This window comes from Gymnogyps californianus, chromosome Z, assembly GCF_018139145.2.
Source record: "Gymnogyps californianus isolate 813 chromosome Z, ASM1813914v2, whole genome shotgun sequence".
Taxonomy (NCBI): Eukaryota; Metazoa; Chordata; class Aves; order Accipitriformes; family Cathartidae; genus Gymnogyps; species Gymnogyps californianus.
Genome location: NC_059500.1, coordinates 65,453,588 through 65,525,676, shown reverse-complemented (window position 1 = coordinate 65,525,676; position 72,089 = coordinate 65,453,588). Strand labels below are relative to the sequence as shown.

Below are 72,089 nucleotides of genomic sequence, written 5' to 3'. Positions count from 1 at the left end.
GGTTTCCTCACTATGTAGAGGTTTGGATGTGAAGTTTATAGTACTGAGTGCCCATCCTACCCCCTAATTTCCCCAAGGCCGAAGACAGCAGTTTAACCTTCTCCTAGCACTTCATAAATGCGGGTCACGTTCCCGGGAATGTCCCAAGGACGCATCAGCAAGGCCTGAAGCTTGCAGACTTCATGACTATTTTGAATACTCATTGAGGTGGGGATTGTGAAGTGGTTTTGTTGCTCAAATAATGTTGCAGTCTGAGAGATGCTGACCCTGTCAAAAGCTAATTATAGTTCTCTGAAGTACGCAAAGGAAATAGAGTTAAAAGAAAAAAATGATGGTATGTAGATGCTACTGGTGGAACAGTATCCATTTCCCTCTATTGTGATAACATGGATACAAAAAAAAATCACAGTTTGACAGACATCAGTCATAACACGCTTCCACCACTAGCTCCAGTTTTCATGTTTGTGTGCTTTTGCTTACAGAAACTCAGAAATTTCTCAACAGTGACCTTTTCCAATGCTTTTTGGCGGTTGCCATTTCTCCTGCCTTTTTTCTGCTGGTATTACTCTTTCTGTTTTCTCTTGAGGCGTTCTGTTATCTACTCACGGCTTCATATTATTTCCTCCCTGTTCACCCCATGCTTATTTTAGCTGCTTTTTCCTTCCTCTTTTACTTACTTTTTCTATTAATTTCCTATGTACTCCTATGTCTTCCCTGCTTTCCTCCACACTTTAGCAGTTGTCTGCTCAGAAACTGCCAATATTTGGACATTGTGATGTGAATGTGATTCATCAAAAACATATAGAAACCTGAACAGTTTCAGCCTCATAAACAATGCCCTCATCTGATTATGACAACCACATTTGCTACTACTTTCCACCAAATTTTTTCCCTAAAATAGAAAATCAGTTCCATGACTAGGTGTAGCACATGGGAAGAAGTGGGTCATGAGGAAGGAAAAGCCATTGGGAGGGGTGGCAGTGCCTCTCTGACCAGCTCTGAGCCTGCAGAGATGACTTATGCCAGTCTAAACTGATGAGAAAACCAAGGCTCTGCTCAGGGTGACCTCTTAGTGCCTTGTCATCGTCAGTAGATACGTGAGGAAACTGAGCTCAGGCCCAGGACTCTAATTTCTCAGCTAAAAGCTATAAGTATTCAATGCACTACTTCCACTTTTGTCAAAGCTCCAGTCAAGGCTTTCTCCTGCCTGTAGTTAGAGAAATGAGCTTGTCCTCCCCTAGTAACAAACCACATCAAACTTACAGTGACTTTGCTGTAGGTAGGCTAATAATAGAATGCATGCATTACTCTCCCCATGGTTTCTGCTTTTCTTTCTCCTCTACCTCTCTGCATTATCTTCTGTCTATTTTCTATATTTACCTGTTTCCTGGCTGTGAATATGAAAAGTGTAGAGGGATCAGAATGAAATAAATGGAAGAATGTAGAGTGCAAATAAAGCAAATGAGAACATTAGTAACTACTCTAGCAAGCTCTCTTGCACTCTACATGGTTACTGCAAGTTAAATCACACCACATGAAAAAGGTCCACCTGAATTTAAGATAAACTGTTCTTTTTTCTGTAGTTTGATTTCACATGCAGAATTTCAGTGTTTTATCCCATTTCATTGGGACTGCAAAAAGAGAAACCTCCATTAAATCCCACAGATTTTACAAAAAATTCTATACGGGTTTACTGATTGCCTTTGAAATAGAGTGTGCAAAACTTTTTTATAGTGTGTGCTAATAATATTGCTCCTGGATACCCTGGTACTGTAACAGAGAAAACATATGTGGTTCATTTTACACAGCAAGCAACAGTGTACTTTTTACTATATCTCAGCTATGTCCAATAGGATTCTGCACTTGTCAGCGGTCTGTGTATATCTTCCTGTAAAATCCTATGGAATTTTGTAGAAGGAATATAAAGTTTTATCAAGATTGTTAAAATAGTCTAGTCAAAAGGATATTACTGTCTATAAAAATTGATGAGAAACTGCAGGTGTCCCTTCTATTGTGCTTTTTAATCCCTTGCAGCTCTGCACCTTGCAACCACACGGAAGTAGCTGAAACAGAGGAAAAGAACGGGGAAGTAAGCATAAAATATATTCCTATGGGCCAAAATTGTAACATTATCCGTCCATAGCAGATATTTATAATGCAAATTTAGAAAGCTTTATAATTTTTTTTGTTTTATTTTTTGTTTTCTTTTTTAATTGTTTTTATTGAAAATCAAGGGTCCGATCCAATCCTGTTCTGCCATCAGCCAGATTCCCAGTGAGTTCAGTAGGGTTTAGAGTCCTTACTAAGGAGAAATGCACAAACAATGGCCAGCCACAAACAGCTATGAATTCACTCAGTAGATGTACTGAGAGTGCCTGTAAGATACAATCCATCCCAAAGTGTCAGTATCCTGAAGCTTGAAAATGTTATATTATTACATCCACCACCTAATCTCTGAGATATCTTTGCAGCTACTATATGCTGTACAGTGGCCTGTGTATAGATGATAATAAAATAGTAAATATAAATAAATAATAAATAAATAAATAATACCTAAACTGCAGCTGCATCTCAGTAGCTCATGGTATGACACCCAAAGAAGCTTTAGCCCACCCAAGATGCCAGCAGGATTGTTAGCTCCTTTCAGAAAGGAAAGCAAACTAGAATTATGCTCACATATGCTCAGCATTCAGCAATCAACAATCCAAAGCAAGACAAGCCTGAAAAGACGGATCATCCTTAATCCACTGCTTTCTGAATGCATATTGCTAGAGACACAGAAGAGTTCTTTATCTTAGAAAGACATATAATTTTCAACCAGTGGTCTGTGGAGTGTGCATGTGTGTGTGGGAATGTATGTGTGCTTCTCAGGGGTCCTGAAATGATGACCGAGATAGCAAACCCATATATGTTATGTATCTCTTTACACATACATGAAATTTCTAAGGGGTCTGTACCCATTCAGAAAAAAGAATGTAAAGGTTTGTGCATTGAAACAGACTGAAATAAAGGGACTGGCTGACTTCCTATTAGAGGAAGGGTCATAAGCTGGACAGGATTTCACGTGCCATCCAGTATTCACAGCTTTGCACTGATGTAGAATTGCTGGTCTGTAATTGGGATTGCAACTGGAAAACTTCAATTCCTGATGGTTTAACTCTATCCCAGGAAAGTTCTGAGCGCAGGCAAGTGCCATTGAGTGAAAATGGATGTCATTTTGCTTTCCTGTGTTTTATGGCTTGAACCCAAATCCCCATCAGGAATTAATTTATCCTGCTATAACCACTATAAAAGCCATCACCTTTCGACTCAGCTTAATACTGAACAGGTAGAAAGAACAGCCCATGAAATGATTGCACCAGATTAGGGCTCAACTATGTTGTTAAAAATATTCAAAAGAGCTCCCTGCCAAGGACCGTTCTTTATTTCTTTGTTTGGTATGTGTAAAACTTCAGACTCCAGAGGTGGCCTGTCACATGCACTACACCTAATGGAGAAGGCATGGTTGGTGTGTATTATTTTAATGAATGGTTTAAAGGCAGAGTGCAAGTGTTTAATTTTCTGGTCTTTATTTGTTTAAGTTGAACCTTCTGTAGTATTTTAATCTATATGGCATGTCTTCATACTATGCAGGTAGATTGAAAAAGCATTGGCATGTTTTCAGTCACAGCACTATGAAATAACTCCTTCTCAGGTGTTCTCTAGTGCTTTTTAAAAGTCATTCATTCCCTTTCCCCCAAGCTTTGATCTGAAGACATATCTATACAAATGGATGAATCTTTAGAGAATGTGTTTGATATATATGCCAAGTCTCTTCTTTACAGAAACCTTGCTTCAGAGATCGTGGGAGTGATATGAACAAGTCTGAAGCTTTTTAAATGTTGATGTGATATTTAGCCAATATTTAAGGAGCTCACAATGAGTTCAGCATAACTAAGAGAAATGTATTTTTCAAAGGAAAAGAAAACAGCCTTTTTTGGTTGTTTGTGCAGAGTATTGCAAGGTGTCTACTTTCAGCTAGCACCTGCATGCAACACCAGTGTTTTTTAATATATAGCATTTCATTTCTTACAAACAAGGGTCATCCAAAACCACAGCACTCTGAAATATTTTTTGAAAATGCGAAAAAGGTCTTTGTACCTTTTCCTGCCATTCTGGAAAAAAACTGGGGAATTAAGTGAACTACCAGATTCTAAAGACTTTTTGAGTAACCAGCTAGAAGGCATGTTGACATTTGTAGGTCAGGATTTCTCTTTTCCACTTCAGACCTCCTGCTGGCCTACTTTACAGTGCCCAATTATAAACCCAGGACAATCCTCCTTCCCCTATCTGACTGCCGTCTGATACATTTTTTGAGTTGCGTGGATTTTCTTTCAACTTGAGTAGCTCTAATGTTCGATATCACACTGTTAAAAATTTGATTTACATTATATTTTTAAGGGTTACTATTTTCATGCTTGTTATTGGTGTCATTGGAAGTGAATAATGCATACATGGCAAGTAATATTAACCAAAATATTAACCAAAACAACTATGCAGAAAGTTTGGATAATGTTATTACCTAAGCAAATTGAGACAGCAAATGTCTCTGTCACAGGAAGCTGGAGGTAAACAAACGCGCATGATAAATGAGGAACCTTTTTTTTTTTTACCATTCGGGACAGTAAATGTCTGGATGAAATTGTCAGGAATGGTGATCTAATCAAATCAAATTATGTGCCCTGTCAGTTCCCTGACTCAGTTTCCTCACAGTAAGACAGGAATACTCGTTCTCTCCTTTCACATCGTACAGGATCTACTAGATCTTCCTAGTTCCTGAGCGTGATGGCACACAGACAGTGTCTGCCTTTCTGGTAAGATACGGCCATAAGGGTCAGGCAGTGTTGATTTCTTTGTAGGTCAGGGCCACAACACTTGCAAAGCATTCAGCCAACCATCCTGACCCTACAAAATTTCTCATGTGGGTAAAAGAGCCACAGAATCAGAGGTACAAGATGACAAGTGACCACACTAGAGGAGAGGGATATCCTGGAAGGGTTCTCAAGCAGAAACCACAGGCAGGGACCACAGCTGCTCAGGTGCCTGGGTTGCAGCCTGGGACAGAGCCAGGTGGTGCGGCGCTGTGCAGGGTGTGCCGCTGGGCCAAGCAGTGCTGGCCTCACCGCATCCCTGGCCTCACCGCATCCCTGGCCTCACCGCATCCCCAGCCTCACTGCATCCCTGGGGTCGCTTCCTCCTGTCGCTAAGGTCAGCAGCATGGCCTCATAGCTGGACATTCAGCTGAGCCCTGGGTGGGAATCCCACCTGAACTGCTTGAGAGCTGCCAATGGCTTAGGAGACAGCAGTAGGCCTTCCTTGTTCCAGCAGAAGGGCTTCCTATATTAGCTGCTCAGTACCAGAAACAGAAATAAATGTTTATCTTAGACATTAAAAATAGCAGATGCTGGGTTCATTGGAACCACAGTCTGGGCTTTTAAGGTCATCTCCATCTGGGACACTGGATAATTCAATTAGAAGTCTCACTTTGACTCAAGACCTCATTTATCTTTTGGAGGTAGCACAATAAATCACAGCTTTGTGAGCCGCAGTACAAGATAGTTGCTCTGCCCTCCACCTTGCTTATTGATCAGACTGACAAGAGCATATCTGCCTCCAAGATCTGGAGTTGGTCTTTGTTCCTCTGGCAGTCTGGCTCCAGAAGTGTGAGCAAGAGCGAAGCAACTGAAGCAGAAATAACACCAAGTAGGAAACAAGTCATTTCCATGCCATTGGAAATGCATGTGCAGAGAGCGACCATGTGTAGCCTGAAATCATGTTTGTGAACAAATATTTCAGTTACTGTTCTTAGTCTGAGTTTATTGCTGGCAGTGGTCCTGTGCTGAACAGCGGTGTCACTGAAGCCGGGCTTAGTATTCAAGCTCAGCTGAAAAATGACAGCAATGCATATTTTCTGCCAATTTTAATACAAGCTTAGCAGTTGAGTGTGGCATTCTCTACACACACTACATTTTGGGGGTGGAGGGATTGTTTTGCAGAGCAAGTCAGGCAAGTGGGATTAGCCAGCAAGGCATCTCTATCATAGAATCATAGAACCATAGAATGGTTCGGGTTGGAAGGGACCTTAAAGATCATCTAGTTCCAACCCCCCTGCCACGGGCAGGGACACCTTCCACTAGACCAGCTTGCTGAAAGCCCCATCCAACCTGGCCTTGAACACTTCCAGGGATGGGGCATCCACAACTTCTCTGGGCAACCTGTTCCAGTGCCTCACCACCCTCACAGTGAAGAATTTCTTCCTTATATCTAATCTAAATCTACCCTTTTTCAGTTTAAAGCCATTACCGCTTGTCCCATCACTACATGCCCTTGTAAAAAGTCCCTCTCCAGCTTTCTTGTAGGCCCCCTTTAGGTACTAGAAGGCTGCTATAAGGTCTCCCTGGAGCCTTCTCTTCTCCAGGCTGAAACAACCCCAACTCTCTCAGCCTGTCTTTATAGAAGAGGTGCTCAAGTCCCCTGATCATCTTCGTGTCCCTCCTCTCAGCAAACACATTTGCTCTTACAGGGACTCCCCAAGGGACAACCTGCTTGAATTCATGGGTTTGTGAATTGCTGTGTCTCCATTGTCTTGCCATGGCCAGGACTACCTGCCTTGAGGGTGGCAGAGAGTTCAACATGCATTTAGACAAATATAGTGCTATCCAATAAATTAGATCCTAAGTGGACTCAGATGACTGAAAATATAGAAGAACTGTATAGACTGGGACTGGAAAGAGGCAAATCAGAAGAGATATTATAGACAATGATAAGTTTAGGGATACCATAAAGAGATTTGGGATTAGACTGTTTTCTTTTCCAATACCTGAACAAAGTACTTTTAAGTTATTGAGTCTTGCACCGTAGGAACTTATGTATGCAAAAAAATTACATACGTTTAAGAAGCAACTAAACAAAATCATGGCAGAGAAAGCCACCATGGGCTATTGAATAAAAAAACCCCACTTCTTTGATTCTGAAAATCTGCAGATTTATGGATATTAGAAGCATATGAACAAATGTAGGTATCCTCTCTTGATTTATGTTTTGTGTAGGTATCCAATATTGGCCACTGGTGGACACAGGATAATGGGGTAGATGGACCTTTGCACCAGTGTGGTGCTTGTTACATATCTACCTTCTTAAATTGCTGCTGGAATTATCGCACTCTTTATCATAGGTATATATATCATATGTGCACCTGGTATGGAACAGGGCATCTTAATAAATTGGTGCTAACATGGAAGAAATGGCAGTATTTTTTGTGCTATCAGTGGGAACTACACACCCAAATGTCTTAAAACCGTCACCCAAGTGAGAATTTTTTAAAACATGCTATGTCTCTGCCATGTACAACACATTTTTCTATAAGTGAGTCTGTCTACTCAGAAGGAAACAGGTCTAGACTAAGAAAGACCTTGTGAATCTTAGAAATAATGTGACTTCAGGGGAATACTTACATTCAAATGGCACACTGGTTTGTCGATTTGGGTAATGCTTGAAAATTGATATGTCACTTTGTCTAGATAAAGGCTAAGTGCAGATAATGGATTAATTGGATTATTGGGCTGTAATGAAAGTGGTCCCAGGAGAGCACAGATGCACAAAGATGCATGCAAGATTTGGGACTACCCAGCAACAACTGAAAATACTTTTACTTTTGACATGCAGATCATGATCTGACTTTTTAATGTAGTGATCCAGCATACGGTTTACAGTGGAGTTTTGGAGGGATAATGACTATTGGTTGGTTATTTTCTTGAATGTCAAGGAAGATACATAACTTCTCCCAGTATTATTCAGTGTATGGATATTTCAGCCTTCCTGGATTAGCACCTTAGCTTTACTAGTGACAGGTATGTCACAGTAAGCACTCTTTTCCTCACTTTAACTAATTTGGACATTGTATCCTGCAGATGAAATGACAGAAGTCATTTAAAAGCATTTTCCAATGCTGTGTCCTGGTTTACTGTTTTTAATTTATGATCTGTGGACTATTTCTGTGAGATTCACAAGCAGCAACAGAAAAGCAAGCCAACTGTCAGCAGGCTTAAATTCCCTCTAAATGAACTGCATGTTCATGAACTGCACTGGAAAAGATTGGGGAGATCTGCAAATCAAAAAATCAAATAGGATCCATTTGTGCCATCTCAGATAGAACTATTTAAACACTTAATTTTCTCAAAAAGCACCGCCTGTTTTATAAAAGGGGCCAAGGAAGTGGTTTACCAATTAATTCAATAGTACTGTAACTGCAGAGGAGCAGGAAAGTGTGCACTGTGCTTTTGTTAAACATTGCTCAATATAGGCAACTGCATACGGAAATTGATGCCTTCCCTATGTTCTAGCTGTTAATGCATAAAACAGCACAAATGTTCATGACCTAACGTCTGGACGAGGAACTGTTGTGCTCTCTCACTTCTTTCTTTCAGTTTGGAACTCATAGGGTTTTTTTGTTCACACTACCTCAAAATATCATAACAAAGAGAAGAAGGAAGAAAAATAAATTCAGGCAGACAATGTAATATAAAAGATCTTTTTTCACACCTTTTGACATACCAGATGTATGCAGGGCCAAATGCTAAGCCTTGTTAAATGTGAAAGCAGGTTGAATAATGATTTTAATTTTAAAAAAAAACTGCACTATTTATATGCAGAGAAATTTCTACATTGGTCAGATGAATTACTCACAATGAATAATATATTCAGCTCCATTAAATCATTTTAAATCATTGAAACCTCTAAGCCAGGCTGCTCAGATATCTCTTCTAAGATCCTGATCACTCTAAAAAGAAGTGATCATCTGCAATCCTAGTTCTGAATATTTAAAACATACTTTTAAAATTCTGTCCCTATTTAAGGACAGAATAGGCCAGTATGGAATCAGGAACTGCATGTATATAAATCAGGCTCTTTCCACGGAGGTGAAATAATCTGAATTCCCCAGGAAGTGAAGAACTGCCTTAGGTTCTTCATTTTTAAATGTGGGTCCTCATTTGTATCACCAGAACTGCTAGATCATAGTACAGACGTACTTGGTCATTCAGTTCAGTTGTGTGCAGCTAAAAGAGCAACCTTTCCTTGTTTCATCAGGGGGTGACCCTATGTATTCTCTTCTACCTGAACAAAATTACCCTGGAAAAAGTATTTAATACTCTGTCTGGCAGGTTAAGGGGCACCTTGCTGAGAAGCTGAATTTCGTGTAGAGAGCCTCAGCAGCACTTGTGACATGTGGCAACTGGTAGGATCAGGCCTTTTTTTTTGTCAGGAGACCAACTAACCCCGAGAATTATGACATTTCATTTAAAAATACATGAAAGCTAAGCCATTAGATTAGTAAACATTTCCTGTCTGCTGGCAAAGTCTTTTCAAACTTACTCGGCATTTTGTGTCAGATGCTGAATGTCTGTGGTCATAATCTCAAATTCCTGTTTATTTTCAGTGAGTCAGCTGTTTTTTCTTTTTCGCCATAAAAACAAGTATTTTCACAGGACTCGGTTTCCCTAGACATCGTACTTCTCACGAGGAACAGAGCATAAGTCACTTCTTGTCTTCCTCAATGCTGAGGTCATGAAAACCACTCTGATCACTCGTTTCTCTCCTGTTTCCTTCACACTGAATGTCCTTTAGAGCATACCTGACTATTAGTGGCTTACTTCACAAATATAAAGAGTGCAAAAGCCATTCCCTTCTTGTCTTGCAGAAGAATTCAGCGTGAAGGAAATCAGAAAACCAAACAGTACATGGGAACACATGTATTTTTGAAAGGTTGGCTAGCACAACTCATTGAAGTAAGCTCTATATGACTGTGAAGCCAGTGGGGTTATATATTCTCATATCATCCTCTATCAGTTTAAGCATTTTGTCTTTGTATTTTGCTGGCGTGAACAGTCTTTTCTCTTTTTTGACAATGAACAGAGTCCCGGCTTGATTTTATGTGAGGAAATTTCCCTGGGGACTTTGCAGACCCGCAGAATATGGGGCTATTGTTCGCTGGGCCATGACGATACCAGACCAGTGGAATACACAGCTGCAAGCCACAGGGCACTGCTGTTCCTGTGTTGTAATCCCCTCCAGTGGAGTCTTCCAGTGCACAGGGGAAAAATGTCTCTTTTCAAAGAGGCTTAAGATTTTGGAGCTTATGCACTTACTTAAACATAGGGTCCAAGAACTCAAACGTTGCCAAAAATGTATGATGTGAAGTGGTCCTGTCTCATGCTGTACCAGCTGTGTACTGAGGGTTCAGACTGCACTGAAGTACGAGGCATACACGTCATGCTAGGTAGACCAGTGCTAATGAATTAAATAGTGCTGTGGGATGTGCCTAGGCAGTGGCACTCGATGCTGTTAGATCATTAGAATCGTCCTCAGCAAGGTTTTAGTTCAAGACAAAAAATGGACTCCCAAAATTTCCTAGACTTGATGATTTCCAGTTGTGGCCATCATGTTTGGGAAGGCAAGTGGGGTTAATAGGCTGTGGGCTCTCCTAAGAGGATCGGCCTCTGTGCCAGAAAAAGATCTCTGTTATGCTTAATTTACCAGCATGGATGTAATCACCAAGTTGAGCTCTTACCTCAATGATTTCTGTAATTGTGATCTTCAGATTTCATGATTACAATAGCTGGTATCTACAAATGATACTATGACCCCTAAATCTGCTCTAGAGGATGCACAGCACAGCAGGTTAGAACGCATCACTGTAATGCCTTGCTGTCTGCAAGTCTCCTGACTTAACACTGGGTTAAATCCAATTTTTCTATCTTCCTTCTGAGGTTGATGCAAATGATGTGAGACTTACTGTCTCCACCAGCACATTCCAATGGAACACCAGAACTGATAACTGCAGAGGCAGGACTTGGGAGCCCCAGCACACGGCTTTCTGGACAGCTAAAACAGGAAAATGGAACTTGCCTTTGGAAAAAAATAGAAGCACTGACAAGTACTTGTGCTTTTGAAATGAAATTTAAAACTCATTTTTCCTGGATGGGAAGAGAGAACAAATACAGTCAACAGCAGCTCAATCCAAAGAAGCCAATAGGAGTTTTGTTGTTGATACTTTTATAAGCAGGCTGCCTATATGAAATGAACTAATCTTATAAAAATTGGTTGGATGGTTGCTTTTTTTTCAGATTTTGTTCTTCAGATACAATTGTGGCTAACACTTTTTTAACCTGTCTTATGTCAGAATACAGCAAAGGGGTGCAAGTTTCAGAAAAAGTGAATAGCATGTAGGCAGTCATCTTTAGTCATTGCATCGTTCACCGAAATCAACAAGGGTCTTATAGAAGTAAATAACTTTTAAAAAATAATAGAAAAGGACCACCCTATTCTTTGTGCAGTTTGAGAGTGCCTTGCTATTTAAGCACTTGGGCAATGATTGTTTCCTGATGTTTTCCACTCTTGTTTTTTCCCCGTGTTTCCTTTCCATTCTTTAACCCTATATCAGACCACGGAAAAATAAAATTGAAAAGGAGAGGTGCCCATGGAACAAAAGGGAAAACAAAACACCATGGGTGTGGAGGATGGAGGGAATCTGCAACAGCGGATTCAGCTGTAATTTAGTGCAGTTTGTAGCCTCATCTTTCCAGACTGCCCAGCAAGAGGCCACATTGCCCAACTCGTCATGTTTCAATGAAAGAGAAACCCATGACTATTGCAACCAGGAAATGTTGACTTAACAGAGTTACTAAGAAAACCTGAATGTTAGTCATTCTCCATGTTAGACACATTGCAGGCAAGGCCGCACAAGATTTATTCACATTAATACCACTGCTATTTTGTCTTGACAGGGTCTATGGCAATCAATCAGGCAAAATGCTTCTTTTTGTCAGTGCACAAAATGAAAAAAGCATTTTTCACAAACACTTTGAAAAGAAACATGTTGAGCCTGTAGCATGGTTGTATCCTGTGAATAGGGAACGGGTTTATTGCAAGGAAGGGGGCATTGCAGCGAACTGCCAGAAGGACGGATTCAGACACATGTGGCTATCTTCCTCCTCCAGTTGCTATCATTACTACACTTCTAATGCCCATGAAGAGACATTAATCCTGTATTCAAGAATTCTCTCTTAACATTGAAAAATCTGGACAATGAACTGTCTATGAGACTGCATCAAGACTACACTACACTTTGAAAAAGTCATTACTGGAAGTAGCAGTGGCTGGATATATGGAAGATTGAACTAGTTAAATTCAATTAAAGGAAGTTACTATTGTAGGCAAGGGCTCTGTGGCATGAACCAAGGAGGAGAAAGGCAGAGTTAGCTGTATAATTTGAGCAGGACAAACAAGGCAAGGAGAGGGATGGAAAAAGGCATGAGCAGAAGTGGGACCTCATACAGTTGTGGTGGTACGGGTGGGTTCTTCCCCCTGTGGTGCGAAAGGAGGGGGTGGGTGCCACTGCAGGCCACGGCACCATCTGTCTGCTGCACACCGGGGCGGTTTGCATGAAAGGCAGTGAGAATGAGAGTTGCAAAGGCAGTACAGCTGAGCCTGTACGCCTGCCTTTGCACCCCTTGCATGGGGGCTGCTAAGTCCCTTGCATGGACCTTTGCTTTCAGACCAGGTTTTACCCTCACTTTTATATTCCCCTATTAGCAGCAATTCACTTCCCATGATCTTCCACTTTTCCAAGATTGGAATATGGCTGAATTCCATTGCTTTATTCAAAATAAAGAACTCCAAAATCTTTTTAAGAACATGAATATATAAATCTTTGTGTCAGTTCAGTGAAGATGAAGATTATTGCTCAGAGTCAAGAAATTTGGGGCAAACAGAAGATAAGGCATAGGTGTTTATTTAGCCATTGTTTTTTGATACCTTCATTTTTAGACCCTAAAGATGTGTGCAAATGGTCCCCCACTAAAGCACTTCACCTAAAGACATTGACTAAATCAGTACCAGTTAGAATTAGAAGCCAGTATTTCTAAAATCTTGATCTCTGTATTTAGCTACCTCTTATTATCTTATTATCCTCCTTTTCAGAGCAAGTGATCACAGAGGAACCATAGATCTACACATTTTGCAAATGATGTTAAAATTGTGAAAATATTTAGGTTTATATTGAACTGATATGTGAGGAGTGTATGGACAAAATTTGAGTTGCTTTCCTTAACGTTCCTGCATGCTGCCAAGCTTGAATCCTTGAATCCTCTGCTCTCTGATACTAGAATACGAAATGTCCCTTTTTGTTTGAAAAATCATTAGTACATCAACTTCAACTGAAGCAAGAATGAATGAAACAGAAGCTTATGTTTTCCTGTGAAAGCAAGTGACCATCAGTAATTTCTGGGTAGTGAAAGGGGTAGGCTTCACGATGGAGAGATCTCAGGCAGAACTAACCACAAGCATGTGTCCTTCATTACTCACTGTGAAGTTGAGAGGGGAAAGCTGGTCTGCCTTTCAAATTTGAAAGCTAAAGGTCACATTCAAAATATTTTCAAGTTATTAGTAAAATTAAGGTTCTTACATCTGCTATAACCCCCAAATACATAAATACTCTGCTTTGAATATGTACATCAAAATATACAGTTCTTGCAATTACCAATGTAATCCAAGTATTTCAGAGTGGTAAAAAACACTCCATTTGGAGTCGCTTATCTTTCTAATTGAACTGCAAACAGGTTTCTGCTGGGATGGTACTATCATCGAATGACTCTAAAAAGCATGAAACTACTGAATTACTGCATCTAATTTAAATTCCACTCAAAGAAAAGTAGAAAACCCACTACAGATCTGTTCTTGCTCAAAATAATTTTTTGTTGTTAATTTGTGATTTAAAAGTTAAAAGAATTTTCTCAAACCTGATTTTATTTATTTTGCTGACATATCATGCTTATTAAGACACTGCATATTTTTATCCTGGGAAACACCCGCCTTTTTTACTTCTTAGGCTGCAACCTAGCAGTGTCCTTCCCCTGTTATTTACCCTATTGCAAAAATTTGCATTGTTTTCACCCTAACGGTTAAACTATCACAATTCAAAATAGCAGTCTTGAAAGATAAGTGAGCTTTTTTAAAAGGAATCAGCTTGGGTTTATTTGTCTTTTGTCTCATTTAATTTGACAGGTGCATTTATTTCCAGACAAGGACTCTCAGGACAGGCATACAGCACCCATCATGTGGGGCTTAATATTAGAAATACAGCAATATGGAAAACTTGACATTAGGGAGTCTCACAACATTTTTGCCTGGGGGGGGGGGGGGGGGGGGGGGGGAGGGGACAAACAGAAACCCTCCACAGTTTAATGGTCTAAAAAACTAAATTAAGCCCATTCATTATGGAAAGGTTACTTAGACTGCATTTCCCCCAGAGATTCTGGCCTCTTTACCTATTACTCTGGTAATTTCCAATGATATGGACACTTGTTCTCTGGATACCCAGTTCAGACCATCCTTATTTCATGGAGGACACTAACCAGCAGCCAGATGGCTGCTTATTATAAGCCTTTCAGGAATTTGAACCAGAAGTGAGAAACAAAGTGTGCTTTTCTCCATTTTCCAAGAGCGTGAGCTGCATACATACTGTGAAAATGCAGGACAAAATAGCAATAACATTTTCCTCCGGTGTCGTAGACATTTCCTTGCCTCACTCTTTAAGGTAAGATAAGAAGTTCATTCAGGAACAAATGCCAGTGTCATTTCCTTTTGAAAAGGAGTATTAATTTCTTCTGTTTAGAAATGAGGAAGCACCTAAAGTGCCTCCACATCGGGCAGCAGGAGAACAGCTGTGCTCTTGGAGCATGGCACTGTGAGGAGCACCCTTGCTGGCCTTTGCACAGGCAACTGGCTGCAGCCAGATGGTTACTTGACTCTTCCAATAAAGTATTAGTTAACAAAAGCCTAAGGAAGTATAAGGCAACCCTTCCTGCTCTGCTCTTTCCCTCCAACCCTTTAACTCCCATCCCAAATCAAAGCCTCACTAGACTTTGAGAAAAACACCTGTGGTGACACAGACTGAGTGCACTGGGGCCAAGATTTAAAATCTAACGTATCTTTGGTTAGACTCCAAAATGCCTAGCAGAATACTTATATAATAGCCTAATTCAAAGAGGTAAAGAGCATACTATAGCTCTTTTGTTATTTTAGGAGAACTTTAGGCACCAGCTTGCCTGTCAGAGCAAAGTGTGAGACAGGCAAGAGCCTAATGATCATCCCACCACCTCAGAAGTCCATGTATTCAGGCAGGCAGTACCCGTCACCCCTGGAGTCAGAGACTGGATATTGTTGGGATGGGAGAAAGTAGAGGCCAGGAAGGAGAGACTCCATGTGCTGTGCCCAGGAGGATGTGCTCCGGCATCGAGATAGGCCAGCCTATTCATTTCCCTTTCCCCAAGGAGATGAGGTGGGTAGGATCCCTTTGCTTGGCTGCTGGCACTCCTTTTTTACCTCATTCTTTCACCAGTGCACTTCTGCTTGACAAGGCTTGACTCAATCCTTGAGTTCATAAATTTTCTGACTTTAAGTCTGTTTAAGCCTATTAATGTCTTTGGGTTACAATACATATTTAAGAAAGACTTTCAGGCTTAATTTGAAAAATTCCGAATAAACAAAAGCATGATGATGTTCCCAAGTACGTTTTAGTAATAGTAGTTGTGTACTCAGAAATGTTTCCTGTTATGTCTAAATTTCTTCACAGTCAGCATCAAAGTTCACTCTGCCTCTTTTTGTTACCTGTGTTACCTACTACTTGTTAACCTTCCATAGGCCATCATCAAGCCAGCTCTTGGTCCTTCTTTTGTAAAGCAAAATAATTGCGGCTTATTAGTCTTCTCATAAGAGGAAGAGGTTTGATTTCCTCAATTATTCCCCCTTACCAAATCACTCTGTTTTAGGTTCCTTTCGTACTTCAACTACTTTTCCAAACATGGAGATCAGCACTGAAAAATCTGCTCCTTTTTGCTCCCATCAATGCAGTGCCGAGATAATACTTCTTCCATAAGCCACTAGAGCCAAGGATTATCCTCTTTGATCTAAAGCACTGGACTGCAGATCAGGCTGACCTGGTTTTCTACTGTCATCTGTAGTCATTTGTAGTTCCTGTTCAGTGTCACTGCTTTGTAGGAGGAGGCAAACTCCACTTTGACTTGCAGTCTTTTCCCTCAGATACAGTTGTGTGTAAACGTGGTTGAAGGTTTTTCAGAAGCCCAGTCTCCCATTACAACTGAAGCACAGCAAAGAAAAAAGGGGATCAAAAGGAAAAAAAAAAAAGCCCAATAACTGAGAGTGCCACAAGGAAGAGGAGAGGAAGGAGAAACTGTAGCAGGGTGGTAATAGCATTTGACAATCACAGAACATGTTTTAAAACATAATTCCTCATTCTTCAATTATCTACAAAACATCATTTTACCAGATTGCTTCCGTGTAGCTGTTTTACACGTTTCAGTCTTTCAATATATGCAACACCTAAAACTTCTTTGAACTCCGAATTGTTCTTCTTCCTTTTTAGCCTGGTTTTCTGAGGGAACAACCCCTGTGCAACTGTGCCATCTGCATGTCTCCCTCCCAACTCCAATTTCAGTGCAACAGCCAACTTGAGCCAACTTTGAAAGAGGTGCAAAGTTCTCAAAGATGCTAAGTTCTTACAAGTTCATCAAAAATTGGCAGCCAAAAAGAGGAAAGAAGCCCAATTTAGTATCTCATGGTGAGTGAAAGCCAGACCCAGCTCAGCATCTTCTCCATTTGAAGAGGCTTCAGCTATCTGGCCAGTGCATAGGAACATTTTGGCCGGTTTGTCAGGACACATGTAGCTCTGAATCAGCCACAGGACACACTGAAGCTTCTCTGTATAAGATATGTGGAAAGGAGCTGAAGGTGAACCCGAGGAAGGGCAGGACTAGGGCCTATAAAACACACATCCAAGGGAAGCTAGACTTCATTCATCTTGCTGCTCCTCATCTTCCAGTGATTCCTTTTAAAGAAATGACCACCTTGTTAATGAGGACAAGGAAAGGAGAACCACTGATAACTTTTGGGCTCACAGCCAGATCATCAGTGGTTTTAGGTAGGTATTTTACAGCAATAAGGAGTATCAGCACAGCAGAGACACTAGGAAACTCCATGAGATTCCACAGAACTCATTGAAGAGATGACAGCATTATACTAATACACCTTTTGTGCCATCTTGTCCCAATGCATAGTCATCACCTCACACCATCCTTACCGTACGTAAAAGATGATGGTGCAGACTGCATGAAAACACTTGAGCTAATTAAATTTTGTACCAGCTTCCTGTTAAATATCATTCTCATTTGTACTTGATGAGGGGCCTTTCTTTGTGCTTAGCAATATTGTCCCTAACCTATTTGTAGCTTAGACACGTGCAGCTGTTTGTATCACTTTCAGATGAATACAGAACCAGGTTTTGAAATGCCCTGACCCGAGAAACCTGATGGCAAATCACAAGGGATTTTGAAGTTGAACCTGCACCCTTATATTTTTATTCCTACACTCTTAAAAGCATTTAATAAAACTTAGTTCTGCAGCAAGTTCGGGCAGTGTTCTGTGAAGGCTGTCTCCTGCATTTTTAAAAACAAGCCAAAATACCTTCTTGTAAAGTGGTTCCAAAACAGCATGGCTTATAAGAAAGAGTGTGATTTTTTGTTGTACACATCTGAGAAAGAGACTCTGCCGTGGTAGATTCACATCTGCTGCCAGCTGGGCTCTTTTATCGGATGTTAGAATAACAGCAGAAGCTGGAGCAGCAACAGGGAAACAACTTGTCAGGACAGAGCAGACATAGAATATAACTCATCAAAATTTGAAACCAAAGTAAGCATTGTTGCAAAAGCAATGGGAAAATGTGTCTGTTGGGTAACAACTGCTGTGTGACAGTAAAATGTCAGAAAATTTGCTTTGCCTGAGACTGCAGAGAAAGACATGATATGATTTCTGTGGGACTGTTTATCTGAGAACTGAAAACAAAAAAATAAAAAGTTGTAAAACAATAGGAAAAAAACTTTGCCATTAACATCTAAGGGCAGTTCTCTGGAGAAGAAAATTTATGCAATGCCTTTGTCCTAGAAGATTTGAATGCTTAGACAACACCACGCTGGGAGTCAGTGGCTTTATATAAAAAAATTAAAAATAAAAATTGCAAGCTAGTGAGTGAGACACACAAATTCATCCACACAGCATGAAGGAGCATTAGATCTCTGAAAAAGGTTTTCATAGTAGCTAGTGAAATGTGCCCGGAGCTGCCAGAGCCAACCAGAAGGAAGGAACAAGGTCTGAATCACAAAAGGGAGGTTGGTTCCTGGCCATAGGCTGCAGGACAGGGCCAGCCTCCACTCAGCATCGTCTCCCAGCGCTCCTCGGTCAGTGACTCAGGTAACAGCTAAACCAGCTCAGCTGTTTTCCCCAGAAAGCCTGGAAGGCTCCCCTGTAGGGGAACATACTTTTCCCTTGCTCTTTGCACACAGTAGTGGAAAGGGCAGAGCACGTGCCTGACGTACTGTAGTGTTGACTCTAGTTCTCTGGAGAGCACCCTAAATGATGGTTTAGTCTCTGTCTCCTTGTTCATTTGGTATTTTTGCAAAGAGCACCTATGGCTCACAGCTTTGGGCTCTCTCCTGGGAGCGGAGGGCGACATCTTCCTCAGTCAGAGAGGAAGAAGGTTGTCGTGGTTTAACCCCAGTCAGCAACTCAGCACCACGCAGCCGTGGAATACCCCTTTGGCTAGTTCAGGTCAGCTGCCCCGGCTATGCTCCCTCCCAGCTTCTTGCACACCTGCTTGCTGGCAGAGCATGGGAAACTGAAAAGTCCTTGGCTTAAGATAAGCGCTACTTAGCAACAACTAAAACATCAGAGTGTTATCAACATCATTCTCACACTAAATCCAAAGCACAGCACTGTACCAGCTACTAAAAAGAAAGTTAACTCTGTCCCAGCCAAAACCAGGACAAAGGTTTAAACCTGGATTTCCCCAATATTACATGAATGCCCCAATCACCATACCTACCTGCCACCACCAACTCTTTCCCAGAGAGTGTGGGGTTTGCAAACACAGTGGCAAGGAAACATGTAGTTTAGTTTATTAACCCAGCCAAGGTGTAGGCTCGAGCCAGATCATTTGCTACCCTGCACTGCCAGCCCTGGGCTCCCTACTCCATCACTGAGGAGAGTGTAAATCCAAGGCAAGCCCAAAGAATGGCCAATCTGATTTTGGCATCTCCCAGTCAAACCAGGCACTGCCAAGACTCCGGCTACTGGAATTGTTGGAAGGTTTCACGAAATCCAAGGCAAGCCCAAAGAATGGCCAATCTGATTTTGGCATCTCCCAGTCAAACCAGGCACTGCCAGGACTCCGGCTACTGGAAGCGTTGGAAGGTTTCATGAATGCTGATGTATGTCATCAACTAAGCAGGTGTGGTGATACCAGGTCCTTGTTGTGATTTACCTCAGAGTGAAAGAGCTCACTAGATGTTCTTCCATTTTATCAGTGGCTATGGCCAACACACTGGATTTCACACGCTGAGCAACATCCTGGTGCCAACAGCGTTTGCTCCCATTACACCTCCTGTGAGACATCCCTCTGAGCTAGGTTTGAAGGAGAAAACTGGCACAGAGAAGTCACTTCCAGCCAGCCAGGCTACAGATCTGTTGTGTAACCGTCTGCGATTCCAACACTTGTGTTATTTTCAAAGGATGCAGGCGTCCTGTGTGTCTGCCCCGAAAGCAAGAGAGGCTGTGCCATTTCCTCTGCCTGGAGAATCTTCAAAGGCAGATTGCAGATACTTTGAGTCAGGTATCTCCTTCCCTCTGAATCACATGCTTGTGTGGAAGCTATTAGTCACCTGTGGTATTTCTTAAGCATGTGCTGTCAGTGTAACCAGTTGGATATTTCCCCATACAGCATCTAAAACACATTTCCAGCTACAGCTGTACTTCATGTGCTAGAGAAAGGCAGTCATAGTCTCAGTGGACTCTGCACTGGCCACACAAACAACCGGCCTCATCATTTTTGCTGTCCTTCATCTATGATATCAACAGCTAAGAAAGAAGTAGGTCGGTGTCTTACATCATCAGAAAAGTGTGAAGAAGGTAGGGCAAAATATATTTTGCTATTTATTTTAAACTGTTCTACAGAGTTACCCATATGTAGCAGAGTTGGTTTGTTTTTTCCCAAAGCAATAGAAGTTGGAGAAGTTGCAGCCATGCTATTCCTTGAAATACACTTATCAGCTCCAACAGGTCTGGAGTTACAAAGACTCTCAACCACTTGAAGTACTAGAAATGTTCTGTTCCAAAATCTATGTACTGGAACGGCTTCTCATTGAACTTTCCCATAAACTAAAGAAACACATGTTGGTGACTTGTCACCATGTAACAATTCCGTAACAGAGGCAAGTAAATCTCCTAGGCAGTCAGACTTGTTTAAAGAGAATGACATCCACAACTGATGATGACATGAACTGTCACTGAGGTAATGGGCAAAGCTGCGTTCAGGTATGTACATCTATCCTATATAGATTGTAGCTCTAACACCTGGGAGGTGATGCACTGTTTACAGCTAAACTATTACAATTGCTTCTGGCAGAGGCTCTGATTTATGTGTGTGCTTATATATTCGTGTTCTGGATTTGTGTTTCTTAAAGAAGAAAGAAAACTGTTTGTTTTTTTTTTTTAAAAGGAAGTTAAAACTCTAAAGCAGAACATGGGTATGTCTAGGTTTCTTCTGCTCACAGCTGCCAGCCTGAGAATTTCCCAGCAGGGTGCAAGCAGGGAATCCGTGAAACCAGAGCAGAGCTCTGCTACCGGACAGCCCCTGAGAGCAACTCCTTCTTCTGCAGCTGCGCTCTTCGAGATGCAAGAAGGGACTTCCCCCTGACGGCTGAAGCAGTGCAGAGGGGCCGGGCAGAGTGAAGGCTCTCACCCTCTGTCTGTGAAACAGCCTGGTATGACATGAAATAGGCTGCCAAATGACCAAGGTCTGCCAGGCACAGCACGTGCTGCAGCTGAGCTGGGTGTTGGGAGAACAAGCAGCTGCTTTCCGAGCTGTGGCATCGCTGAGGGGCATCATGAACCCACTGTTTTAGAAGCTTTCAGGCTTTCTGGGGAACCAGTGAAATGGAAATGGGTATAATATGTCTTTAAGTGTAACTTGTGGGTTCAGATTAGAGTAGGCCACAACACAGATCAGTGGTGACAAACCGTTACCACCCCTTTGGCTCCTGAGCAGCACGCACAGAAGTGCTGGGCTTCTGAGGGCAGATCCCATACTCAGAACCAAGGACCGCCAAAGACACATCTCAGAATCCCAGAAATTAGCACAATAGGGAAGACTAAATGAACATAAGTCCTACAACCAGGAGCAACGTGATTTACGGAAGGAAAATGGGCAACTTGTCTCACTGATGGCTATACTGCAGCACTCCTAGCAGCATATAGGACCTGGGATGGACAATACAGATTGACCAAGAGATGCTATGAAGTAGGCAGTTGTTTGTTCTTCTAGCTGATTCATCCCACTTCTGCTTACTTCTACATCTGGTCTAATCTTAGTCCTAGAGCTGCTCTTCAATAGTATTATGTGCAGCCATGTGTAAATAAGATCAGTCCTCAAGCTACTTTCATTTCTTTCAAGGACTAAGCTCAGGTCCATCTTTATCTGTATTAGTTAGCTCAGTGCTCAAAATCAAGACCTCTGTTGCCTTATAAATACCTTTCAGTGTCTGCAGATAACTAGATTTACCATTAATCATTAATTGCGATTACAATCAGTCAAAACCTCGGGCAAGTTCAGCCTGTTCCTTTCTGCACTTTGACCAAGACACTAGGTACACTGCAGCTCTATTTTTAAGGCAATATTAATGCCAACAGACTTTAACATCTGAGTTACACCCTAGGTAACTTGTCTCAGCCAGACTGGGCAATGGTTATATAAGGAAGGATTTTAGTGATCTGATCTGATGAACCCCCACAACTGGACTTCTGGACAGGCAGCCACCTTGTAAGTCAACATTCAAAATGTTCATGCCGTAGCAGATTTACTTCCACTAGATCTCCTGCCAGCTGCAGAGGGAAGCAGAAGAAAAAGCAAAATGATCTTCTAAGTCTTGCTACACTCCCCAAGCACAACTCTCCCCTCTAATGGGAACAAAAGTCATCATCTTGATTCTTGCTCTTCCCTTTCTCTGGCAGTGAGGTGACCTCCCCCAGCAGCATGGTGGATCATAGCCCGCTTCCCAGAGGCACAGCCCAGCAGGTCACCTCTGCCTTTCAAACAAGCCCATGGCTCTGCTTCCAAATGACCTTCCCTCAGAAACTCCATCTAACCCCAGAGAACTTGTCTCTGTCCCATCCTCCTACCCTCCCCTGCCTCTCTAACCAACCTTTTCCTGAGCATCCCCTGCTAGCGAAGCAGCTTCCCTAGTGGCTTCGCATGTCTCAAACCAACTTGCGATATGCCTCTCTTATGGATTCAATTCCATTTATATGTACTTGAATATGTACTTGTATATGAAATATGCACTTTTGGTTCCTCCAATTATTTTTTATTCTCTTGAGAATTTCCTCATCAATGTGCTTTCATGCAGCACCATACATAAAAGTTGCTATGGAAGATGAAGTTGTACAGTGTATTAGCTGAAGCAAATCACTGTGATCAGTCACACGCTATAAACTGCACGTATTTATTCTGATCTATTGCCTGTGTTCTTGCAAGAAGTTCTGATGCTCAGTACCATCCCATACCAATGCTCAATCTGCTCAGTCTTCATTTTTCCCCAACAAATTTATGAGACCTGATGACCCTCTCACTGTGATGCCATGCAAAGGTTTTGCAGCTAAAACTTCAGTCTGCGAACAACTTCATGTCTAAGTAGTGCTTACCAGCATGTATAAAGCATTACCACAAAGTTAACCAAGCAGCAAGACTGGAAATGAGGAAACGATCACATGAAGCATTTCACCATACAGACTCTCCCTACAAACAGATGTGAAACTATGGATTTCACCAGTTGCAATGAAAGAACATTTTGTTCTGGGACCACATTTGGGATATGCAAGCTCTGGCAGGAATTATTTAGCTTAAAACAAGTGAAGATAAATTAATAGAGTTTCCATTGAATATGCCAGGACAATTATTTTCAGCCCATTTAAAAACATTCACAGAATGTACTTCAACATAACATCACAAGGACTGACTTGAAAAAAATGGTGCAAGCAGGATGGAGGCCCATAGCTCAGGACACGTTAAGTAGATTCACCGCTGAATTTGGCCTTGCAGGTAGTAACAGGCTACTGCAGCGAAAGTTGTAGCTGGCCCTTACTAATACTTTAATAAAAGGAAAAACATAAAAGGGTTATGACCATTTCTGTCCTATTTTCTTTTCTTCTCAAACCAACATTTTCTGAGTTGTAGGAGGGCTGGGGGAGCGGGATATGACCCCGAGACCAAGCTCTGCTACTGCTGACGCAGATTTCTGTGCTCAGGATGCTGAGTCATGGCGCGGGGGAAGCTGCTCCTCCGGGCCACCAGCATTTCTGATGTCTCAAGAAAAAAGTTCCTTATCTCAAGTTACAGGAACAACTACAAACCAGCTAAGTTCTGATTAACAAAAAATCAAAATCAGGTCAAACAATGCATTTGGTGTGAGGCTGGAGTGCGTATTTTTGATCAAGATGAAAATCAAAGACAGAAGAGCACTGATGTATTAACATTTAAGAACTTGATACGTAAAAATGTTCCAAGCATGTGCAGCTAAATAACAGAAAAACTTACTAAAATAAACCCAGTGCAGTCCTGTTTGAGCAAGTTCAAATCAATGCATTTATTTTGATGTTACATTCATGCAAGTGCTGAACATGGCCAGGCAGATGCATGATGAGACGTCTCTCCTTTTCCAGCGATATGCATTATGTTAGAGGCACAACGCTGGGCACAGCACAACAGCGATCTCAGCATGCACGCAATTTAAAAAATAAACATCAGAAAACCTGGAAGAATGTTGTTGTTGGCAATGGGATCCCGTTGTGTTTCTGCACCTACCACAGTACTTTACAGGTCTTTAAAGAAAGCACAAAAACATAAGTGTGCGGATTACAAACAAAACAGTTTATTGATTTTATATATGTTTTCAAGGCACTTTCATGCTGCAGTTTAGAACTCCATTTGTTAAGAAAGGGAATCCTTCATAAACCCCATCTTCACTAAATAAAGCACACAACTTCAAGGTTAAGTGGAACAACCACAAAATTCAAACCAGATCCTGACCATAAACTATGTACGTTCTTGGAATCACAAAAAGAACCCATAAGTACAAAACATTTTTCTTGGGGATTTTCTAGATTGAGTGTTATTTAGGAAACCCAGGATGAGATTCATCCAGCGAGTTTTTACTGTCTCAAAGCTGGACTTCTAGCTAAGCCAGTGACCTCAGCTCATCCAGAGTTGACTCCTCTCACCTATATTAAGTATCTATGTAAGAACAAGATGAACCGTCCTCTGCCAGAGACTATTCTGTATTGCCCACAGGGAAAGCTTACATTAATGCAATCAGATTTTTTTTTTTTTAATGGGGATTCAGAGTAGGATATTAAAGCAAAATCCATATGTAGTTATCAGTTACACTATTGCCTCTGCATTTTGAATGAAACCCAGTAATCACTGATACAATATACTTACACCCATATAAAGTTCTCATCAAAACATTCCATAATACGGCAGGCATTTTTGGCATGGTTGTCTCACAGCAGCACCAACTGAGGGAGAAAACCAAATGCTGGCACACTTCACTGATGAATTAGGCATTTAGGCTGTTTCTATTTAAAAAAAAAAACCACAACAAACAAACAAAAAAACCTTAATGCTTTAAAAATTGAGCCCAATGCTCAAAATACAATTCCATAATGCCTGATCTACTTGAAATGAACATCTGTTGTCAGCCAAAAGCATTCTGGAAACAGAGAACAAGAGTTCAGCCCATTATGCTGAAGTCAAAAAAGCCAGCACAAATTCTACCACCTTTTCTTTATTTTTCATGTATAATTTCTTGCTCAGAGCATTCAAATGCTGAAACTCAAGAATGCCCATTCAATTGTGGAGTTCTAATTGCATCACTGTTTTTTTGACTCAGTCGCTATTATGTCATGGTCTCATTTTTTACTATTGCCAGCACTATAGCAGTCCTATGTTCCATCTCCACTGCGCACTGAGCACCGTAGCTTTGGGCCCACCTGTCTTTACAACAAGACATTTAGCAAAATCTCATTAAGCACACATTTCACTTCCATATTTCTGTTCAGCCTGTCACAGGTCCACAGTGTGGATTCTGTCACCAGACTCCAGCAGCTTTCAGCACTGCAATATTTTGGTACCAAAGTGGAGGCATAGCGCTTGGTCTCCTGGTAGGCATTGGAGTACGACGCCTCTTTTGCTGTTGACAGGAAGGTCTCAGTGGTAGGGAAATGTGAGACAGGCTTCTTTAAGTGTCAGGAAAGTGTTGGGATTGTAATTCTTTACTCGTCCTTGGAGTGAGGCCTTGGAGGAGGTGTAAAGGGATCAGGTTCCTGCTACTGGCTAGAAGGCATCGGAGGCAGGCTGTAGCTGACAGCTGGTATCTGAAGGAAGCTCCTGTCTGCTTGGTGTTAGCAGAAGAGGTCTCAGGAAATGGGAAGAGACGTACAGCTGCACCTCCAAAAAGGATGCTGGGGTGTCCCTGCAATGGCTGGCACCACCCCCTCTCTGGTTGAGAGTTTCTAAAAACAGTCCCAAAGATTTTCTTTGGAAAAGCAGAAAAGGTCTACAATGCAGATCTCCAGCGGTCCACCTGGGACACCTGAACACCCCAGCCTTTTACACTGACCGCACTGCTTGAATTCAAACCTGCTCACACTGGCATCAGGGGAAAATGGTAATGACAGAGAAACAAAAACCGTGTATCTGGGTCCAAATACATTTTAGTTTTAGCATACATAGCATTCGTGTCTTTAGCCTCTAGTGCTCTACTAACCTGACCAGCTGAAGATGTGGCTTGCATATTTTCCACTGACATGGACTACTCTCCTTGAAGTGGGGTCTGAAAAATGCATTGCTTCAAAATGCACTGCAATCACAGCTGACCATGGCAAAGGTGGTAAAGATGAGAAAGACTGCCCCCACTGCTCCTGTGTTTAGTTCCCAGAACACAACAGTAAGTGGAGGCTTAGTCTGGCCCTCCTCACAGGTGAAAATTTCCCAAAATTGAAATACATAAATGACAGAAACACAGTTGATCATCAACAACAACAAAAAAATCATCCAAAACAAAGTAGTATGAAATGAATAGCACCAAGGATGTTGAGGCCCATACATCCATTCTATAAAAGCAAAAACTGCAGTACCTAGGCTCAAACAAAAATGGTATTCCACTGTTAACTGAGCGCAGTTCTGAGACTGCATCCTGACACTGAGCATAGTGTTTTTACAGAGAAGCTAACTGGAAGCTGTAACAATACAAAAGTACAAAAATAGATGAGAAGTTCAGCGGTTAGTAAGAAACTGGTTAGGATCACAACACCATTCCCTTGAAGTCAGTTCATTCTCTGAAGTCAACAAGAATTTTGCTGCTGTCCTCAGTGGAAGAAAGACTGGACCTTAAGCGGAGACTTCTCATCACTCTTGAGCTTGGATTTCCAAAAATACAAAAATATTCCCTTTGCAGGGGAATTATTGCACATTTTACCACCAGATCAAAATTAGAGTAAGTAGTACTTGTCATAATGTGCAAGGCACATGTGTTCAGTGTTCTGGGAGACGAAGGCTAAACTGTGGAAGTTCAGAAGGGGATACGTACTTCCTCACAGGATTGCTTCTGTCAGTAGCTCCACAACACACAATAGTATGCAGCAGAGGATTTGATCCTACTGTCATCTGCTTGAATACCCAGACTCCAGAGACAGTTGTGTTTGCTTCACTGAAGGCAGAATTTAGCCCTTTGTCAGGAGCAGGAAATTTTGATATGCGCTTCCAGACATAACCTAAGCCTAAAGATAATTCAGCAGACAGGCTGACTGGCAGATACACAGTTTTTGCTATGTGCATTATAGGTCATGGATGCATTTTACCAGTCTGCAGACATTAAAGGCTAGAGTTCGGTATCAAATGAGGAAAAAGAAAAACAAAAGAACAAACAACATCTCGCAGTAAGAGTATGTTACTAGAATCCTTACATACTGTCACTGCTGTACTATTGTTGCTCAGCTGAATTCTAGATTTCCAGTTCAGTGACCCGATGAACACCTGTCAAAATAATCAGACCTTTGTTTCATTAGTACTGGCCTCTGAACAGCCTTCAGGTCAAAATGATATTATTAAGATTAGCACCTTGGCAATTACTTATAGAAAGAGTTGAAAGTTCTTCAAATAGAAGTGGTAGTTCAGGAAAGAACACAAGACCTTTATAGCAGACTTGGTTCTTCAAAAAAAAGTAATTATATTAAAAATATATAATCCATGACAGAACATTCTATTGTACCCCTGTCATGGGAAATAAAAAATATTGCATACACAGGGTGCCCTCAAAATCTATGGGGCCAAATTCTGCACTGAATGAAGTGGGAATTTTGCTGAAGTACCAACTGGAAATCCTATTTTATGGCCACTGTAATCAGTAAGATTTTTATTATTATTATTTCACAGGCATTTGGATTTCATCTAACAAAGAGTGCATCATTTGATCTATAATAAATAAGTGTATTAAAGAACAAATTATATGTCAACAATGTATACTCTCTTTTCCATACCACATCAATTAGCATGACCAAAACTGGCCATAACTACACCCAGTATTGACTGCGCTTCAAAGTTGGGTTTGTTTTTCGACAATACTGGATCATTTCAGGATCAAGGTTTAACCAGCTGTTTTGCAGAGACCGTTCTACAGTTGGAGAAACCACTGCAGGAAGCAGCTGTTCATGTCTTACTGCCGTGAATGTTGAGGCTGTACTTCTCTCAGCCCCCTTCAGGAGAGGAGTCACTGTAACACTGGGTACAGTCAAGCTCCGTTCCAGACATCGATCTGGACTACTGAGGACCGCATCTGTCTGACTTTTGACGAGCGGTTTTGTCTTCTCTTTCTTCTGACACATTAGCAAAATGCATACAGAAACAACAGCAACAATGAGCAGCACAGACACCAGGACCAGGGGCATAATGATGTACCAAGGGTTGCTGCTTTCACCTGCCTGCTCTCTGGGGCTCCTGGCATTAACCTGGGTTGTGGTCTCAGTCCCCACAGATCCACCTGTTCCCACTGCCAGATTTAGCAACAGACCATCCTCATGTAGATTTCCCCAGCGATTCTGCCCTGGCCACATGGTTGGTCCAGTCTTCCGTGGTGCTACTGTAGGCTCTGCATTCTGAGAGTAGGCTGGTGCCTCGTCCTTTGAGGTAGTGTGAATCTTTAAAGTAGTAGTGCTGGTTATGGAAGGCACTTCGGTTGTAAAACCCTGCGCAAGTGGAGGACTGTATGGCACGATGGAATACTGAAAACAGCCGACAGCAGGCTGCACAGCATCTGCCCTGAGTATAAATGTGAATGAGTCATTTAACAGATCAATGCCTGTCATATTCGTATCTATGTCTAGAAGCACAACACCACTATCAATGTCAGCCTGGGTGAACGTCTGAATATCTTCGAACACTGCATCGTTCACAAACCTTTTCTTTACAATCCTTCCATGAGACGGGGGCACTATCACTTCAAATCTAGGATTACTGTTTGTCAAATTAGCTAGCTCAGAAGCATCAAGGTCACTGCTTCTGAATTTATAAGCTGCTTCATTTGAAATCTGTATGTCAGGTACAACTTGTACTAAAGGCTTCACTGTGATGTTCAGCACTTGTCCTGTTAGGCTGCCTTCTGTAGTGAAGAGCATAAATTCCAGTACTTCTTTGGACGCAGTGACATTTGTCAGGTGGTAAGAGAGCCTTCCTGCGTACAAATCTGCCTGCTCAAATTTAGTAACCTGCTCATTTCCAATCATCAGGTGCCCATATTTGAGTGGCTGAGTTACTTCATACATGATATTAGTGCTTTTTCCGTTTGTGACAGCTGAAAGCTGCACGTTAGTAATAGTGACAGATGTCTGGCCCTGTAGAAGTGCAACACTGGTAAGGTTGACCAGGACAAGAGTGATTGGTATGACTTCAAGACTGAACAGTTTGTATAAAGGGCGATGTTTACCATCAGTCACGCTGAAATAAAACACCCCAGAAGATGAACTTCCATCCTGTACAAACCAAACTTTACCACTGTCAACATCAGCTTGTGTGAAATCCTTTATAGAGACACTGAGATTGCTTTTCATTGCTAAGTAACCATTATTGGGGTTGCTAACAATGGTGTATTTCAGCTCGGCTGGGGCATTATCTAGGTCTTCAACTTGCAGATTCTCTGACCCCAGCACTGACACATCTCCCTGCAGGACTTTCAAGTGCAGCCTTTTAGTCTTCAATTCTGGAGCTTGGTCATTCACTGGAACAACAGTGATATTAAACATCTCCTCTAAAACTTCACTATGGGGTTTTGTTGCAGACTTGCTCTTTAGGTTTAACCAAACAGCAAAAGTGAAATTGTCGTTAAGCGATTCAGAATTATCATGTACATACACAATTCCAAATTTGTTCAGTATGTATTGGGAGAAGTTAGGTTTTTCTTTGGTAACGTTTCTTTCTCCAACAATGATCATGCCATGTTGGGGTAAAGATACAACTTGATACCAGACTTCATACATGGAGCGCTGTACTTCAGGTAGCTTAATCAATAGATTTGAAGCATCTAAATTTGTTTTGTTGATTAATACTCTACCTCCTTCCTGGACTATGGCACCTAGCAGAAAGAAGAAGGGAATCTTAGAAATTGACTATTTTACAGTTGCAATGTTTCAGAAATTAGGTATCAAACACTGATGATGCTGAGGAAAGTCTCCTTCATGGTATCCTTGATTTCGATATGTCATGGCTAAAAATATATCACCAATATTTTTAAAATACAGTCACATGTAAGAGACAAGATTTGCTATTGATGCATACATTAAGATTAAAGAAATATCAATATCTCAGAGCTTCTGACAGTGTTTTCACCTACCGTTATAGCAAAAGGGAGAATACCCACTACAGCAGTAGGAAGGATCAAACATAGGTAGTTAATCTCATTTTTAAAGATGCAGTCATGCAGTTTTCCAAGCTACTATCTACACTACACTCTCTGACAAAAGTATTCCGGTCATTTGTTACTAAAGAGAAGGTAGCCTTTGTTTTTTCACATTTGTTCACTGGAACCCTGACAGATCCAAAACAATTTGGAGCCCAAACAGCACAGCATCTTTACCTGTATTTGCCAGAAGACGACTGTTCTGATCATGCCTGGTAATTTCATATGAAATGACAATATGGAACACTTGGAGGTCCAGAGCTGACGGTGGAGAGGAGACAGTAAACGTAAAGAAATCTTCTGCACTCCAGCCAGCTGACTTGGCATGTAAGTGCTCATACATGATCACAGCCTCATCCACCTGTTTTGGGTAAAGAAAAGCCATAGGTATAAGAGGAGAATAATTTTAAACACAGAAGTGTAAGGAGAGGGGGAAAAAAAAAATCTTAAGAACATTGTGCCTTTGTACCTTAGTCCACGCACAGTGTATATAGAATCATAGAACCGTTTAGGTTGGAAAAGACCTTTAAGATCATCAAGTCCAACCATTAACCTAGCACTGCCAAGCCCACCACGAAACCATGTCCCTAAGTGCCACACCTACACGTCTTTTAAATACCTCCAGGGATGGTGACTCAACCACTTCCCTGGGCAGCCTGTTCCAGTGCTTGACAACCCTTTTGGTGAAGAAATTCTTCCTAATATCCAATCTAAACCTCCCCTGGCGCAACTTGAGGCCATTTCGTCTTCTCCTATCACTTGTTACTTGGGAGAAGAGACTGACACCCACCTCACTACAACCTCCTTTCAGGCAGTTGGAGAGAGCGATAAGGTCTCCCCTCAGCCTCCTTTTCTCCAGACTAAACAACCCCAGTTCCCTCACCTGCTCCTCATAAGACTTGTGCTCTAGACCCTTCACCAGCTTCATTACCCTTTTTTGGATGCGCTCCAGCACCTCTAATGTTTTTCTTGTAGTGAGGGGCCCAAAACTGAACACAGGATTCGAGGTGCGACCTCACCAGTGCCAAATACAGGGGGACGATCACTTCCCTACTCCTGCTGGCCACACCATTTCTGATACAAGCCAGGGTGCTATTGGCCTTCTTGGCCACCTGGGCACACTGCCGGCTCATATTCAGCCAGCTGTCGACCAAAACCCCCAGCTCCTTTTCCGCCAGGCAGCTTTCCAGGCACTCTTCCCCAAGCCTGTAGTGTTGCACGGAGTTGTTGTGACCCAAGTGCAGGACCTGGCACTTGGCCTTGTTGAACCTCATACAATTGGCCTCAGCCCATGGATCCAGCCTGTATGTAACTTACATTGAGATTATCTTGCATTTCTCTCTCTCTTAAGATGGACTCCGTGTTGCCAGACAAGCTTACTTGAAGCTGGGTGAAACGTTACTGGGCACGAATGCTTAGTAAAGGCCTTATGTGAAGAACAGAGGTATAAAACATTGAGAAATTTATCTCAAACTAGCAATGGTAATGGTGAACAGGAGCTCAGCTGGACCGTATCTTTAGTGAATTGGAGTATCATATGTCTAGGGTTTTTTCTTTATAAGGATACCAGTGAGGCTGGACTCATTGTCCTGGAAAAGCGTATCAAAGACTGAAAGCTTGAAAAGGACTTTGATGCAGGCATTTCACGGTGAATAGCAAAAGATACTCGGTAAGAGACTACGGAACCAGAAGGAGGTGCAATGACCTCCTTGAAATATACTCTCATTTATAACCAAAGAGCTGATGGGATTACTTAGTGGAAAATTTCTACATCACAGCAAGAAGGGGATTCCTAAGAGACAGGAAGGAACCTGGCTTGTCCTATAGCTGCCTTCACTGACCTTGCAGATCATCGGACTCAAGAGAATCCTATCAGTCCCACCATGAGGATTTAAGCTTCAAAGTACTGCAAAATACTGCAGTAAATCTTCAGAGAAACACATATTTATACAAGATACAACCATTTATCTCTTTAGGCCCCAAAGCAAAAGGCAGTATTTTCAAACTAGGATTCTCATCAGTCGGAACTACGCCCAAACTTTACGATCAATACCATAATACATTGAAACTGCAATAGTATTCCTAATAACCACAAGACTAGAACACTTACTAAATCTCATCAAATAGATTCAGCGCCTGGTCTACTTGATAATTCATTTACTGACCTGAAGAGAAGACACCTATACCTATTAAATCCTTGGCAACTTCCCAGGCAACTACTGACCTGGCTTGCATGTGTTAGCTTATAATTGCCAGACAGATCCCTGTCTGAGATGGTACTGGTTCTAAGTTTACTATTTGTAACATATTCTACACAGCTTGCAAACACCCTGAAGGAATTCATTAGCACAGGTTCTTATCAGATATGCTTGAAAGGTGTGATAAAAGAAAACAAAAAAACCCCTGCTGCTATCACAGATTAAGCACTTTAGCAGTATAGAATCTGAGCTGTGACTACAGAGAGAGCTAATCGTGAAATTATTGCAACAGCCCCCACTGAGATCACTAGGGAAACAGGGCTTTCAGGGTCAGTTTTCTCAGCAGCCTCAAAACCATCCCATCTTATTGTCTAAAAAATTCAGACTGATGTGATAAAATCCTATATGCACATCTCCAGGTTTATGCTTTCCCTATACTAATTTAATTCTTAATGGCTATTACAGGACAAAACAAACAAAATTGGTATTAAAAGGATCTGTTGGTTCAGGATAACTTTCCAAAGCGTGCCCCTAGGACTTCAAGTTGGAGAAAGCAAATTTTTGTAACAGGAACAGGCACAATATGCATCCTTTAAATTCAGCAGTGTTCAGTATCAACCTTAATAGGGTGGTTTTTTTTTTTTCCAATTGCAAGCCCATGCTAATATCTGGGCTAAGAAGAGAATGGAATTGGAAGGATTTCTGTGTTTACCTCTGTAATGACTTTAAATATAATGAAGAAACTGTGGCTTGCTGCAAGATGAAAATACTTCTAAGATACCATAGAAAGTACTGGCAGAGAAAAAAACCCAAACATCATGTCGAAAACTACTGTGTTATTCAAGTATGTTTAATGCGCAATTAATTTTCTTATATTGGCTGAACAATAACTGCCCATGAAAAAATTTCTTGGAATGCAATAGTGATTTCAATTCCTTTTTTTCTTTTTTTCTTTGGCAATGAAGCAATAAACCACAGGGCATATGGAAGAGTTCAGCACCACAGCAAAAGTGCTAACTACTTTTATAAGCTAGCTGCATAGTCCTTTTCAGAAGTGAAATTTCAAGTTCCACAATACAGAATGAAGTCAATGAAAACCCAAAGAACTAAACTAATGCAAAATATTTTCAATTCAAATCAGATTTACAAGCTTCTTATTACGAAACAAAAATTGAATGTCTTATTCTCCATTACATGGAGAATATACATTTGTAATATCAATGTCATTTTCACACTGATACTTAACTTCATGTGGCTACAATACACTAGACAGTGAAAGTTTATTTAGGATCACTTTTCTGTCCCTTATACCTCATTCTCTACCAGAATAACTAGCTAGCTGGTTAGGATACCTTAATTCTACCCGCAATAAGTCACTTAGCTCTACTTGTTTGAAGTGAAAATGGCCAATACAAATACCTCTGACAGAGAAGAAAAGCTCACTATTACAGCCCAAATCCTTACACAATTTACAAAGTTCAAAGGAAAGTTAGCTATACATTAGTAAGAACTAAAGCTATAGAGAATAAGTGGCATGTTTTGACATGGCACTGTCTGATAAACATATGTAAAGATCATATCCATAGGAAGAAAGAGTAAAACTTCAAAACCTTAGCTGAAAGATTTTCTGTCTGAGATGCTTAACTGTTTCATTTAGTGCTCATAAAAATCACACATTTTAGGAACAGAAGGGAACAGTGTCATTATACAGTTCACCTCCCTCATAACGTAAGACAAAACTCAGCTACTATTGCAACAAGACCAATAAAATTATGTTCTAATCCCATTATGTTAAGAGAAACATTCTGTGTTCATCTTGATTTATAAAGTTCAAGGGGAGATTCATTCCACCATAGTCCTTTGTCAGGTTGTTTCAAAGTTTGATGATAACTAATGAAAATGTCGACCTTTTTTCCAGGTTTTACTGGTCAAGTTTCAATTTCTGGCCAATAGATTTTCTCATTTCTTCATATCATAAATCAAACAGCCACTTTTAAAATCTGTAAACGTAGATTAAGATCAAATTATCTCCTAATTTTTCATCCAGCAAAGTCAGAAGATTGAGCTCCTTTTACCTCCCCCACTTAATTTTCTGAGAATAACTTACTGCACGCAGAGAACACAGTTATATTCAGATTCTGCACACAGACATAAGTAATTTCTTTTCAGTTGCAAAAGAATGTTTTCCATCAAGTTACATGAGCTGCCACGTTTTAGTCATTCAAGTATGAGACCCTGTATCACAGTTAAGATTCTTTAAACACTTAATATCACAGCCAATCAAGTCAATAAAAGTCTTCTTGGGGACACCCATGAGGACGGTGTACAGCTGAAATGAATCTGATACTCGGACTTTTCATAGAGCAAAAGGCTACTCCTTCTGCCAAAAACTAAAGGCTTCCAACCTCGGACTGCTGGTTAATGGCACCAGAACAGCAATTCTTGAAAAATACTGTTACAAGCAAAACAGTGGAAACTGCCAAGACCCTGCTAGTATCCAAGCAGAGGGGAACAAAGGCTCCTCTTGCGTTCATTACTAGATGCCAGATATTTAATGACATAGCAAATCTGGGTGATTGCACTGATGGGTCACTTAACAGATATAAATGGATCAGACAAAGAACAAGCAACTGAGATGCCCTTTGAAGTAACAATCTACCCCGAACTAGTTATTATAAAGTAAATGCTTACCATAGACTGCGTAAAACTGAGGATTTCCTGAGTGGTATTATCTGAATTTACTCTGATCAGCCTTCCAAGTTTTGGGGAAGTTACAATCATGAAAGTTATAGTTCTGTTTCCTGCATTGATCACATCGTTGGTTACAGCTTTCAGATCATGTCGTGAAATAGGTTTCCTGGAACCTAAAAAATGTCAATTATAAGTAACATAGATTTGCAACAGCAATTTTTCCCAAAGGGTAAGTTTTGTATGCACAACTCAACCTCTCATCTAGGTACTCTACTTAGCATTTTAATAAAGTTTTATAAGATCAGCAGGTTTACCCTTTTTCTAGTTACCTTCTAGTTACAACTCTTCCACAGCTTTTTCAATCAAAAAGCCCATCAGTAAGATGTACCTTTGTTCTACAAATGAAAAAACTGCAGTTCTCTTCAGCACTTGTAATCGCTAAATAGTAGCTTCTGCAAAAACAACCCAAAGTAAGAAACAAAGCATGTAAGAAGCCCTGTTCATGTATTACACGTCTAGAACTGAATTCAAACTCTAGCTGAAGTCACCATTGTTAATGTTTTTGGTAATCCCAGCTGCCCACAGAAGGCAGAGTGATTTGGCAGGGAGAAGCCTTAACACAGCAAAGTTTCTAGTGAACGCACAAACCAAAATCGATTATTACCAGAAACTTGAACCACATTTTATCAATATGAAAGATCATTTTCATTAAATGAAATTAAAAAATAAATACTGAATTAAACAAATTAGGAAGAACATCGCACAACAGAAATAACAGCCTGAACTGAAATAATGTATTACTAAGACGGACGGAGACTGCAAGGTAACAAACTCCTTTTAATACATAGCACCACACTAACCAGTACTTCTGGCTTAAATACTATAAAGATTATAAGGAGCTTTCTGGCATTTAGTCAAACCAAGACAATTTTTGACATAGCTGTGACAAAACCAAACCTAGTAATTTCCTAAAAGAAAAAAGAAGTTTTATTTGGCTTCTTTTTGATGCACTGTTTCATGGTACACACTCAGCAAACTAAATCTCATGTTTAATGATACTTTTGGAGGAGCAATAGATTCCCATAATCCTATTCCCCCTGCCTCCACTTCTGCCTCCATTTTTACATTTTCTTTTTTTCTTGAGCAACTCACTTTTATAGGTATCAATACATAATTTCAGATACTAGCAGTATATATTCTTGTAGTCTGAATTATCAATCCATCTTCAATACAGCATAATGTTTATACAGGAATAACACAAAATAACATGTTCCTGCTATAATATACAGAAGAAAAAATATGGTAAGCAAACTGAAGAATGGGGATGTTTTGCAAGCCATTAGTAATGTCAGGATTCTGCCTGTTTGCATGGAGTTGTGCCCTGGTTCAAACCACATCTACTTTGAAACAGAGTTGTTATAATGAAATGAGATCTTCTGGCTCTGCCTGTTTTCCCCTTTTTACCTTCCCATGCCTCTCTGTGCCCATACTGCTTTGAAAAGTGAAGAAGTCCTTCAGGTCTAGAAAAATTCTCCCACGCTGTATCTAATTCAAGAAGTCTCCCTCTTCTTCCCCTCTCTCCTTTTCCCTTTTTTGCGTGACAGGCAGAGAGGAAAGCATGACCCTGTGTTGTGTGTTCGGCAGATGTGGTCAGGAATGTACAACTGACAGCAACAGTTAATCGGACCACGTGTATCTGCAAACACAGTTATTTCTCAATAACCTCCTACTTACGCAAATCAGGCCTCATAGCCTTAACAGAGTAAGACAGAGTAACTCTCAAACATGGTCACACTGTAGTGATGGAAGTTACCGCTCCAATTTTTCATAACTGTACCAGGTTATCATACCACCACCATCACAATGCAGGGACATGGGGGCAGAGGATGTGTGCCACAAAGCCCCTGTTTGTTCCTAACAGACCTGATCTCACTCACTGCACAGCACAGGCTGAAATACAGTCTAGGACCACAGACAATAAAGTCTTTCATGCTTTCCTGTACAATGGGATCCTCCCCCAAACATAACCTTCTCCTTCACCCACTTCTGTCCTGAGACTTAAGAACCTTTTCCAGCACCCGCAGTAGTTGTGCTCTGGTCTGACACCTCAACAGGGAGAGGAAGCTTATTTGCCAGCCAACAGACTGGGTGAAGGAAAGGGAAGTGAGAACACTGCCTGCTTGTTCCCAAGCATGGGAGCAGAGAGGTCACAAAACCAATCCCACCCAAACACAGGGGAAAGGAACAGAGATAGGGGAGGAAGACACTCAACAGGATGAGTGATGCAGAGCAGGGCCAAGCTAATCCATACAAGCAGAATGCAACAGCGTAAGGCCATCATTGGTACCTAATAACTTTGGTATCCATTTTTACTGCCTATACTTAAGATTAGGAAAGCGCTTCGGCAAGAGCATTCTGCCTATCACTGCTAAACAGTTATGAATCATCTCATCTACAGACTGCTTAGACAGCTCTGCTTCTGAATACCCACAAGTCAGGCTGCTTCTCCTTCTCAAAGAGCAACTCGGCTCATTCCTTCTTTGAGCAGTTGCTTCCGTGAAGAGGGCAAATCTTCACATTGTAGACATCTAACATACATAAGAAAAAACTCATATATCTAGCAGTCAATTTACTGAGCACACTGAATAAAACAAGCTTCTGTTGAACAGAAGAAAATCCATAAATTGTATAAACAAATCTGGTATATCCAACACAAAAGAAGACAGCAGTACATGCTCTTATAAAATTGCAGAACAATATGCTTGAAAGAATAGTTTACACCCAGTCATGAAGACATGGCAAATTCTTCACAATATATTCAATTTTTACTTCCCTAGAGAGAAGATTCTTCAAGTTGTCTCAAAATTAACTTTTCCTGCAGTGCTATAAAATATAACAGGACACTGGCTATTATTTTTATGCGTATTAACCATTTGGCACCATCATTGTAATAGTCATTTCATGATGAGCAAGTACAGCTGAAACCCATACAGCTCCAGAGCATCTTCAGAAAGCGTCATAAAGAGAACAGGTGAAAAAGCTAGTAATACTTTTTAACATCAAAAAGGAATTTTGCAAACCCAAAGTAAGCGGGAATTCAGTAAAAACTGTAGGCTTAGATGAATACAGCTTGCAGTGCTGAAAGAAATACTGTATTTTGCAAACTGGAGAACTGACTGACAGTCTAGAGACTTTGCCTTCTATGGAAGTATCAAGCATACTTTTCTTACAATTATCTTTGGCTTAAGATAGAATTCCTGTAAATCCCTGTGCTTGAGGCAACCTTACACACCAAAATCGCAGATTAATAAGCTTTGTAAGTGGATTTATGTGAATCCCATTTATATCGACTGAATTAGAACATCATGCAGCTACAATCTCATTTTTTGTTGCCTGTGTTTAAGTGGCTTTTGTTGCAAGCTTTTGTTTATGCAGCTTATATTCACTAAGTTTAAGAAACTAAAGTGTTCCTCTTCTGTATCAAATTAATAAATCAAGGTACAGAATAATTCCTATAGAGCTTTACCAATTCTCAATCTCTCTCTGGCTGTACAGATCATGTTCAGAGCAAAAAGAAGGTAGCATAAACAAAAGTGTGATGCAAGACATTGCTGAGAGAAGACTAATCTTCATTTCTCCTTTAATCCTGAAATTAATGTTAGATTACTAACTCAGTGAGGGATTACTCTTGCCAATGCAAAGCAGTAAATGGCTCTGGTGAGACTCTCTTAACACATCCACTTCTGCAGGAGTAGGACTTCATTACAAAAACACTCAGCTGCTCATCCAACTAGTTCCAAATGCACAAATACAAATCAAAGTTTTCATTCCTCCTGATTCATCAGTAAGTCTGTGCTGCTCTCCATAACTCAGCTCAAACAGTAAGAAAGCAAACTAGCAATCTGGCGAGTTTACGTGTGCTATTCAGAATCCCACGGACACAAGCTTCACTCTGCTTTTACCAGGCAAAATCACAACCAGCTACGACACCTCTAAATATATGAATATAATATAGAGCTTTTAAACAAGTCTGAATGGGGAGTGTTACGAGCTTAGGCAGTCAGTGTTATTGTCACTCTGCTTATGTATTTCACTGCCAATTTCCATGACTCCAAGCATATGCACATACCAAAAAGTTAAAGACTATAAAACAATAAAGCAATATGTTGTTTGAGAAAACATAACTGTTCTTTTAAATATCAGACAGATAGATGTTCCCAGGTACAGTTTTCTATAGTTTAGCCAGCTAGCTATCTGACAAATAACTATATTATGCAATTTTTTCAAGTCAACGAGATCATGATAATCTTTAAAAACAGACCTGGAAAGACTCTGAGTCCTTTGTTCACTTCAAGGCTAATGACTAGCGTCCGAGCTGTGATGCTAAAAATCTGTCGAGGCGCAAAGTTCAAACCATCTGTTACCTGAAAGTTGAAGCCTCCAGACATTGCTCCTGTAGAAAACAAAAACGTAAATTTATTCTTGTATTCTTCTGTTTGTCATCCAAAACATGCAAATACACACTGGACACCTTTTGCTCTTGGATACAGTGAAATATATCCAAAGTCATCCTGAAGCAATTTTTGATCAGTATCTTTGTATGTTAATTAGAATTAAATAAATTAGTAATGCAGAGAACACCTTCCCAAGGAAGAACTACTGGCTGTTGTTTACACTGAAGGCCAGACATCCCTTAGATGTAAGTCAGCAGAGTGCCCCTTCCTTTCTTTCTTCAGTGACCCCGGTGGAGCTGAAACCACGTTAAACTTGGGGAAACAATGACTCCCAGATTTCCTCCTCCTTTTATATCTTAGGAGGAACCAAAGCGCTTAAGCAGTGACATTTTGGCAAAGAAGGAATCTGGGGAGAAAAACAACTAGAATGTTCTTTCATTTTGATTTACATTTAAAGGACTGAATCAACTATCAGGTTGTTTCGTTTGCCTCTTTGCTCCGCTTCAGCTTTGCTGAAGAGCGAATGTTGTCACAGCTTAAACTATTTCAGAGGTTATGTGTACTCATAATAAATGCACATTTTTTTCTTTAATCTTAGGACCTGTATGTACTTTGGCACAAGCGATAGCAAAATACCTCCAGGAGTCTGAGTGGATTCCTGTAAAAATACATCTCTCAGAGCTGACTGACAGCTTTAAGTAGAGGCTCCCCAGATTGTTTAATTAGGTAGAAAGAGAGAATGAAAAATTGAAACATTAACTGTTGCAGACAGTTACCACTGCTCTGCTACTTGCTTTGCCCAGTTTAGCCATGAGATACTGCTACATGAATGTATATCCTGAAAGTGAGAGCGTGCCACGTACTTTCATGTAAAGATAAGCACTCCTTGCCTAACTATAAATTATCGTATCAGAAGAATCAAATGTGGGTTCTGAGATTATAGATAACAACTCCCTAGGCAATGCTCTTATAGCCAGCCAGGCACTGAAGCAGCTCTGGAAGATCAGGTCATATTGTTTTTATTTGAAAAGCTTTTATTCTCTGATGTTTTCTCTTGATAAAAATGCACAAGTAGTTGCGCATTTAAAATGGCACTGACGAGTGTACTATTTGCGTCAGGTTGGGAAAAAAAAAGGCTTACTTAGCCTCTCTTGCTTTTTTGACTAATGCAGGTCAACTGCCCGACTGACACAGACACTTTGTCACTGGCAGAGTCAGGAACAGAACTAAATCCTCAAGTGCTGCTTGGGTGGAGCATGTATTATTTTATCGCAATTAATTTTTAAAGGCATATCTGATCAGAGGTGATAAAAAGGACACCAGAAAAAGGATTGTAAAAACTGCACTGAAAAGACACTGAGACTTCAGAACCAACAAGAGTTCAATTCAGTACTGCCCTAAGGAAAACACTGGCAGGGTTTAAGGGCAGACCCCATGCTGCAAAAGTGGGATGGGAGCACCCTGGAGTGAAGCAAGGGTGGAAAAGGGAAGGAATTCTCACACTGAAAGAGGAGTACAGAAAAGGAAAGGTATGTTCTGGTTCTGCGTTTACGCTGGTGACAGAACAATCAGGGATTGTAGAGGAAACAAACACAAAATTTAAGGGGAAAACATGAGAACAAAGAGGGAGATTTGCAACTCAGAGCACAGAATAAGCAGCATAATGTAACTTGCAAGATTAAGCAAACATGAAGGGACAATTTTATGAGGTCTAATGTTAGAGGCATAAAAGCGAAGTATGGTAGTACTTTCTTTGGCAGTACAAAAGACCCTGAGGATGGAGAGTCACTGCCATGTATAGATGTAAAAGATCTGTGGTGCCATGAGGAGCTACCAGAGTATGGAAGAGCTGCCTCAACCAAGAAGACGCTGCTCTTCCCCTTGGAAAGAGCTAGAGTGCATAGGAAGAGTAGACGCCAAACTGTGGAGATCATGAAGTGGGGGTACTTCCCAGGAGGAGCCAAAGAAGCTAGCACACACTACAAGACTGAAGACAAGGGACAGAGCAGCTGAAGGGAAAAGGGGTAAAAAGCTCAATGACAGCAACCAGACAAGGGAAGGCCCCAGGACAAGGCTGGGAGCAAGATGAGAGTAACAAGTACACTTCTAGCAACAGTCCAAGATGAAGGAGGAAAGAAAATCACAGACTGAGAAAAGAAGCAAAATGTCCAAAGTACTTTCTGAAACACAGGAGGCCATGAGGCTGAGTGGATGCCAGAGCCAGAGCAGCTGCAAGAGCTGACACATGACCTCGGCAATTTTACATTTCAGATTTACTGTACAACCTAGAATCCCACTCACTGGAAAATTACATTTGCTGTTCTTTTTACTTTTATTAATCAATTCACTTCCTAAGACTACAGATGTGCATTTGCCCTTTCTGGAACACAGACTGGATTCATTTCCTCACACTGAGACTACCACCGTCCTACCACCATAGGGGTTTTTACATGTCAAAGTCTCCCTCGGAACAATTTAAACAGCTTGGCTCATTTTTGCCATGCTCTTGACCTTTCCTTCCCTGACTAAATTATTTGAGCAGGATACTTACAGCTTACCAGCAGCTGCTTGTAAAGCAATTTCAGCAATACATATGCACTCTGCAAGACAGTGCATAGGAAGTCAGAGCACTTTAACCTGCACCAAGCCTCATGAAGACACAGCACAGATCTGGAGTGGCTGCTGCACCCAAGGGAGCACTGGAAATAATTCCAGCCTGCCTCAGAGTGCTGTACCTCTTCCATCTCCTTCCCCAAAACTGGTTTATTCCGTCTTTAGCATCTCCTTTCTTCTTTCAGCTGAGGTAACATGATAATAGAGCTGGAGCCGGAGAAAAGCAGCTATCGCCCTGTAAAAGGCCCACCTCTTCCTCTGGCTGGAACCCCGCTGGGATGTTCATTCCTGCAGCTTCCCAGCACTGCCACTCAAGGATGCATGAAGCTGCCCTGACTTCTTTTTTTATTGCCCACACATCCTCTCTGTAGCAGCAGCACAAATAACCCAATCTCTAGCTCTGGCCACTGGCAGAAAAGAGTCAATGGTTAAAGCTGAATTCCTTCACAGCCTGAAAGGGAGGTTGACATCACCCAGATGAAGCATAACTTCATTGCCCAGAGCTGCTCAGGAGCACAACTACACTGTGGCAGGTACCTGAGAGACTGTTTGTCCATGAATAGCTGTGCACTGTAGCAAGACAGAAGGGCTTCAGGAGATTCTCAATGACAATGGTCAAAAAAAATGGACTTCATATCTCTGAAAGCTGCATGGCAATGTTCCCCTACTGCAAACCTGCATTCAGAAAGAAGGCTGCTACCAACTGAACCACTAATACACCAAAGTTTCTTGGTAAGCACACATTTAAGTAGTCGGCAGACCCTTTCCTGTTTAGTTTGTCAGATCATGTATCACGTAACCAGTCCTCTGAGATTTTTGTGACATTACAGGGAGATCTTCAAAGTATTATAAACACAAATATACTGAATAGGAGCAGTATTTTGGTAACAGAGGTGGTATTTTTGAAACCACATACCATTGTGTACAAATACCAGCTGCCCTTCAATTATATCAGCCTGGGTAAAACTAAGGATGCTCTTGTTTGGAGAAGACTTCAGAGCCAAGTGCCCATTGCTAGGTGGAGTAATGGAATATATCAGTTCTGATGGTGAGGAGTCCTTGTCTTCTGCACAGAGGTTATCAATAGTTATTTCTGTGACTGAACCCACCCAGACCTAGAAAAGCAAAAATAAAAAAACAATAGTAATAAAGAAAATGCATACAAAAGAAAATCAGGGGGAAAAAAAAACTCAAAGAAAAAGAAAGAATAAAGATTTGTGCTGTGCAACACTAGCAGCTATGACAAGTTTCCTTACCCTCCATCCAAATCTCTGATCATGGACTGGAATAGTTAATGTTGGCAAATGGTTTCCAAAAAACAAGACCACGAAATAATACAAGCCAACATACCCTACACCAGTTTGAGTTTTAGCTAGCTGCAGCATGAGTGCTCTATTTGTCAGGCACTATCCAAACTCTTACAAACATAACAAAATTGTATTATGATAACTAGGTCAAAGAGCTCCTTTCCAACACATACACATGAATATTAGTGTCATGTACTTCACAGCAGGCAAGGCACTCAATATGCTCTACTTTCACCAGCAGAAAAGAAAAAAGAAAAAGAGCCTGGGGACAGCATAATCTCTAATGCAAATGGAACACTTCTTGTAGCTGCATTATTTCCTTCTAACAACACGCACTAAAGGTCCTTTTTTAGTGCACCAAATAACGCACAGAGGTGCTCAGACCAGTGGGAGAGGAAGGAATCAACACCTCCAACAGCTGCTTAGCACTTTGCAAGGTCATGCTTCCAGACAAAATAGCTAACTAGTTTTTAGAAAGATGGTATAAACCCCATTACTTAATTCTAGTAAATCTAAATGCCTTTTTTTTTTTTTTTTTTTTTTTTTAGCTTAAGATATACACAAACTGCAAGATCCTTCTTTCAAGCAGAAAGGACTGCTGTCTGAGCTTCATCCATATCTTACTGGATAATTTGTTTGGAAGGGATAAGCAACAGCCCATTTTACTCTTCATCTTTGCTGTATTTATTTGGAATTACAGACAAAAGTACTAAGACTAACAAAGAACAATACATATTCATCTCAACATGAAATGAAATTCCTAAATATTCAATACGTCAGTACCAATTCTTTCCATGTAGAGTTTCTATCATAGTGTACAATCTTAAGAGCCTGAGCCTTTAAAACCCTCAGCTTGAGCTTCAAAACACATACTGCATCATCCCTTCCTGTCTTCCTAGGGTCTTAGTACACTTAACAAATATCTGGTAGTAACATCACACCAAATGGTTGAAGAGGAAATGTGATCCTTGACAAAGGGCATTTTCCCTCTGCCAAAACCAAAAATCAGCAATCACAGATTTTTCCTTAAGTATTAATTTTACTTTTTAATAAAAACCATGGAAGAAAACCTTCTAAAGCCACTGAGATTTTTGCCACAACACTTCAATAGAGGAAAGATTTCAGGCTACATTGTGTCACAAAATAAGTGCCATGGAAAAAGAGATACCAAATGAAATTATATGCATTTTCTAATTAGAAAAAAAAGTTTGAAAAAGAAGTTGTCTAACATTTTATAATAGAAAATATCTTGCAACCAGGAAATAGCTATTTTCTCCCCTGAAATATGTATTTCCCTGTAATGTAATTACTACTATCGAAGTTTGATAAAAGACACCACCTATGAACACACAGGATGATAACTAATAGCAAAGGCTGATTTATTGAGCGGCACCAAATAAGCACACCACTGTCACTGGTTTTGTACTGAGACCCTTTAACTCATCTCAGTAGCACTTGATTCAGATTATTCTACACAGAAAACAAAAGGTCACATACAGAATATGCAAAAACATTGAGAAAGGACTATGCAAACATGTTATTACAAATGAATCCTTACATGTCCTAGAGTTTAGAAATTTTTTCTCTTACTAAAGGAAAAAACAAGCTTTTTTTTAATAAAGTCAGTGTTTATTTCTATTGTTCCAGCACACTAACACACAATGCTTTTTAAAGTACTGTACATGACCTGAAACATGATCCTTGAAGAACAAAAGGAGATCCAAGAGCTGAAAAGGGCTGTAGGGAAGCAGACACTCAGAATACTGCAAATACTGTAAAAGTGTCTTATTTTCCACATCTGGGATCAAGTCCTCCTTGAAGAGCACCACAAAAACTGTATCTGAACTTCCAGGATGTAGCATGACACTAATTTTGCATGTGCCTAACACATTCCACAGGCATGGTCCAAAAAAAGGTTAATGACCCTGCCCAATGGGAAATAATTCATTCTGCTCTACTTAAAAGTATTCAGCTTATCACTATCTCTTTGCATGCTACATATCCTACCAGACACTCAATATTCACGGCCATTCTAATACTCTAGTGAGTGATTTAAAGAAAACAAACAAACAAACAAAAAAAATCAGTGTTTGAATTTGGTTTTTAAAAAAATGTAATTCTAGGAAAATACAGCCCTCTTGTGGCAACAGGAGGATACAGTCATTTCACAGCATCACTATCCATAAATATATTTAAACATATACATAAGCGCAGTAAATAATGCCAGGATAGTGATTTTCTTAAAAGTATCCTATTTCCCTTCCCCATTCCCACCCCAGGAAAAAAAAAAAGACCATAGAACCTGTGGAAATTTTAGGAAATTATACCTAAAATGCTGTAGAGTTTCTAAATAAACATATCCCTCATGCACTTACCGTTCTAATTGAAAGGCTTTAAATTAAATGCAAGGATTACTAGCACGCATTACAGAAGCTCTCAGGATAGTAAAACTTTCTGTATCTCATACGTTATGTTAATGTAAATACTTGAGCATGTCATAAATTCTCAGCCAAAAAAACCCAACCAAACCCCTAAAAACTTCACTTACTTTCACTTCCTATAGAAAAACCAGAAACAATTCCCAAAATGTTTGGTTGTTTGTCCTCCTGAAACTCCCCCCATGGTGTTCATAACCTTGATGGTGTTCATAACCTTGCTAACAACAGAAAAGGTTGGTTGAAGAAGGGATGTTACGGATGCCTCAGAAGTGAGGGAGCTAGAGCTGAAGGACTCATTCAGCATGTCTGCACATGCCCAACAGTTTCTTGCATTTGGCCAGAAGCCCCATGACAAAGGCCAAAATTAACTTACATATATCCACGCCAACATCACTGGCCACATAATGCAGCTCTTCACAGAAGCTATTTATCAACAGCAGATGCCATATGCTAACCTTTTTTTAATTGTTCAGCAGTTTTTTCTAACTCTTTATATTGAGATCTTCAAAATTTCTGAGGTGCTAAACTTCAGTCAACTCAAATGGTCCTACTGGACTTCAGTTTTCACAGTACTGGTCCCTCACTTTACACTTTTGTACATTTTGTACATTTCCAACCTTTCAAAAGACATAAAAGAGCTACTGCCTTTTTAAAAGCAACACACAGTTTATTACTCAACATTCACCACTAGCAATGTCCTTGAGGAGCACAGACTGCTTGGCTAGAACATGGGGCCAGCAAGTATCGCCCTACACAGGAATGCCCAGCTCATCTCAATATTCAGCAGGACTAAGAAAAATCGATTTTCTCCCACCTACTTGGGATGTGCAAGTTTGCTCTGAAGAAGGATCATCTCAGTGTATTCCTCCCAGTATATAACTTGACTGCCAGCTTTGTTTTCGTCTGCACATGAATCCAACATATGTCTGCATATTAGTAGCCACTCATGACAAAAATTAAGATTATTTCTCAGCAATAGCTTATGCATGACCAGCAAAACCACAGGCACAAAGGCAGCATCCTGGTTCTGGGTATGAAAACTGCCTCCCCAGCAGAGAGGACCAACTTTGGCTAGGTTAAACTCTGTTATCATTGTTCTTGGGAAGCCTGGACTTACAGATATTTTTAGAAAAATCTATATGCTGCACTGCAGTGCACTGCACGGCCTCAGTTCTGTTAACAGGCTGCAGTTCAATGCCAGCAATGCACCGGAAGGGAGACACAGAAAAATTTCTGACTGGACATACATCCCTCTTGTCTGTGACCAGACAAACATTACTGCGTGCTGTGCTGATGTCTGTCAAGTACCACTGTAATTACTTTAACAGGGAAGGTTTTACTCTGCACCACCCAAATGCTTGTGAAGTGAGTCTGCCCTTCTGCCAGCAGTCTCTGCACAGGGCAGGGTGTCTTGTGTTGTGGGCATCTGCAGATTATCACGGATTACCTGCTGTCACTGCAAAGCTGCAAAATACTACCACTATCGCCGTTTAAAAATTATATCTTTTCTCATGTGAAAAGGCTAAATACACAACACAAGGTTACGATCATCTTTACAATAATCCATTCTCCCTCTGCAACACATAACTAAACATGTAAAATTAAATGCATGTTTTGGGTGTCACCAATGTGTAAACTGCATCATACAGCACTGGGGACGATGAAGCCTCAAAATACCCTGCTTAGCTTCTTTCAAACCTACTCCTAAATATCTTCTCTGTCTTGATGCCTCTCAGCTAGTTTACTGTGACCACAGGTTCATTAACTGACCCATATCCATTTAATTCTGCTTTTCAGAGTCACCTAATTTGTTTTTACTCATCACATCTCAGATTGGAAGCCTTTACACACAGGGGCTTTTTGGTTTACATGGGCACAGTGTCCATAATAAATTGGTTCTGGTTACTGAGTGCTATTCTAACACAAACAAATAACAATCCTATAAATAAATAAATAAATCGCAAAAAGCACTGAAACTGAAGGGACAGTAGTGACTTTTTTCAAAGATCAAAAGATTAAAAAGCCTGCTACGGTTATTAAGAGCAAAAGGTAGCATCAGTCAACAATTTTAAAATATTCTTCAGGAATTTAGGGGCATGGAGTTAAAAACAAGTTAGCATGTCCTTTTTTAGCTCACAGTATCACACAGTAATAGCTTCACTGTCTGCATTAATATTTTGATGACCTCTAACGCCCTAGATTTTCACAGATTGCATTGTATTATTCTTATCAGGAACTTTTAAAGAAGGGAACATTCCTGGTTTGTATCAGAAATACCCAACGTATAGCCAATTCTCTAATGAAGTGCCAGTGAGAATGCTGCTCTCTTCTTTTGTCCCGTCCCACTGGGGATCTGGAGAGGAGCAGGCAGCAGAATGCACCTCAGCAGGTGTGACCCTTCGGTACACTGAATGCCAAGAGGCACAGGGTCTGAAGGCTGTGCAAAGACAACAGTGAGATGTTTGCACCTGCATCATCACTACTCTTGGTACTTTTCTAAGCTACACTGTTCATTAACAGCCCTCAAGACACCCTAGCAAACAACACTAAAACACAATGATCCAGGTGCAAGCCATCTCACCCCACAGTCCTATGTCAACCCAAGAGACCTCACGTATCTTTAAGATTAAAAGAAAGCTCAGTCAGCCTTCTAGATAAACTTTACCTTACAACAGCAGAAAATGTTCTTCATGATGACTAGAATCTCCCTAAATACATATCACCCATGTACTGCCTCCCTTCATTAACATTAATTCATTTAAATCCCAGGACCACCATTTATTATATTGACTATCCCAGTAGATAGAAACCTAATACTCTGTTAATGAAGGTGCATTAAATGGTATCAGGTTAGAAATAATTTTAACATTTCAAAATGTTGACAAACATACCTGAAGAATTCTGTTAACTTTTATAACAGGAGCTTCATCATTTACTGCAGTAACTGTTACAAATACAGTTTGGGGCAAGCTTTGTTTCCACAATTCTGTGTTATTTACTATCACAGTAAAATTGTCCATCAGTTCCTCGCTGTCATCGTGAACATAGTAGATAAATTCTTGTTCCACCTGAAAAATATAACCACCTGAAAAATTAAAGAGGCTAAAAGAAAATGAATGTCACATTAAAAAACCAAAAATATTCAAGTCTAGTCGTGCCCCTCTGTATTTACTGCCTCAACTTTTTATGGCTTCTAAGACTTTATTTATGCTCATATCTGATCTGTACCTCTATCTTTTTTCTGTCCACAACAGCAAATTTTACAGCTCATATGTCCATTCCTCTACCCAGAATACCTTAACTTGCCAGTCTTGGCATTCCCCCTTCCTCCTGAAGGGAAAATGGAAAATCCAATCCCACTATATTTACCACAATGTTTCCTGGAATCTATAAACTGAACATAGTATTAGTAGACAGTGACTTATGATACAGTTTTGCTTCTCAGAGCTAAAAGACTGAAAATTAGCTTATCATGCATATACTGGCTCTCTGTGAGCAAAGACATGACCTAAAAAAATAATTTTTTCCACCTTCCTCCTTGTTCAGTCTACACACCATTTCCTCTGGTCTCTTCAAAATGTACCGACAGTCTCTCTGTCTTAGGTTTCCAGAGTATCAGCAACTCTGCCTGAGTGTGCGTTCCCCATCAGTCTACTGTGACTACAGCACAGTAGTCTGTGTGACCAGTGGCACACAAGGAAGTGATGGGGTTCACCACAACAAGGCACCCTCCCTCCCCACCCCAAAATGACCAGCTAGCAACTGCAGAAAGATCTTTGGTACAAGGCCAGAATAAAGCTCAAACTCATGCATCTCACCACCTCCCACCAAATCATCCCATAACTTTTAGCAATACAAAGAATAAATCGTGACTACAGCAAAGCAGATCTAAATGCATTACCTGTTTTCTGGTAAATGCGGTTAACTTTATTCCAGGAACACGAGAGTTTTCAACATACCCGTGTTTTGGCTGCTCAATTAAAATAAATTCACAGCTGAGTCCTGCAAAGTGTCTACTAGAAATTTTTAGATAGTCTTCCACCAGGGCTTTCGAGCCCCCTTCAATTACTGTGAAGTTCTGTACTTCCAGTGGAATCATTCTGGGGATGATATCTACAAAGATCTCTATTCCACTCACTGTTCGGACACCGTTGGTCACATCCAGAGAAAAACAGTCATCTAGTTGGTCAGAAACTGTCTGCACATACTGAACTTTGCCCTCATCAACATCTTGCTGTGTGAAGCTCAAAACTGGCCTTTGGTCAGCACCCAGATAACTTTCTTCTGAGGAAAACTTGCGAATGTATCCATGTACTGGAAGCTGTCTTACTGTGAACACAATCTCAGATGGAGAACTGTTTTCATGAACAACCTTAAATTTAAAAACAAACCCGAAAATTATTTAAAAAGAAACAGGAGAAATTCTATAATTCTCTTCTGAATTTTTCACTTTTAACCCTGGAATTGTCTACTTAATTAACTGGCATTCCTTATTCGGGTTATACGGTTCCTAATACAATACTTTAAGTAGACGTGTTAAATAAGCATGGCATGGGAGTGTTTTGTAATAAATGTGGTTTTTAAAGTATGTTTTGTAAATTTTGAAAAGGAACACACTGCGGAATTAACTAATAGCCTAAGAACTGTAGACCTATGCCTGAAACAAGGATTTCAGCAGCACAGCCACATGCTGCCAGAGTCCCTCGCGGTGGTTACTGAAAGGCTACGCACAAACAATGCGGAGGAAAGTATTAACCAAAGAGAAACGACCTCAGGTTTGTGACTTGGTGTTTTTACAATTTTGGATGCAATCCTCAGACAGTGGTCATTGGGCTAGCTCCAAACTGAATGAAACAAACCCCTTTCTTCCTTGGCAATTACCACCAGCTCAACTAAGAATGTCAACAATTGTCACAACTAAAACAAATATACAAGTGCAGCATCTCCAAATCTTAACCTTCTCAAGCACCAATATGTAACAGAGTCAAAGACTATGGGCAGCCTTTTTCTTTAACATAACCAGTTTCCCTTTCTAGAAACAGAAGTTTGCTAGTGTCAGTCTCTCCAGAATTAAGTATCCTGAATGCAGTCATGTTAGTGCAAACCAAAAGGAGTTAAAGAAGAAAAGACAGAGAGACTAAAGATACTGCAATGGCTGAGAAAGCAGTGAAGAAAAGTTGCTATAAGATCACAGAAATGGACAAAACAGTTAACTTACTTGCAGTTTTCCTTTACTGATTTTAACTGGTTTTCCTTCTTCAACCAAGAGATTGTTTTTGTTCACAACCCTTGGTGGCCACTGATGACTTTCCAAATATATGCGAACATGCACTCCAGCATCCAAATGGACATCTCTAGCATGGACTGTAAAGTTAAATGTGTCAATAAAGTTGTTGCTGTCATCATGCCTGTAGGTCACATACCCCTTTATCAAATCAAGCTGAGTAAAGGAATCCATCAATAGATTATTTACATATATTCCTCCATATTTTGGGAAAGAGAATATCTCATATGTAAGTTCATGATCATTTCTTATATCTTGGTTTGTAATAGCACTTAGGTTAGCTGTTGTAACAGTTTCCTCTTTCCCTTTTTGAACCAACAAGCCTGTATTATTCGCCAACCTAACATAAGGATCAGTGGCACTAACTTCTAGAAGTAAAGAGGTATAGTGCTTGCCATCTGTCACAAAGAGCACAAAACGCCCAAAATCTGCACCACGGTGTATAAACAGGACTTGCTTTTGCTCCAGGTCTGCTTGTTTGAATTCGTAGAGTCTGTGCAAAGTATCATTTGTCAGCACCAAGTCTCCATTGGAAATGCCACGTCTAGTATATAGCAACTGTCCATCATCAAAATCAGAATCAGGATCATGATAGCAAAGATCTGCCAAAGTTAATAATCGCTGCCCATTTCTCACTATGTTAAATATCTTATCAATTACACGTACTGGTTTCTCATCATTCTTCAGCTGGACAGAAATGTTGAATCTGATTTCTACTGACAAAGGTTCTACTTCTGGATCAAAGTTTGCCTGCTTTCCTGACTCTTCACTGGAAGCTCTCACAAGAAATTCATCAAACGCTGTCTCAGAATCGTCATGCACATACATAACGCGCTTATCAGTTATATCTTTGTTAGTGAAAGTGGTGAGATTGTCATTACTCTCAAATGAGCCTGAAAAATTAACGAGTTTTAATTTCCCATGCTTAGGAAACTGTATAACTTTATATTGGAAAGTTTTATTATCTGGTGCTTGCACAAACAATTTCATGCTTGTTATTAACTCTCCTTCACCTTCAGTAACAGTAAGGCCATTGTTAGTCAAAATAATGTTTCTGAAATCTGATTTGATGTAGACTTCAAAGTCGTATAAATTTGATTCCAGATACTTCGTAGAAATGAGGAATCTAAATGAATCACAGTTGTCTTCATGGTATCTGCTGATTAATTCATATGCCACCTTTTGATCAGTAATATCTTTCTGGCTAAAGACTGAATCTTTTTTCAAAGGCTGGTCATTAAGCAGTATCCGTCCATTCTTTGGTAGGGACAGCAATTTAAAATGAAGCTCGTCTTCAGGTATTTCTAGATCCACAATCACAGCAAAAAGATTATCTGAATTCAAGTACTTCTTTTTTGATTTTTCAATTTCTAGAGGAGCATGTTTCAATAGACTGTACCTTAACCATTTCACTTTGATTGGAAACTCATGCTCTTCACTGATTATGTTTCCTATGCTAACTTTGAATTTAAATTGGTCGGTAACATTTTCCAGCTGAATTTTTTTAAAAGTGCTACAGTATCTCACACGGCTGCGCTGAACAGAGCGTTGAGAAAAAGAGCTGACTCTCTTCCATTCTCCCCTTGAATGCTGCCTTTGGACTTCCCCAAACTGGGGTGGCTCTGTGATATCATACCGTATCTCCAGCTCCTGGAGGTTAGAGTTTGTTTCAACTGCCAGATGCCTAGGTGTAATCAGAGCTGTAACACCTTGGAGTATTTTTATTCCTGAGTTGTTGACAACTCTGTAATCCAGAGGAACTGCCATGACACGTAACACAACAGTGTTGCTCACCTTCTCACCATCACTCGCCCTCAGAACAATCCTTGAGTTCCTGACACCTGTGTGGACAAAGAAAATAGTGCCTTCTCTTAAGTCCTTGTTAGAAAACGTAGTAATAGCTTTTCCAGGATGCTTTGAATTTTCTAGAAATCCTGCATCTGCATTCAGATTTCCAAGCACTGAAAGACTGAGACCCAGAGGATCAGTATCCTTATCTAGAACTTTTATCAGATCACTAGTCAAACGTTTCTTTGAGTTCTCTAAGAGAAGAAGCAAGTTTCCCTCAGGAAGTGTGATCTCAGGCGCATCATTTACTGGAGTGACAATAATGCTAAAGACATGCTGCTCATTTCCTTGCAAATATGGAGGCGCAATCTTCTCACTGCTGGTAGAAATGGAGAAAATAAAATAATCGTAAGTGTCCTCAGAGCCATCATGGACATAAAGAATCTTCCCTTGCCACACGTCCTGCATAGTAAATGTATATACCTCCTGCGCTGGTTCAACATCTAGTTTCAAGTCTCCATGAGAGGGTGGTTCCTTTACTTCAAAAAGAATTTGTGACTGATGAATCCCTAATTTCTGAAAGTCTAAGTTGACTTTAATATGTTTAGATTTGAGTGAAGCTTGTCCGCCCTCTAGCACAATCAAGTTACTTAGAACTAAAAGGTGGCTTTTGTCTTCCTTGCCCAGAGAGACAGAGCTTCCACGGGAAATGGCAAATGTTGGGGCTGCTTTCACAGTAGGGTTCTTTACAGCCATCTCTAAAGAAAGATTTGTATTAAAAGCACTCTCCGTTTCACATCCAGCTGAAATGTCCTTTGTTACCAGAACATTCTTCAGCGATTTCCTTTCTGAATTGACTTTCAGGTCTCTTAAGCAACCTTTGAAGGACACTCCTCTGGCATACTTCCCAGACACTGAGATTAGCTCTAGCTTAATCACTTCTGACCGTGTGCTGTCATCTACACCACCTACAAAGAGAGACCCCTTCAGAAGCGGCATCTTACTGTGGGGAGGCAATGATTTTTTCACAGTTTCTTCATCCAATGTCAGCTGCAAATATTCTGCAGTAAATTTCAGTTTGATGTAGTGCCAGTGACTATCATTGACTGACCTATGAGAGGAAAGCTGGGTTCTACTTTTACGTTTTCCAACATAGGCTTTAATTAATCCATCTTCCATTTCCATTGCAATGAAATCTCCCGCTTGCCCAGGATGGTAAAGCAGCAAGCCACGTGCAGCTGAGGTTTGCAATGTATACTCCAAGATTCCCTCATCATCAACATTCCATGATGGGAATGAAACATAGGATCTGGAACTGAAGAAACTAATGGGTTCATCTTCACCTGCAAAGAATTCATCACTGCATCCCACTGAAACTTCATGGACATTTTTAAAGCCAGGAGAAGGTCTCAGAGGCATCAGAATGTCTAGCTGATTGAACGACACATCATCAATACATCCTCGGAAACTGGGCAGTGCTCCAACAAGGTAGGGAACATCAAGATTACTAGTACCACCTATGTAGACTCCATAATCAATATTTAATTCATAGAGAGTTCCAGGCATTTTTGCACTAGTTCTATCATGTTTATCAATTACCAATGTGACGTTATCATGTTCATGATGTAGTTCAACCAGGTGCCAAGCTAAATCATTCAGCTGAGATCTTTGCTGAGAATGCAGTACTTGTTCCCCCACACCAAAGTTAATTCTCAACTGCAAGAGACAGAATTTTAACTATTAAAATCCAAAGTATTTTTCACAATCATATATGAATATACAGTTAATACATTGATTTTCATATATTTTCATATTAAGCACATAATTTACAAAATATAACTGAAAAAATAAAATCCCACTAAAATTTTGTGTAGGTTCACTTGCCATCACAAAAATTACTTGAATAATTGCAGAAGAGGGAATGGACTCCTCTGCAGTTCTGCTAGGGCCAACAACTCCTGAGAACCCAAGTGACAATGATCTTTCAAGAACTTACCTTGCAGAAAAACTATTATTTGGATCCAAACGTTTTCTATGATGCTAACATCATCAAATCTGAAATTTTACCTTTACTGAACCTCATGCTTTGAACACAATGATCTTCATTTTAAGATCTAGAGATCTCAAAGGGTTTTAGAGGCCAATTTTAATAACTACCATTGTAAGAAATAAATACCATATTTTGAAGTTATCAATTACATTTTGTGATTTTTCCATTTTTTTTAAACATAAACTTGAGAGCTGTTATAGGTAACAGCTTAAAGAAAAACACTAAACAATATAGGCTATACATATCTTTTTAGCTATAGTTATAAACCCTACCTGTAAATTTCCTGAGCGTAGCTCCATTAAACAATAACCCTTCTTCCCAGCTGCAAGAAAAAGCAGTCCATGTGGCTTGCTTGTTCGAAACCGCAACTGTAAGGATGTCCGAGAGGATGCTTCTGCCATGTTCAACTCCACAAAGCTATCACCATAAAATGATACTGAAAGAAAGAAAGGAAAACAAACGGGAGATTTAGTCACAGGAAAAAAAAACCTGTTTCTTATCTACAGCTAAATATATATTAAAAATTTATATTAATTCTCTATACACTTATTTATGTATGAATGAAAATAGATCTCAGATATCAAATTAATCAGTCCAAGCAACTAGGTAAGAGCCCAATGGCCATACCACTATGGACAAGCAGTGAATATAGCCCAGTATTCTACCTCCAACAGTCATGACAGGGAACTCTAAGAACAGTGCAATCATATTTAATACTTTCCTTCAAATACTATTCCAATTAATTTTTTGTTTCAGGTGTTTTCCTGAGCTTGTCACCATCGGTCTATTTTGTAACTGCCAAAAGATTTCTCTCTGAAGTACTACAGCTTCTCTTTGGAAACACCTTCATCTACAACATGCTCTTACATCTCCATCAGAGACATCCTCCGTCATCTCTAATGAGAAGACTCACAGGTTTCCTGCCATCTCCGTGATTCTTTTGTATGTTCTCACCCATCTCCTTTCCAGGCTGAAGTGCCCTCTTGTTTCCTGTATACAGCCCCCAACCACCACTGCTGCCCTGTTGGCCAGTCACTCAGTACTGTACAGGCCTCCTTCACTCTATTCTCCCCTCTTTTCTGCCTTGAAGAACAGTAACAACAGCAAACTTTCTCATTTGACTCTATAAATTTGAATGGTATGGATGTCAGGCTTACAGTCCCCTGGTCATTCTTGTTTTGAACAACGGCATAAAATTTCCCACCCTTCAGGCTTCACGTACCCAGGGAGTTCAAAGCATGAGATCAGATATTACCCTTAGCAAGTAAGCAATTTCATCCCTGAGGTTTTTTAGGTCAACCCTTCTCATTCATGCCCCAGAACAAGGAATATCAGTTTCAGAATCTTCCCAATTAGCAGTAAACACCATTTCGTTTAGCTTCTCTGCAGTAGCCATGCCCTTTCTGAGTGCTTCTTTTATACTGGTAACTTAATCAACTGGCTGCACAGACCCTCTGCAGGGTTTTTGTTCTTGATGTACTTAAGAAGGATTTAGTAAAAGCTTTGATTCCTTCAGCTAGCTGATCCTTGACCTTTTTTTTTCCAGGCCTGTCTATTTTCACATTACATCTGCCGGGGTTTATGATGCTTTCAGCTCTGTTTGGACACAACTCTTTAAGGACACCACCAGTTAAATATTTATTTTGCAGCTTTTAGCTTCATTCTGAGGAAACTTTCTTATTTTAACACATTTTTAAAATTAAGCATAACTGTAGAGGATTTTTGAGGTTTAATTGTTCCTGTCTCTACATTAGCTGTCCCTCTGCTGAATCTAACACACTGTGACGACTCTTACAAAGTCTGGCTTTAACTCAGACTCTGAACCGGATTCTGCACATTACAGACTACCAAATCAAAGGTCTCATTAACTAGCTGTTTCATGAAACAATTAATAGTATCTAAAAATTTGCTGTAGTAGACATAAAAATTCTAGGTGGCTTTCCCAAAAATAAGATTTCAGCAAACCCCACAGCCAAAAGCTATGTAATAGTGTGTTAAGTACCCAGAGAAACACAGGAAAGATTTTTAGATTACTGAAGTACACATATTTCTTGCAAAGGAAGAGACACCGCTGTGCATAGAAAAATTGGTTCCAAGTTGAACAAAAAGGAATTCTTCCCCACCAGTTTACTTCTAGCATAAAAGAAGCTTTCATCAAATAGCTCTAATATACCTCACAGGTCTTCCATAAAATCTATATAGTAAGAGAACCAATGCCATTTGTTGTATATAGAAATGTTATTACTGTGGGGTTAATAAAGAAAGACCTCCCTTTTAAAGCAAGTATTGGAATAACAGAACTAGAGACAAACCCCCAATATAAGTGAGGAACAAATTTTCCTAATAAGCCAGGGAACAGGTTAAATGTTTGTAATTTTTGTATTATGGTAAACTCATATTATGGCAGTGGCTAGGACTGTCACTATTCTATCTACTGTACAGACGGACTATAAGACATTCTCCCTACCCTATAGAGCTTTGGACCCAATAACACACGTAAGGGAGAGGAGTCCCCTGACCTCCACCTCAGCAAACGAGGCACAGAGATACTGTCTTCCTGAAGATCACAGAAAGCATAACCTAGCTGTCTGAAATAACCTATCTTAATCAAAAGATTACTCAATTTCCTTCAGCCATTGTAGTAACATCAGAGCATCAGTATAATGTTATGGGTACAAGAAGGTTTCGCCTTGAGCAGACCGACCCTTCTCCTCACCCTACAGACACTCCAAGAAGCAGTTACGTTCGTTTTGCTACATTACATCCTAGCACCCCTACAGAACTGGCAAGTAAGAGATTTCATTATAATTTTATCAGTGAAGTTCCTCAGAAATTAACAAATGAAATCCGAAGTTTTCACAGATGTTAATGTCCTGAAAGTTTCATTATGATCACTGTAACACAGCCCCCAAATTTCATTGGTGAATTTCTGAATCAAAACTAATGACTGCTGATGGAACTTGAAAATAACTTTTAAAGACATCATATTTTCATTAGACTCAAGTGTGTGGGGAAAAAACATTGGATTTTTGGGGAAGCAATTGAGCAGAAAGATAAACTTATCCATGGATTATTAAGTGCAATTTAGAATAACTAGAAATGAAGTTGCAGAGTCAGTATTTTGCAGTGTGCCACTGGGAAACAGTTTAGTGTTTATACTGTATATGAATTTCCTGGAAAAGAAAAAAGAAACTTAAGTTAAAGCTTTTGCCTTCCATAAAACACTTTTGAGTCAGAATCCATCACTGAAGGTGGGGCAGGAAACTCAACATCAGCCTAGGCACTGATCCAGCACTAAATGAGATCTTGGGCCAAGACCACCTACAGTGCCTTGGCGTGATTTCTGCTTCAGCACCCACCAAACTAAGAAGTATGTTATTATAGTATAGGAATCAAGTTCCTCTAGAGCAGACACTTTTAGAATGATTTCTGGCTGAAACCATGTTGTACGTGACCTCAAAATGAATCTGGTGCCACAGCTTTTGAAAAGGGGACATTTTGTCATGGACCATCTGATGTTAATCATACCATTATGGAAAGTAAGCGGAGTTCAGCCAACAATACCAGCCTTGAAGCTCCCTTGCTACTGGAACAGGTGAATTCAGTGTATCATATAGGGAATGATACCTTTGGAGTGCCTGGGCAAACAACCTATTCTGTAACAGCTCTATGCCTCAAAGGGAAAAGACAGGTGGAAACAGCTGAGAGTGAAGAGTCAGATCTACGTCAGCTATAACGTCCCTTCATGGACATGGACATAGATACACAAAGGCTCAAAAAAATAGAGGTATAAACACTTGGGATGCCAATTTAAAGATCTGCTCAACCTGAGTTACTGGCTAATTTGTGGTGCCCATGTCTCTTCCTACTCCCTTAGAGCCAACCTTCAACTCTGACTAGAAATACCACATTGGGGCTATAAATCCTTCCTAATATTTCCATCATAACAGATAGTGTTTATACGGGAAGTATCAGTTTTGATAATTTTGTTTCAAGTAATTTTACTGAAGATTCCTGACCAGCTCTGTCCACAACATCTTTCTCAGAAGTAATCACAAGAAACCAGGTGAGGCACAGCAAAAGCCTTCATAATCACAGAGCAAAAGGTTCTTCACTCATCATCTAGTGGTGGCATTAGGCTGGCATTTTATCCTTTTGTTCAGCTTTCATTCTCCAATGTTAAAAACATCACCAAATTCAGTGAACAGCTACACCTTGAATAATTTTTCTCTTGGTTTCTGTACTCAAAGCGCAAAGCAGTAAAAGCCTTGTCTATTCTCCATTACCAAAACTAACAACCTCAGAAATGTATCTACAAGAAACCAAACTCTGACTCACTACACAGCTATCACGAGCTATGCACATCCATCCGACAGTAAAATCAAGACTAAAGAGCTAACTGAAAGAATGGATTTTTTTCTTTTTTCCCATTTTTTCTGTCAGTATTTCTCATTTCAGACTAGATTACCTATCTTCTCAGCAATGCATAGGGATCATAATGAAGAACAGTGATCTTGGAATCACAATTCCACACTCACTTCTTAACTGGAAGAAATTTAATGCAGACTTCATGTCTGCTCAACTCTTTTTGGTCTCCAGTGTGGACAGGAAAGAGCCAAAGCTCCACATATCTCAATTCTTTTCTTCTTTGGATCCCTTTTACACCTTCTTCCCAAAGAAAGTCATATGCAAAGGCTTTCCCTACCACGCCTGAACCAGTAACCCAGAAAGACTTTTATACTCATGTAATCCATAAAGGTTTTTAAATTCATGCTAGATAAGAGAGGGACATTTTACCAGATCCCTTCCCTGCCCTTAATAACCATCCTTTTATATGAAAAAATTGAAATACAAAATTTGATCTTCAAGCAGAAAAGAAAAATTACGTAGTTCCCATATAAGTATTTGGACACTGTTTTTGTGTTCAAAATGTTCAGGAGGTATTAGTGCCAGGGCCCTTTAAAGATAATGCTTTGGCCAGAAGCCTATAGTGTAAGGAAAAACAATGTAGATAACACTTAAAAGTATATTCAGACATCCTGAATCCTTCTGATGTAGACAAAAACATTTGTTTACTTTTAATACCCAATATATTGATCTTCTGTTTTCAACACTACAATAAATGTCATAATTAGGCCACAGAATTACTGCTGCTCAGACAAATTGTTCCCATGTAGCCTGCTAATTTGCTGTGAAAACAACTATATATAAGTTGTTTTACCGGGGGTGGGGGGGTAGGGGAGGAAGTCATGCAATCTATTACACTACTTAGTCATTAAAGATAAAATCATAAAAATAAAGGATTAAGTCTAACATAGCCCGTGTATTTTCAGTCAGGATCCTCTCCAAACACTGGAACTGCTGTGCCAGGAGATTTTGTTGGCTTGTTTGCTGTCCGCTGCAAAGACAAGAGTCACTTCTGTGCCACAGTAACTCCTCAGCTGAGACCACGGTTCTTGCACTGGCCTCACTAATAATCTGTATCAGTGAGCTCTACGGGCTGGCTGTATAAAAAGGAATTAAAAAGGAGAAGGCGGGGGGGAGGGAAGTCACATTCACTGGTTTTGAACCTGCTGTCTCACCACCTACTGTTGTCCTGTGCTGCAGTGGTATCTAGGAGCCCCAAGCACAGAGGTCCTTATCTGCTAGATGTTTGATGCACATCCCTCCCAAGATACTCCAACGGTACAATGTCCCTTCAAGAAAATAAAGGTACTGATCTTTCTATGTGAAAAACTCAAAGTGAAAATAAAGGTTAATTCATCCATCCTAACAGCACACTCGGACAAAGCGCAACAAGCGCATACAACAACATCAGTTGTGACTGGTGAGGTACTGGCTTCATCACCTCTAGTACATCTAGAGGCAACACCTGTTTTAGTTATTTGAATGAATAAGCTTCCCATTGTCCAGCTGAGATTTGCACCTTGGAAGATCCGTCCCCTGCAGCTCATTCACAAAAGTGTAACAGGAACAGAAATCAACTTGCACAGGTAACTCAGATAAATATTAATCTTCCAGATGATAGTGGTTTTCTATCCATCTGTTGACAAATTCGGGTATGTTTTTGACTCTCTACTATTTTGGATGTTCAAGCAGAAGCTCTGGCCAAGAGTGCAGCCCATTTCTCCCTGTGGCTGGTGAAAAAGGTGTGACCTCTCCTTTTCACACTACCAGTAGACTATTAAGCACATTCTGCAAGAGCTCACTTCAGGGCTGTAGAGAAACCAAAGTGGTATAATTTTGTCCCCCCTCTCCACCTTTGTCCCTCCATTCTCAAAACAGAGCAGTTGTTTTTCGTGCTGATACATTTCTTTTGTACTACCAAGTCTGTTAGGGTGCTCCAGTGAGAGTTGGAGGGGTTGTGCAATCTAGAGATGAAGGCAGGTTTCCACATAGTAAAAATACTTTCAGGCTATATAAAAGTACAGCTTGAAGCCTCATTAAGGGTCCTCATGCCCTAAATGCTAGGCAAACAATGAGAGACGCCTTGAGTCCCAAATAGCTTCTGCTGTAACTAAGATAAAATACACAGGTCCCAACGGATGAAGATGCAGGTCCCAGCTTTGTTCCCCTAAACCACAGGAAAAACAGCACACAACCTCCAACATAAATATAATAGGAAGACTCTCCCTTGGGGTAGGATTTGAATGATGGAAACAAGTGTTCAGAGCCTACTAATACCAAATATAAATAAGCTGTTGTGATATTAATAACTTTTAAAGGCTTGTTTACTCTGATTGTACAGCACAAGTGGAGACAGATTAAAAAGGGAGAGAACATTAGTGAAAGAGTACCAAAGTACAGGTACCCAATGTAACAAGCTTTTAACAGCCCTGTGCCAGAAAAAAGGCAGAATGAGAGATTATACATTTGCAATTATTGCATGGGCTCACATTCTGCACTATAAACATGCTCAGAGCTGTTCCACAGAAGCAAACCATTTCTCTAGCTCCTTCCAGCTAACAGAGCTTTGCCCCCAGGTCCAAGACTTCAATTACTGCACCACCAGAAGAGCTGTCAGTCCTCTCCAAAGTGAATTCCCTTGTGTACAAACACTGACTCTACCCCTACAAAAGTCTGTAGCTTTAGCATGTTTCAGTTTTGTGCTGAGGAACTTAGCTGGAACCATTTATGCGAACAACTGAGGCAAAGTGATTCTTTCACATGCTGCAAGTATCTGTTCCAAAATTTTGTGATTTGTCCGTTTATTTCCCCATCTAGTTGTATGTCCTTCTTTCACCTTGAATCTGCCAGTAATATGTTTGAAACCATTGTGACTATAGGAGAATCCTAACTTCACAGTATATAAAAATATTTTGGAGAACTAGATATTGGGTTCTAGCACTCACATATAATTACTTTATAAGTGATTAATTTATACTAAAGCTTCTGAAAAAAACTTCTCCAAGTGGTATGAAAAAGATGTTATGAAGATAGGATAAAAAGAAGAATTAATTATATAAAGCTGTCCTAACTGAAAAATAATTCTTTCAGGCAAAATATCTTACATGGCTAATATTTTGTTGGAACTCTGGAAAGGTCTGCATATACTTTATAGCACAGCAGTGATAAAAGTCACTATTTTTTTAAATATAATGCAAATAGTAAAAGAAATTGCCATAGGTTTCATGGAGTTGTGAGGAGCTGCTTATTCTAGGAATAACGATGACAAGTTCTGGTGATTCAAAGCTCAAGTAAACTAGCAGTTACAAAAATAAAATTTTACAGCAATTACTTGAAGTAATTTCATATTTGCTTTTTTGCTTCTGAACAGCAGTGAAGGATCAGATTGGTAGCTGACTCTTCTCAAGTTTCTGACTGAAACCTGACCTCATGTTAGAAAACCTTACAGTTTGTGTGACTGCCCATTAGAATTAGATTGAATGGGCTTTAAAGTACTAACTAGAACTTCATGAGCATGATGAAATGAAGACTGCCCTTACACAGGTGTAATCTGATGCTGATGATAGTCCTGTCTTTTACAAGGAATCTCAATGCCTCTCACTTTTGCAGGGGAGGAAAAAGTGAACCTCCCTTTCAGTCTCATTCAGCAGCAATTACTATTAATCACCTGGGGGAAAAAACCTTCAGAAAATATATCCTCATAAATAAAAATGCACTCATGGCTTCTTCATTTTCTCTTACAGCTGGATGGAACCATATTTTGAATGTTTCTTTTTTAACTCAGTACTTGCTGCATCACAGATATGATCAAATTCAACTGGTGAGACTGAAAAGCACTACCAGTACCACAGCATACCTTAGGTAATATGGTTTGCTTACAAACCTTACACTCTCCAAAACACAGTGCTGATGCTTCACAAAACAGGAGTTTCATTCATGAAGCTTTGCTACAAGGACAAAGAGCAGAAATAACGCAGCAAAATGACAGAAAGAAAACGAAGAACCAAAATAGGACACTTCATAACGAAAAAATACTACTTCCATCTTTGTCCTCTTATCTAACCTGGTAGCAGATGACATCAACAGCACATAAGGGGCACGGAAAAAATGGAAGTGGAAAAGGGAGCTGCCAGATTCACTGGGAATGCCCTTCAAGGCTAATGTAACCATTATTCAAAAGTGAATTCTCAGGGCTGATTCACACTTCCTCAGTGTAGAATTTACAGTTAGATTTTGTGGGTAAATCAAACACTATGAGAGTCTGTAAGCCTCTTACACTCACCTAAAATGTACACAGTGAGGAACATCCTTGGGTTGCATCTACAAATGCTTTACACACCAGATGAGATGATGATTAAAGGTCCCTTCCAACCCAAAACATTCTATGATTCTATGATTTCCAGATAAAAGATAGTCCTGTAGTTAAAGCACAGAATGTCAAATGAACCGAGCTGACGTTAATTTCTGGTTCTATCACAGAAACACACTGAAGACTTGGGAAAACCACGTAACACCTAATTTCAGTTCACTGCCTATAAGAAGCTGTTAGTGCTTTTGTTTCCTGCCAACCTTCAATTGGTTTTCCATTTCACTCTAAGATTTTTGGGAGCAGGAACTCTCTGTCTCTGGGCATGGCTATAGCTATAGCAGCAGCTGGAGTACGAGAGAACAGCTGGAATTTAACAAGCTCACCTGGTAGTGATGCCAGTCCACATGGCCCAGCAGAGCTCAGCTTGAAGGCAGCTCAGCGGGAGCATCCTGCGCTGCTGCACCTAGGTTCACACAAGCAGCAGCAGGCTGTATTGCTGATGCCCCTACCTTGCCGTTTGGAAACGTACCCTCTGGCTCTGGCTTTGCCTTGCACTGCCTGCAATGCCGAGGACGGAGAATGCTACTGCAACAGCGAGGCATAAAGTGGTTTGTCAGCTTCACGTTTTCAAAGCAATCCTGGTTGGCCTAACATTACTGCCAGCAAAATCAATGACAAAACCCTTCGTCATGACATTTAAGACAACACTACTATTACTAGAGAAATTTCAGTGGCAATCAGATCTCCCTGACATCCTTGATAGCTCTGAGACACCTCTATGAGCAATAAAAAAATCCCCCCTACCCTGCCTGCAGGCTTTTTCTTCACAAAACCTGTGAGAACATCACTTAGAGCTCCACACATTGAAATTCTCTCATGGAAAGACAAGAGAGGCGTATTTCATTTGTAATATCTGAAATTAATCCTGTAAGAAAAACTACCAATTCAGCCTTCATTAATCTCTGAAGAACTGAAAACTGTTTTTTAAAGTTACAATTAAATATTAGTTCGTTTCTAACTAGTCTTCTCATCTAGTGAAAACAGACACTATACAACCACAGAAACTGACAAGGCACTCGACATTTCTAAAGAAAGGGACTTATGGCAATTTGTTCATGTCACATGGGATTGCAAAGAGTACGGAAAATCTCACTTCTGCAACTGCCTACCAGTCCGTTATTTTAAAAAGGTATTTAAATAATAAATTTGATTACCAGTCTTTGATGCTCTAATTATAACTTAGTTGAAAATATATCACAAGAAGAAGAAAAAGAAATTTCCAGCTGAAGTTTTTGGCTGTCCCAACAGTTTTGGTGACTGACCAAGACCTGCACCTTAACATGCATCACCATCACTGAGAGATACAGGCCCTTGGCATGTCTGAAAAGCCAGGGGAAAGACAGCTGAATTTGGATGCCAAAAACCAGACACCCGCAGTTGCTGGCTGATACTTAACGTCAGGACTGCTAGTTCACATGCATGCCAAAGCAGGGGAAAGAATCACAGGGAATATTCTTGCACGTGCCTTAGCGCTCTCCTCGTGACATATTACAGTTATGACTGTTAAAAAAAAAGGAGGTTCACCCCTGTTGCTTGGGGTTGGTTTGTTTGCTTTTATTAGAAAGTCTAGCCATGTCAAGTGCCAGCATCTCCACTCTAGGAGGGGAAACAGGCATCAACACAGGCTCAAACCCGAGCTAAGAGGCTTGGCCTTCACTTTAAAGGAAGGGGACACCTACACCTCCACAAAAACGCCTGCTGTCCCAGCCACCTGTGAGGCCGCTTTCAGCAGAGCCAGCCGAGAGCGGCAAAGTACCAGCACGCCGAGCAGCCCGCCAGCCACCCAGCTCCGCCGCGCAGCCCGGCGGCCCCCACCCCACGCCGAGGGGCTGCGGCTGCTGCTGGGCCTCACCCGCTGGGGCCGCCAGCCGCGGCACTGGGCCCACGGCGCTCCCCGCCACGCCGCCCTCCGCCGGGCCGGGGCAGCGGGCCACCCTCCGGGCGGGCTGCTCCCTTTCGCGGGGCCACCGGCGAAAAGCCCGCCTCAGTGCTCAGGCGAGACCCACCGGAGCCCGGCAGCGGGAGGGCCGGACCGGCCCAGCCCGGCCCGCGGCGCCTCTCCCCACCGCCCCGGCGGCTGCCGGTCCGTCAGCGCCGGGTCGCCCCCTCCCCCGCCCGGCGCAGGTGCCTTCCGGCCGCCCGGCCCGCTGGCCAGCGGCGCCTCCCGCCATGGCGGCGCCGCGCGGGCAGCCCTACCTGCGAGAGCCGGACGGCTGGCGGCTAGCAGCAGCGCCAGCAGCAGTAGCAGGGCGGCGGGCACGCCCGCCATGCCGCGGCCGCGGCGGGCCCGGAGCCGCGGCCCGACCGGGCACCACCACCGCCGGCAGCGGCGGGGCCGGGGCGGGGCGCGGCCCTGGGGAGCGGCGGGAGAGTGTCACCGCCCCGGCCCCGCTGGCGGCTACCGCGGGGTCCCCGGGACGGCTTCCTCCCTCCCTCCTCACAGCGCAGCTGCTCCCGCGTCCCGCCCCCCGCTCCAGAAGCACCGGCCTGGGACGGGAGAGGCGGCAGCGCGCCTCCCCACAGCCCCGCGCCGTCCCTGAGAGGAGGCAGGAGCCGCCCAGCCCTCCCCGGCGGCTGCCTGCCCCGTGGCGAGTCCCTCCCGGGCAGTGCGGGGGGCGCCAGGCCTCGTACACAGTGTGGTCACGTCAGCCATGAGTTGCACCGTGCGGCCGGGCCAGGCTGCTCAGGCAGGGTGGTGTTGCTCACGCCTTAAAAACCTCCGAGGACGGAGGCTGCCGAGCGTCCCCGCGCCACCTGCCCCCAGGGACAGGCCTCGCTCTCCTCACGGCTGTACTTTTGTCTTCGTGTCACACGGGAACCGCCCGGATGTCCTTTATAGCTGTGGTCAGTCGTTCACCGCTGTACACCCTGTCAGTGGCCTGCCCGTCCGCAGGAGGAGGCTGCTCTGAGGTGTCCCCAAAGCCGTCCCCTCTCCTGGCTGGAGCAGCCCCGTCCCTCATAGTATTTGCATACTGTGCATAAAGAAATACATCATACCTCTTCATGGAAGAAACGTGTAACAGGTAGACAAAGAATTTGGACCATAAAGTGAGATGCTTACAACCAGGACAGTGCCTAAATTAGGCGAAGTTCTGCATTTCACACCTCATTATTGGTGTTCTGTGCTTGAAAGCACAAGGTTTCAGTTTAGAAAATGTTTTAAAGAGCACATTGAACCACTCGTGTATAAGCCACTTATCGTACTTAATTCAAATATGCAGACATGCCTTCAGCTACATACATCATCCGTGCCAGGAACAGCCTTGCAGTCGTAAAATTTTCCCTGATGTTATCAGCTGGCAGGGTGCATTGCAATGTGTCTCAACAGGTCGGTTATTTTTTTAACTTGTTACTCCCTTACACATAGGACTGGAATTTGTGACCTGAAATCTGACACTAAGCAAGCAGAGTAAGTAACCGAGATAATATTCCAAAGCTGCAGAAAGAAGAAAAATGGTGATGGCATGAATCTCTTTTCTGGGTCAGCCGTCTGGTTCTTCTCTTCCTTTGAGGTTTGCAGTCATCATTTAGTCTAGATTTTCCTTAGCAATTTCTGGCAGGCTTTGCTGTCTTTACGTTTTTAGAATAATGTGCATCGTGGGAGGGGGGATCCGTGCCCAGAGGGAAATCAGGGGGAGAGATCTTCACCCAAATAGTGCTTAACAGCTTTATTAGAGATCTCAAAGTCAGAGGCCTAATAAACTTCATTCTCTTCAGACTGGCACTCAAAGAAGATTTGTGGAAGCCTGGAGAAGGAATTGTAAAAAAGCCAGTCAGTCTAAGATGTGAACAAGAAGGGCAAAAAAAGGATTTAACGTGAAATAATGATCGATAATATGATTGAGGCTGGAAAAGCAGACCTCCAGGTGTGCAGCAGTGAAACTCCGTGCTGTGACAGGGAAGCCTGGGGGAAAATTCTGCCTTTGCTCCATTCATGCGTTGCACAGGTCTGACTTAACGTATCCCCACCTAGGAGTATTTGGCTTCCGTAACCCTGTGCAGAGAAGTTTGCCATGAGAGTCCTTGCATATACCTCAGAAGGGACAGTATCACTTGCACTGTAGGCCTTTGGAAGTAATATTCAAAACCACATTAGGAAAAAAATAGTGCAGCAAGATGATTGGACGAGAGGCAAGAGGTAGGTAAATGGGAGTATCCCATACATACGAGGTGTTTTGGGGCTAAATGCAGAGATAGTGGGACAGGGAGTGCGAGAGCCCCGGTATCACATGCAGGCTTGATGAGGCCACATGCAAGATGCCGTGCAAGCGGGAGCACTTCCGTGCTGGACTGGGTCGCCAGCTAGAGGTCTGAGTTCAGAAAACAGGGAAACGAATGAGTAATATGTTGGAGGTATCACACTGGATACTGAGCTACCAAACTTTTGTGAAAAAGAATGAGAATTTTTTTTTAAATACCTCGTGATTCATGGTATAGGATGAAATTTGGGAATATGGAAATTTTAGGGTATGAGAAACTTAAAATCTATTCCACATTGTAGCTACACCAATGCAGTCACAAAAATGTAATCAGTCAATTAATATGTTATATGTAACTCTAGTGAGTAAGTCAGCAGTCACTGAACTAATGTTTTCCTTAAACAAATCTTTTTTTTAGTATGCTTATTTCAAAATTACCTCTCGTCCAAAGAAAGGGAATCCACTCTGACACAGGAGAAGGGACTGACAGAGCTGGGATTGTTCAGCCCAGAGAAGAGAAGGCTCAGGGGGATCTCATCAGTGTCTATGAACAGGTGATGGGAGCATGTGAAGAAGAGGGAGCAGGACTTCTTAGAGGTATCCAGTGAAAGGACGAGAGCTATCGGGCACAAACTGAAATACAGGAAATTTCATTTAAACACAAAAAATATTCCTCACATTGGGGGTGGTCAGGCACTGGAACAGGTTTCCCAGACAGGCTGTGGGATCTCCATCCCTGTTGATATTCAAAACTTGACAGGACACAGCCCTGAGCAACCTGCTGTAGGTGACCCTACTTTTAGCAGAGGGGTTGGACTGGGCAATCTCCAGAGGTGTCTTCCCACCTCAACTGTTCTGTGGTACTGTGGCTCAGACAGAAATCTCCATGGGCATTTAAAACAAACAGTAAGAAACTTCTGAGAAGAGAAAGGCCACATCTTGAGAAAGGCCTAGATGGCCTATAGCTTTAAGCCACATTTTCTTAAGTCATTCAGAAGTTTCCAACCCTGAGTCCTACTTGCTTTCAGCAGGACTTGGGTTTCTTAAGAAATGTAAATCTGAATTTTTCTTTGTTTCTGCAGTTCCCGGGGGGAGGGGATTGGGGTTTTTTAATCGTCTTTGCCTTTTATTACTCAAGGATTTCTTACGTCTTGAAAGCATAACAGGACTTGTTTCCTAAACAAAAAATCCTGGTCATGCAGTCAGACAGGCAGAAATCCAGTATGTAAAATGTTCTGGTTTGTGTTCTTTCTTCCTCCTCTGTAGGATGGTTCCTGTATGCCAGCTGCATATCCAGTAGTTGACCTCAGTGCTGAGTACTTCTGTGCAAATGTGAAAAATCATTCAACTAGTTGACAGATTCTTTCCTATTAATGACAGAGATCTGCTAGTTTGCATCTGACAGCCTGTCAGTCTATTAGTTGAAGCAGAATGCATGATGTTACTGACTACTATAATAAACTACACATCAGCTTCTTTTTATTGGATTTGGTTGGAGAAAGGTTCCACTGAGAAGAAAGGAGTCTCAGGTGGTACTAGATGCCACTTTAGAGATTAGTTTCTATTCAATTTTCAACCAACAATACTCTTTGCAAATTGCTGCTGCAGCCAAGACTTCCTTAGGGTTCCTATAGGCTTTCAACAAATTTAAAAAAAAAAAAAAATCCACATGTTTTGAAACAACTTCTATCAGATTTCTTTCGTTTTGGTTAAGTTATGCTGAAATTACTGTTGTGGATAAGTAACAAACACTCAGAAGACATGCCTGGATAATTCTGATGGGAAAGAGTGAACGCTGGTTCAGGCGAGGTCCTGTGCTAATAATGTAAAGGTCTCCAGCTAAATAGAAGAAATAAATAGTCTTTAGGTAAAGCAGTAGTAACCCAACATTTACTGCATTAAAATGACATTTTAATTTGACATCTTAATTTTAATTTAACAGTGTATCAGATGGCAAATACTCAACTTGGTTTTCCTGAGTGGAGGGGCAGCATAGTGGACCAAAGCTTCTTAACATCTGATATAAATAAGTTATGGATGTGTGCTCTGTAGTCTTCATCGAAAGCAAACACAAACCTGCAGTGGTCCATACAGATCCCCAAAGAGCCTGGCTGTAATGACACTAGAGGGAGTCCTGATGCTGCAAGAAAATCTTTTTCCTGTAACAATTTCTTAAGTAAATAGTGCCTTATAAATGAAAATAATGTTGAAATAGAGCTTCTGGGGAAAATGAAGGGGCCATTCAATTCAGATGGGATCAAACAGTATTCAAGTTCTAAATCGCAAGTTTTCCAACAATTCATTAAGCAAGCCAAGTAAATTTAAAAAAGGGCATTGTTAATAAGGACTTTATTTTTTCAGTAAAGAGGATACTTACAGTCAGCATTCAAAATGGAGTAAAAGAATCTCTTACATTATTGTTCTGGCAATTTAAATTACAAGGGCCCTGTTCTACAAAATCTGTGCTTTTCTTGTGGTCCCTCATTGAAGACTTAAAAGGTAGATCATGTGGTCCTGAGTTTTTAAGTTAGACAACTGAATTTTTACTGAAGTCAATGGCAGCTGTCAACGCTCAGCACCTTGAAGTTCAGGCTACACATTTGCAATAAAAATAGGTTCCCAAAAGTGCATAGGTGCATTCCACAAGTTACTGTGGGATGCTGATCCATGCATATTCCTAAACCACTTTAACAATTTTGAAAATTTTAGGTATCTGAAAGAGAAATTCACATGCAGCCAGGACTGGCAGTCCTCAGTAGCTCAGAATGATAGCTTATCCTGTGCCTCTGAGATTGGGAATACAGCTTGTGCTGTGGGAGATCATAACGTGCAAGCCTAAAGCAAGGCAAGGCTCTATGCTCTGAATGAAGGAGGAGGATGGCATTGGCATTTACTAGGGATCCAAATGCTTCCTTTCTTCCCCTTGGTGGCCCATGCCTCAAACCAAGACCTCTTAGCCTGCTTCAGGTATCCACCATACAAACCCTGTGCCTTTGAAGATATCACAGAATGAGTGCTCAGCTCTTCCTCCTCTCCTGATGTTGGGTGAGCTCCATCAGAGAGCTCGGAGACTGCATTCAGGAACAGGTCATCCAAGAAACTAAAATCTTCCACTTTTTCAGCCAGAGTGGCACAGCCTGAGGGACTCAGCACAGGAGGCTGCAGCTGCGGCTAGAAGGGTTGGAGGACCCAGAGAAGAAATTGGTGGGATGACACCGGTGGGTAGAGGTGCCCTTTACCTGCATGGCAATAGCATGCCTTTGAGAAGAAGCTGCTAAGTGTTAGTCCTTACTGGGCTGCTCATGTGGCCAGCCCAATGGAGACAGATCCCCAGTGTAGTAATGTTACCAGGGCAAGAGGAAAATCACAGCCATGTAGGCAGGCCAGATACTGCATTTTCTCCCTGGAGCTATCCATGGGGTGGTTTAGGCATGCTCCTCCTCCTCTTTTTTTCCCTGTGGGTGGTAAGGCCCATTGCATCATTTTGTGGCTGTGCACATCTACAGGCTGTGCAGTGAAGGACCTGCTGTCCTCATGTTCATGGCTGTTCAATTACACTAATAAAGGCTACTCTTTCTGCTAAAGCAATACAGTTTTAGAAAAGACATGCCCTGAAGAAGCATGAGTATATATTATGATGCTGCCATGGTGTAGCCTCTGCCTTATTCCCTATAGGATATGTGCTAGCAAACACAGGATGCTCTCCATGTGGTCTCTCCTAGTCACAGATCAACCTCTTGTCATTTCTTAGCAACACAGTTCCTTAATATACGGAATATACTAATGAGTATATTGGCTTGCATATTAAGTGTTATTGAAATCAAACTATGATTGTTAAAACAAATATGGGAAGTGCACCAAACAATGCAGTAGCCTTAGCTTGTGTTATTTTTGCGTGTTTGTTCAGTTTCAGTATGTGGAGATGTGTTTATTTGTCCCAGGTATTTACTGATATACATATGTGCAAGAATCTGAACTGTCTCACTGGCCTTAAAAGAAATACTCATTTGCCCCAAGTTCAGTGTTAAGTGTTGCAGTTTAGTGTCCTCTCTTCTGCAAATCCGTATGCAAGTCTCAGGTCATTTCTTTCAAGGGAGCCTATTTAAAACTTCCAACTCCAGAAG

General features: G+C 41.1%; 1 protein-coding gene across 1 annotated transcript; it reads right to left on the bottom strand.

The window, feature by feature from the left end:
- Window positions 1-27,184: 27,184 nt before the first annotated feature.
- LOC127027787 (chondroitin sulfate proteoglycan 4-like) lies at window positions 27,185-55,884 on the bottom strand. The gene is made up of 10 exons (XM_050913622.1): window positions 55,858-55,884; window positions 55,263-55,490; window positions 51,087-54,656; window positions 49,770-50,240; window positions 48,760-48,936; window positions 43,040-43,238; window positions 39,378-39,509; window positions 35,057-35,229; window positions 30,345-30,528; window positions 27,185-29,843 (listed from the first exon to the last, which is right to left on the bottom strand). The coding sequence occupies exons 1-10, from the start codon at window positions 55,882-55,884 to the stop codon at window positions 27,790-27,792; spliced, it is 7,215 nt and encodes a 2,404-aa protein (XP_050769579.1). The 3' UTR covers window positions 27,185-27,789.
- Between the last annotated feature and the right edge of the window lie 16,205 nt (window positions 55,885-72,089).

Bases quoted from the DNA above. Each gene is read 5' to 3' on its own strand.
- LOC127027787 (XM_050913622.1), bottom strand. From the start codon at position 55,884: ATGACGGAGGATGTCTCTGATGGAGAT. The intron at 43,239-48,759 runs GTATGTTTGTCA...TTGCTTTTCTAG, and splicing joins AAGTTAACAGAATTCTTCAG to GTCTGGGTGGGTTCAGTCAC. The intron at 35,230-39,377 runs GTCTGTTTTTAA...GACATTTTTTAG, and splicing joins AGGACTCAGAGTCTTTCCAG to GTTCCAGGAAACCTATTTCA.